Source organism: Sinohyriopsis cumingii, chromosome 15 (genome assembly GCF_028554795.1).
Source record: "Sinohyriopsis cumingii isolate HCF-2022 chromosome 15, ASM2855479v2, whole genome shotgun sequence".
Lineage (NCBI taxonomy): Eukaryota > Metazoa > Mollusca > Bivalvia > Unionida > Unionidae > Sinohyriopsis > Sinohyriopsis cumingii.
In genome coordinates, this window is record NC_142975.1 from 3,225,069 (window position 1) to 3,297,157 (window position 72,089).

The following is a 72,089-nucleotide window of genomic DNA, read 5'->3' on the forward strand; positions in this document are numbered from 1 at the left end:
GTTACGCCGTAGACATTTATAATAGTTCAATCAGAACAGTATTAGGATGGCCTGAATCAAATCCCCCTGATACACCGATACCACCTGAACCTAAAAGTCTGATTATATCACTAACAAGGAGTCATATCATATATCAGGATACCTTAGCGAAGATGATAAAAGACGTCTTATCCCGGTAATAACGCTTTTTGATCAAGAACCACAATATTATTTTTACTCCGGAACAGGCAAAACCAACTGGATGGTAAGATACGATAAAACATTTGATTATTCGCTGGAAGATTTCACTGATCTATTTAATTATTATCGTGAATTGCACAATCAACGATTAAAGAATTTACGTTCGCATTTTCAATCACATATCAGCGATATAACCGGTTAACGTGATAATATCATCGATGAGATCAAAGTATTAAATAAAGTCGCGAGTTACATGGACATTTTGAACAACAGAGCAGTTACTGCTAAAGTCAAAGCGATCGAGTACCAAAAAAGAACAGTAAGGGATGCTTTAGAAAGTGAAGAAAGACGAAAGGCTATTTTTAAAGAAAAAGATCGTCCACATGGATTAGGATTACAAGAAGCTGTGGAAAGAAGAAAAGAAGAAGAAGATAAACTGCGTGATCTCCGAGAAATATTAGATAGACTTAAAATCAAAGAGGATAAACTTGCAAATTTTAAATTACCAGGATATATTTCTGCGGTCATCTTGAAAAAATTTGTTACTGATGTCATCGATGAATACTTCGATGACATACTTGAACAGCACAAGCGAATACTGCCATCGCCAACTATCCTCAGACGTGACAATTCCACAACGAGCGATGGCAGACATATTTCTCCGGGAATCGTAAATATCACTGATGTCGTCGCGGTCAATCTTGTGTGTGACGCAATCGATGGCAGTTACAACATAGACACAACAGTATCAAATCAAGCCCAGCAAGGGTTTATATTATATTCATTTACTCATGAAGAACCACCTGGGTTTTTGATTGTACAAGAGCCAATTAATCCAGTATTTCTGCAGTGTTTGAGTCCAACGCTGACAAGGATGAATTTTAAAGTCACTGACCAACAGGGTAGACTTTTGGACCTGAGAAATAAAACTATTAGTATTAATTTGCTGGTGAAATCCTGAAAAATCTTCGATTTTCAATTAATAATATCATATCATAATAATGTCCCAAAAATCTTCGACTTACAAGAAATGCAAAGCGTTTCCGAGAAATTCGAAGAATTACCAGAAGTATGATGATGATGATGAAAATGTCTCTGACATTAGCACCTGCAGTGAAAATGTCTCTGACAGTGAAACACAAAGTGTTTCTGGAAACGCTAGAGTTTCCGACGACAATGATTTTATTGTTAGTGAGAGTGAAACACAAAGTGTTTCCACTGACAGTGACGACAGTGATTTTATTGTTAGTGACGACGATGATGACTCTGTCATTAATGACTCCGTCATCACTATCAATGACAGCACTGTCACAATAAATTATATTAAATGATAAAAAAAATATAGCATGTATCAGCACGTGAAATGTTCCATATACGACAAACAAGCACTTGAAGAATATATCAAAAAATTATTCAGCGGATCGTCGTCGATTTCATCAATGATGAAATTAGGTGAAGTTAAAATAGTTATTGATAAATACGGCAATGATAATTTTTACTGACAGAATCGCAGTTGAAACAACTACAAGAGAATCATATCATAGCGATCACATGTTTTCCAGACCAAATCATGAATTATGCTCACTCGTGTATTTCACGGGATCATCTTAATAAGATACTGCAGTAGAAATGTCAAAGACATTTCCAGAAATTCTTTAGGATTTTTAATATTATATATATTTTTTTTAACACTGACAATTTCGCTGATTTTGATAGGGTATTTGCTAGTAGCAACCAGATAAAATGACAATTTCACTGATTTTGATAGGGTATTTGCTAGTAAAAACCAGTGAAACTGTCCAAGTTGCTAATTTTGATAGGGTATTTGCTAGTAAAAACCAGTGAAATCGGACAATTGCATAATTTTATTATATATATTTTTTTAACACTGACAATTTCGCTAATTTTCATAGGGTATTTGCTAGTAGCAACCAGAGAAATTGCCCAAGTTGCTAATTTTCATAGGGTATTTGCTAGTAAAAACCAGAGAAATTGTCCACGTTGCTAATCCTGATAGGGTATTTGCTAGTAAAAACCAACGAAATCGGACAACCGCATAATTTGGACAGTAAAAAAAAGTAATATTTTTTTTTACTTTCGATTTCACTTCCTTGATTTTATCAAGGTATTTGACTTCGTCAATGACGAAATCAAGGTGAGGTATTTACTTCCTCGTCAGTGACAAAGTCAGCGATGACTTCGTGAGCGGACATACAATGTTTCAATTTTCGGACGCGATTATTTATTATCTTTTTTGTTTCATACTCGGCTGCCAGTGCCAGCCTGATCTTTTCGATTGCACTAGACAGTGGAACAAATTCATTTATTTGTGCTTCTTCTACGCTGGCCAGAGATTTATACAAATTATTTTGAATCATGTTTATGAATCGATATTGAGCAGGAAGAATATAACGCCCTGCACATTTAGATTCATATAACGATTCAAAATCAGACAGAATTGTTTCAGGATTTAGTGATAAGTTAAATCCTTGTTTTTCTAATTTTTTAACAGCATCAATCACATTATTGATATTTTCGTGATTCATATTTATATATATTTTATATATTTAAAATAAAAAAAAACATCACATCTCCTTCTAGCTTATCATATGATAGGCTACCAAACTCAGGAGCGGAAACACGACCCCCAATGAGCTCCTAAACTGTCAAATAACAGTCTAGAGGGTGTGTTTGTGAACGACGAGACATTCCCCATTTGTGAACCCCTTAGCTTACCATTTGATATGCTAGCATGGTTCATGTAAGGACAACACATAACATGTAGCATTTACATCTGTAAAGCTTCTAATACACAGTAGTATAACTTAATTCTAACTTATCTTAAGACGGCACAAACACATAGTATTTACAATATTTACAGTAGAAGCATATTTACAGCAAGTTGTATTTACAGTAGAAGCATATTTACAGCAGTTGTATTTACAGCAGAAGCATATTTACAGCAGTTGTATTTACAATATTTACAATAGGGACGGTACAAAAATATAGACAACACAGACAGATGCGGGGTTATACTCTACGTCCAACAAAGTTGCACCCCCACCCCCAAAATCAATCCCGTTGGGTGGTAAAAGACCACCCCTGAACGGGGCGATAACGGAGAAAGTTGTGCAACTTCGTTGGGTTTCGAAAACCCCATATATTATTCGGACGATATTGTATATAAACCGACTGATACCTGGGAGTTCAGAAATAGCTCAGCGTGATTTTAAAACATTTTTTCTTAAATATGATCGTGTGAACAGTACGGATGTACCATAAACCCGAACAAGTGTAATAAAGTAGTGATATTGTCTGTAAAAAAAAAAGATAAATACGCGTTTATTCCTGACAAAGTCAGGAACAAAATCATTCTTGACGCTGTCACCTTGATAAAATCAAGGGTGATAAAATGAAGGGAAGTTATTTACTTCCTTGTGCAGAAAACCGTCTGCTGTTACCTGTAAAGTGTTATAGCGCGCTGTCATCCTTGACGCTGTCAAGGTGACAAAGGGGAAATAATTGTATCATTGACTTCAAAAATCCTTCGGATTTTCACACAGTCACTGCAGAGTTATCTCCGTTTGGAAAACCCTCTGATTATAGTAAGTTACCTAACAATAATGAAAAACAATTTTCTGCTTATGATGTTTTTGACAACGCGGATTTATATATTTTTTCTGCGACTCTTCGTACTGAAGCCCTACAAATACCAAAATGCTTGCCAGCTGCATATGTCGATTGAAATATTATTTCTTCATTTGTATTTAAATTTATGGAAACAACCTTCTTGGCTCTTTTATTGTTACAGCCAGTATTACCAGCCCTACAATTTTCGCTCTGCGTCACAGCTCTCAGATTGGATAAATTATTATCAAGTTTCTGTCCATCAATGTGATCAATTACAAGACCGTCTTTGATCTCTCCAAAGAAACACTCAAACACGACCCTGTGATTATAATATTTTTTACCTCCAGCATTAAATCGAAGATAACCAGTATCATTAACAGCACCAACTGGGTTTTTCAATCTACAGTGTCTCACTATTCCCTCACGTGATGCGTCATAATTTTTAACGGTTGGATGTCGGACAAATTCTTGATTCATTTATAAATTCATGTATTTGTCTAATTTATAGTTTGTCTGAAAACTTAGTTATATAATCACTCTCGGATTTCAGCGCATCTCCATTATTTATTTTTTTATTGTAATATCGCTTGAGTTCACGGTATCGTTTCCCCCCGCATCCCGCACATAATTGTGTTTTACCCCTGACGCCAATGCCACATCGCAGGCATGGGATAGGTCCTGTGCTTCCTCGTTTGATGCTTTGTATATGTTCACCGCAGAATTCCTTCCTGCAAGGCTTATTACAGACTGTTACAGATCCAACTTTTAACCACTTGCAGTTATTCATTGTATATATAATATTTCTTATTTAAATATTTGTCTTAAATATAATATGAAGGGTTTATTTGGCGCTGGGAGATTCGATCTTGACAGGCTAAACAGAGACTCACGACGGCGGAATCTAACTGATCTATTTAATATTATCAGGGAGGGTAAAAAAGAATTCCTCGACGACGGCGCTTCTCATGTATGGTCGTCATTTAAAATTATCCGCGATATTGACGAAATCATCGATGACAGCATCGTTGTTGACGAAGTCATCGATGCTACAATGACTGATGCCCGAGCAAAAACAATTATTGATTATCTATTTGATATTCATCAAAGCGATGAACACAGTAAGAAATTTTTTTCAGAATAAAATTTATTGTGCAAACAGATTCCGATACGTGGATTATCCGTGACAAGCTCGACCCTGTTCTTGCTAACGGAAAGACCATTCTGTTAAGTAAAGATTCCAAACCAGGAATGCTGACCGCAATTGATAAACCATATTACGCTCGAGCGTATCCTGTAACCGCAGTCGTTTATGGAATCTATCTGGTAAAAAGCCCAAAAATTGATAAACTCACCCCGATGAAAATGACTTCGTCGTTGACGACTTCGTCGTTGGCGTTAAATTGAGTAGCCGAGCGAGTAATGGAACATTTTAAAAACGCAAAACGAGGAAACGGTTTAACCGATCTACGACGTGAAAAAATAACAGCATGGGCTGAGCAAGTCAAGGATACTGGAGAAACAATAAATGATGTTGCTGTGCTATCAAGTAAATTAAAATTTTCAATAACAGTAAAAACACTAACCGGGTAAATATTATATAGTTCGAAGCATTATAAAAAGTCAGGATCACCGATTGAAATTATTGATCATAACTCTCATGCCTGGACTGATGCAGTTACAATATTTCCACGAGATCGTGTTGTCAAACTTTATTCCGGAAATATATTTGATGCTATTTACACGCTGAGTAAAACCGACCCTGTGTCAGTGTGGTCATTTAGGAGTTCCGAAGATTTCGAGTATGATCAATTTGTAAAACCCAACGGGGAATTATACCGGACAGAATCGTTGCAACAACAAATGAAAAAACTCGCAGATAAATATGTGAAAAACGCAAGCGTTTCTGAAGACATTGATCAGTTATTGGTTAATTGTTTTACAGTTCCAAGTGTTGCCGCTCACGCCGCCAGAGAAAGAAATTCGTGGAGACCAACCCGAAGTCAGTTTCTTTCGGATATACAATTGAGTTGTGTCGAGTATGGGCATGGCGGGTTGTGGAATACCCGGCATGACTACCGAGATATGATTTCCGTGGATATGATTGCTTGCTATCCAGGAAGCTTTCTCGGGAACGGCGAGTGCAGCGAATACTTTAAGCGATTTGGACATCCCACGAACTCGATGACACGAGTTGCTATAAACGGCGTTTTACCCGATTTTGACCTGACAGGATTTGCTCGTGTGACTTCGTTTGAATTTGCTAAAGGGCTTCATCCGTGCTGTTATGTTTGGTTTGGCAGACACTTCTCAGAGAAACGCTGGGTACCAATAGTATTATTGCGATATATGCTTGACAGCCGAATACTGGTATCGTTGACTGTCAGTGAAGCAATCATATCATATCGACCGCAGACCTCAGTTTGGTTACCAACACCGGAGCGTGTCAGTGTAGATGAAGTTATTAGCGAGTATGCACGAGAGAGTCCAAATACCCCGATGGATGTCATTATTAAAGAAGCTCCTAAAGTTCTTAAGATCAAACTCAGCAATAGTGAAAAAGCAGCAAAAGATCTTGGACGAAGAATAATCGGTAAATTTACTCAAGGTGCAGCATTTGATCATAAAATGCATCACTCGCGACTGATTATCGATGATGCTGAATTGGATTTTATAATTGCTGACGCTGTTGCGCGAAATATATTTTGTAATCGGGAGGATGTGTTCTTGTCCGACGGAAGAAAGTTGGGCACAGTTGTAAGTTATATCGACGGAGAATCGCCTCAGTACACACATTTAAGATCTTCAATGCTGGGTTATGTTTCTATACATTTGCTATCAATGATAAATCGATTTCCTGACACCGCAGTTAGAGTTGCAACGGATTCATTTTATATCAATAAAAAATATTCAGAATTATTTGCTCGTTTTACAAGCACTGATGAATCATGGAGTTCGTGGAGAATAAAAGCGGAGATGTTACACGAATATTGTGAATCCGCTGGTGTTGCAATTAAGGATGATTATTGTAAATCAGAAATGTCAGAAATGTCGAACGCACCATCTGTATATGATCCAATCACTAGACACAAAACCGTTTATTTAAACGGGCCGGGCGGGTCTGGTAAAACAACTCGAGCGATTGAATTATTTGGAAAATCGGATATGATTGTGCTAACACCTACACACAGGCTTGCCAGAGAGATGAAACAGCGAGGAGTCAATGCTTGTACTTATCACAGCTTTTCAAATACAGCGGCGGTGTGTGGACGTCAGATCGAATGGGAACAAAATATATTCCCGAGAAAATAATTTGGGATGAGATATGTACGGTGCCGCTGGAAACGTTAAAAACATTTCTTGATTGGCTGCTAACGAAAAATACTGCAGTGATTATGTGCGGCGATCACGGTCAACCACCTCCGTTTGTCGGCGCATCTCCACATGATTGGTTAAAAGATTTTGTTGATTATTACGAAGAAGTGTCTGATGATCATAGAGCACTTGATGCAACGTTGAAAGAATTTAAAACATTAATCAGATTACAACCAAATAAAATTCAATGTGAAATTATGCGCGAGATGATTCCTGAAACTTCAATGAGCGACTTTTGGAGCTCGTGGAAACCAGATGATTTGATAGTAGCAAGTAGAAAGATAGTTAGAGACACACTTCAACAACAATTATTTCAATTACAACAAGAAAAGTTTCCAATGCTGCCAGTGCCGTTATGTTATAGACCAGCTGATACGCGGTTACAAAATATAGATGTTGATATTCCAGGGAAAACAGAGAAACAGAATTTGGTACTGAATGATATTGTGTTAGTTGATATTAATGCTGTCAAAGATGCACTAAAAATGAATAAATCCCCGTGGACGCTAGGATACGCAATGACATTTCATTCATCTCAAGGACTAACTATCAGTGATACAACTGTCTGGATCGTTGATGATCGAATCGAATGGTCAAACTTAGTCTACCTAGCGGTGTCCAGAGTCAGAAGAATATCTCAACTGCGAAGAATTGTATTGGATGAATCAAACGCTGATAAAATTAATAATGAAAACAACAGCATCACCGATGATGATGTAATAAGAAAAAAACTCTCTGGTTACAAACAGAGTGACAAAAAAAAATAATCGCGACTTTGATCTTGATGTTGAATTTATTATTGAGTTAAAACAACAGCAGAATAATCACTGCGCGAGTTGTAATTGTATAATGCTATGGCAGTATTCGAATAAAAATTCAAGACAATTTACCGTAGACAGAAAAGATAACAATCGCGGTCATACACGTGATAATATCATGTTGACCTGTCTTGAGTGTAATCGACGTCGGGGTGCTAGTTAAGTGATCGAAATCACTGAAGTGATTTTGGCGGTAATTGCCTATCCTCGGGAATTACCTGTAATTGCTCACGTGTGAATCCGCGTTGAGGAGCAGTTGAATCCAACCTGTAGATTGCTGGTCTACCAGTGGATCTTGTCATGGTGGTTATCTTGTGTGTGGTAACACTCCAGATAGGATCAGTCGCTCTTCGTTTACCACCTTCAAGTTCACCTGGTTCATATAAATATCTAACTGTAACATGACCCAGTATCGGCTGCGCTGAAGAATCACGTCGTACGGGTATATGTTTTTTTGTGATCGCGATGGCAGGTTTCATGTTGGTTGTTCGTGTGATCTCGCTATTTAGTGCAGCTATCACGCTTGGTAATCTTGCAACCCATTAGCGCGATCTCGTATCCTGAATAAATTCCTTCGCGTATTGATATTCAAATAACCGCTCAGCAAGTGTTCGATTGAATCGCTCAACAATTGCCTGATCACGGTGAATTTCAGTATGTCCTCGTCTGATGGTGAGGTTATGTTGCTTCATCAACGATGATACTGCACCCTGAAATTCTTTGCCAGGACCAACTTGTAATAGATTTGGCCATCGCAGACCACGTTGATAAATTCGTTTAAACGCAGAAGCAACCTCAGATGCTGTTTTAGTCGTTAACGGTTCAGCATCTTTGTATCTACTTGCAACATCAACTACATTTAACGCGTACTTGTATGTACGTCTTCGGATAGTATCATGTGGCAGAAATAATATATCAGCCTGATGAACCTCATTTGGCACACTAACATCAAAATATGCAAAGTGAATTTGTTTAGGGCGCGGTAGATAAATTTGCCATATTGCCTGTCGGGATAACCAATTTTTAGCAGTAACTTTTGTAACTTTTGCTGCTTCAGCGAGTTTACTAATTGCTGCGCTACCTCTCCAATATCCGCTTGGGGAATAATAAATCGACTCCATTATATACCAGCACCTAGCGCTAATTTACCTTTCATCGCAGATTTTATTAACCAGGATGCTAACTTTTCTTTGAAAGATTTATCAGGGATGGCATTTAACGCGTGAATTAATTTCACATCCGCGAGATGGCGCTGTTGCAAATCCTTGCTTCGGTAAGCTACATCATGAGCATGACACGCCTTATCAATAGCATTTATCGGATACTCACCTGGATTGGGCTGATCCTGAGCATCAAGTCTGATATCAAGTCGGATTCCAGGACCACAGTAATTATATCCTGGAAGATGTTTTTCTCCTGGGTATTTAGCCCACGGTGTTCCTGGTAACTTGGCTAACTTGGCTGCGATATCACCTCCCTTTCTTTTTAATAAATCTAAACTTTTTTATACCGCATCGTTCACACTTGCCTGTAAGCGCTTGTCGATTATTTTTTGTTGTAATTGTTGTCATATCCGCAGTTGGGGTATGTGCTCGGCATTCACACAATATAAATTCATATTTATTTTATGATATATCTAATGGAGATCACTGACTTTTCTGCGTCAAAGCGACGAGAGCCAATTAAACATAACTCAGTGCTACCAAATTCAATTCGAATGATTATTATAGGTCCATCTGGGTCGGGTAAGACACAGTTGTTATTTAATTTAATAATGAAGTGGATGAAGTGGGATAAATTATATTTGATAGCACCATCAGTGGACGATCAGCGATGTTATCAGGTATTAAATGATTTTAACGAAAGTGCAAAATCGATAAGTGAAGAAGATGTTATTGATTTTATAACTGATATTGATGAAGCACCGAGTATCGATGATATTGATGGGAGTATTAATAATTTAGTCGTGTACGATGATATCATGTTGGACAAACATTCAAACCCTACCAGGATATTTTCACGCGGCAGGCATAAAAACGTTGATGTGATTTATGTAACTCAACGGTATACACAAATACCAAAAGTGATCAGAGATAACTGAACGTTCTCGCGGTATTTAACGGCGTTGACGCACACACGCTACAAAATATTCATCGAACTTGGTGCAGCGGTGACATGGACATAAATAAATTCAGAAATTTCTTTAGTCGTGCTCAGGCAAAACCATACGGATTTGTAACGATAAATTTACATGATCCTCGGACACGGTATCGAGTTGGGTTAGATACAGTTTTTAGTTAGAAATCCTGAAGGATTAAAAATATTTACATTTTGAGCAGCAGAGAGACTAGGCCACCAAGTGTTTCGTCTAGTAGACCCCGGAGTCAAGAAGTATTTTTATAGTTAGTTATTTTTCGTGAAATAACTCTTCTAGTCAGCAGAGAAGGCTTATTTATCATAGTTTTCTGAATAGAGGGTTTATTTTCTGAAATAAGAGCCTCTATCAAGAGTGTCCTCGATAGAAGGTTCTGTTGGACGGAATAGTTGGTGGGCTCAGTCTCTCTGCTGCTATGCGTGCATGACGCACTAGATTGTGTCGCTTTCAAAACTGTTCCATTGTTTCTATTTATTAAAAACATTCCCGTTAAAACAGGTAGAAAGAATCAATGCTGGCTTTCGTGTGTCGCAGACTTTATAAAAAAGATGAAACAAATAGGCACACTTAAGGAATCCAAAGGAATCAAACTTGACTTCCTTTTGTCGGCCGACTTCAGAAGAACAAATCGGCACACTAAAAAGATACCAATGTCAGGTTTCCGGGGTTGGTTTGCATTGTAATGAGATAACCTATGTATCTGATAAACTGTTGGTAAGTTTAAACAATGAGTTTATTGATCACTGGCAGTTGTGTTTATCCCCTGGTTTCTATTTGTTTGCCATATGTAATCAAAATTGATGTTTGCATGGCAAATAGTATACACAATAATAACTTGCTTTAATAATACTTTTGTAACCAATGCTAGCAAAATAAGTTCATTTGCACTCACATTGAATGTATTTTAAAAATAATGTTCTTTTTATAATTCATTTGCGAGATAATGACTTATAGTTAACCAGGATACAATACAATCTGGGTCAGTTTGCAATAAGCAACTTATCATGCACAAATGGCAGGTGCCTTCAAGCAATCGGGTGATACTTTCGTCTCATTTGCGATTTTGTTATTTGACATAAGCGATATACACTATACAAAGGATGCATACGCAAGCCGGCATCCACTACATATACGGAGTTCGTGGATATATTTTTAAAAAAAAACAATTTTCGCATGATGGAAAAAGAAGGAATATGTGATAACAATGTAAGGTTAATTTCTTTGATTTTATTTTCAAACAAGTGTATGTTAATCAATTTATTTTGTACCGTGAGTGTGTGTGTGGGGGGGGGTGCACAAATTAAACACAACATTATTTCGTTTCTAATTTGTACGGAATAATGGAGCAAATATGATTGACGATATTCACCAGTAATGACAAGCTTTCAGTTTACGCGCGCGCACACTAAGACAATTTGAAAAATAAAAACAAATAATAAAATTAGCTGGCAAGAGCTTCATATTCAGCAACTAAATGCTGACAAAATGCTCAACATTAGTCTCTATCTCTCTCTCTCTCTCTCTCTCTCTCTCTCTCTCTCTCTCGTGTGTAATCTAGTATGTATTGTATGCAGCTAGGTTACAACGTGAAGCCTAAAGTTAAGTATATTTGTTATAATTATCTCATGTACACTACCCTTAACAGAATGTATACGTATTCTGTAGAATATTATCTGTTACGTATTTTTGTTTTATAAATGATTATTGATAATTTGACCGGAAGACTAAAATTGATAATGTCGTTGTGCAGATGCATATATATTTTAGCATAAAAAATGTATATCATATTTTAATTAGAACAAGCAAGATATGTCAGTTTGTATTTTCTCTCATAAATATGTACGTAACGAAGTATGATTATTTTCTTTGAAACATAATCAAAAAAATTTGCTTAAATTTAGTTTTATTTTTCCTAAAACCTATCTTACATAGCATCTACTTTTTGTTGAAGAAAAAGAACGTACAAACTATAGTTAAGTTTGGCCGAACTGCACTTCGAGTTGGGCCGAATTGTCTTTGGGCCAAATTCACTATAATCCGGCATAAATGGACAACTTTCCCATCCCTCCCCTATTCGATCCCACATATTAAATCCACTTTTTTCAGGTAAACATGGATTTTCGGAAAAAGAAAGAACGCTTTTTCCCATCATCACTCTTTTGGTTACCTCCGTATGCAACACAGTGCAAAATATTTGCTGTACACAAGCAGGAGTGTACACTATATCACATAGACATTTACGTGGGGAAATTAAGCACTTGAATGGCTAGGTTGAATAGAAGAGATAAATGTACGTCATATCCGGTTTTGGCACGCGGAAACTACCGATTGTGTACGGAGATTGCCGAATACATTTTTTTTTTTCATTTTATAAAGCGGAGTTTTAAGTCTAATTAAACATTTTTACGGTGTGCATACATAACCAATGTGTTTTGTTTATAACTATAATAATATCACACGTTTGTACAATATAAGTGGCCAGTGGATTTTAAAGAACTTGCGTTTTAATGAGCCAAGTGCAAGAATATATTCAACATCGCCAATTGGACCAAATTAGGTTTGCAAAACTTTACGACAGGTAATAATATCATAGGATAAGGAAGTTCCAAAGATTGCCGTTAGAGAGAATGTTAAGCACCCACGTGATAATTTCTTTTGATCAGATTAATTTGTGTTGACTGTTTATGTTGCATAGGTCTTAAGTTAATTGGTTTAGATGGTCCGTTCAAAATATCTATATCAGTAGTGCATAATGAAGATTTTGCAGCGAATTAGAAGATCTGTAAATATTATTTTCTTTTTGTTCTCTAATGTTCAGAACAGTTCTCAGAATAATTCGGACAATAGACATTTACGCAGCAGTTCCACAGAATCCATTAATAATCAGCAGGTTACAGTAGGAAATTCTAAATCTTTGTCACCCTTCAACCCGGGATAACGATTGCAGCATGAGATAGGGAGGAATACTAACACCGTATTTATATCCATCTATCAAAAAGTTACAAAAATTGATTTTATGACAGCCTTTTTAATTGGATAGAACTAGTGCATATTGCTCAACTATATTCGTATCGATGTTCATGGTGTTAAATACATTTAGCGGAACGTTGATGCAGTAATCTGGCATCAAACATAAACGTTTTTAATAGTCCTTTTAAGAATACTGCTATTATGAACAACACTTATTTAGACGGGATTACATATTCAGCATTTGCCATTATGACAAAGTGTCCTCTATAAAGTCAGTCTAGAAATGCCGATTGGAAATAAAACATGTATAGTTCTTCTTTATGCTTTTAATTGTATTTATCTTGTTATATTCAGACGATATATTTCAATATTATTCCCTGAACGAATCTTCATGCAAACAGGAAGTACAAACAAAACATCAAACAAATTGTCTTGTTGGTTAATACAAAATTATCTCAGTGATTTAGAATGAAAGAAACCAATGTATTTACCGAAGAATATTGTGTTTTAAACAGTTACATGTTTAAGTAAGATGGCTACATATTATGCGACTTCTTCTTGATATTCATATTATTACGAGTCTAGACTCTTACAAAAAGTAACCGAAAAGAGTGAAGACAACAAGCTTTGTAAAATTTAACAAATAATTTATTTCCCTAAACAGATGCCAGGATGGGGTTACGAGTTCATCTTTCCAGAAGGAATAGAAGTTTCTTACATGATAATTATCATGTAGTCCAGGTATGGCCTTGACTTTACTTAATATTTCTTACTCTGAGAAAGAATTTTTTTTTTTTAAAAAAAGTGGTTTACCAAAACTGTCACTTGCTCTGAATCAAGGTCAGAAACTAGATACAATGTGTCTATTATTAGGTGTTTATCAATGAAATAAAATAAAGTCAGGTCAAACAGAACTGAAATTAATTCTGAAAAAAATCGAGTCCAGTAAACAACATTAGATTATAATAACATCTAATGAAATAAAAAATTAAAACATCACACAAAAATTAAATAAAATCAAATATAAAAAACACTTCTCTTCGTAAAAGAACAAAAAGATTTATATAATAAAGATTTCTTTTTACCATAGGTCAATTATACATGAAGTTTAAAAAAAATAACGTAAGACAAAAGCTTATGAATGAGACAAAATATGCATGAAATAATATATTTTTTGACACGAGAAAGTGCATCTGCTATTAAATTGTCTTTTCCATTGCTGTGAATGATGTCAATATTGTATTCCTGTAACAGCATATTTGACCCTAATAATCTCTATAATAAATTAATCATATTGCCGAGGAAAGTAAGGAGTTTGTGATCACTAAACACAATAATCGGAGAAGGAGCTTAACTAAGGTAATCTTTCAAAATGTTGTAATTCCAATATCAAAGCCAAACATTCCTTCTCGACATAATCGAGAAGATTAATTTCGGTATCTTCATTAGACAGAAGTTTTTCTTTTAACCATTTCATTTTAAACAAAAAACAAAGTTTACTGAAATATTTCAGCCAAAATTCATATATCTTAAGGAGGAGCATCCAAATGTTCAGTTACGAGTCTAGGCTCTCACTCAAAGTAACATAAAGGAGAGAAGACAACAACCTTTGTTAAATTTAACAAATAATTTATTTCCTTTGAATATTAAGTGAAAAATAAAAAGACCTTACAGTTTTATGAATCAAATCCAAAATTAAATCCAAAGATTAAAAAAGAAGTCCTAGTAATAAAAAGTCCTGAATGAAATTGAGTTCGAATCCCGATGAAATCAAAAATGGAAAACAATGACGTCTGTTGTAACCTGCGAGGTGTTGTTATGTCAACATAATCACAGAAAATAGTATTCCAATTTTGAATTTAGTATAACTTCTAATAAATGTTTTTATCCAAGAATTTTGTAGGAGCACTTATGCATTTCGAGGGAATAGAATCGCTTGAAATTCAGTAAAATAAAATTTCAACTAAAACTTGTTACAACATATGTTTGGAGCCCGTCTGACAATCTATTATCATAACATGAGTTATAAGACTAACTAAAACGCACAACAGATGCCCGGATGGGGTCAAAAGGTCATCTTCCCAGAAGGAATAGAAGTTTTTTACGTGATAATTATCATGTAGCCCAGGTATGGCCTTGACTTAAATTCTTACTCTGTGAAAGAAAAATTTCAAAAAGTTGTTTATCAAAATTGTCATTGGTTCTGAATCAAGGTCAGAAACTTGATACAGTGTTCTTATTATTAGGTGTTTATCAATGTAACAAAATAAAGTCAGGTCAAACAGAACTGAACTTAATTCTGAAACAAAATCAAGTCCAGTAAACAATATTACATTACAATAACATGTACTGAAATAAAAAAAAGTTAAACATCAGAGAAACAATTAAATTAAATCAAATATACATACAAATATATTTAGAAGAACTATGTTATGTCTTGATGAAAATGAAAGTAGCTTACCCCAATATTCAAAGGGTCCTTCTTGTAGTCTTGGGTCAGAGAATATGCATAGCCTGTGCACGTGGTCCCAAAATCTATGGCTGCTACCAAAAGTTTGCCATGAACAGAATCCCTTCCGGTTTTTTCTGAGCCCACTTTACGTGACATTCTAAAATCTTTCCGTTAAAAATATTGTGCAGATTTTTAAGAAGCCTTTGATAATCATGCAGATAAATCTATTGAGGAATGTGTAATAAAAATCAGAAGTTATTATGAAATAGCACTACTAGTTTCTTTAAAAAATGTTAACACAGAGAAAAGTGAAGTGATCAATACCAACATTTCCACATGTTATTGTTCATTCATGGCATGAATCAAGTAATATACAGATGGTCTTAATTTAGTAACTTATAAGAGCGAAAACGAACAGGTTTTGTAAAAAGGAACAAATAATTTATTTCCATAGAATAAATAGTAAAAATTTAAAACGAACATGCAGTATTGTGAATTAAATTCAAATATTCCTGAAAGTTTTACCACAAGTCAAAATGTTTAAATTCAAATTATATTCCAGGTATTCCAAATAAGTTCCAATTTTGAATATGTTGATGTGCCTTTGGTCTCGAATGTTCTAATGTGCCAATGACCTGTAATGTGGTGATGTGTTAATAGTGTTTTGATGTATCACAAATATTATAATTTAAAATTACATAAACTGAATTAACTATAATTCCAAATTAATGTTTTAATCAAAGAATATTATTGGGCATTTTGTAATTCCAGTGAAGAATGATTTGAATAAATAAATCCACTCAAATTAAAAAATTGAACACAAAAATAAGACTGATTCGCTTCAGATGTTGAGGCAAGTATGAATAATATTTCAAGGTAACAACATTGTATAACAAGCTAAGATACTCTAATAGAGCAACGATGTATGTCAGTTTCCTTCCGAAAACATTCAGGGCCACTCATATGTCTCGAAAATAAAATACTTTCTTGCCTCCCAAGTTTATTTTATATAAAAAGGTTGTATAAGTGTTTGTCTCTTGTCTGTGTTATTTCTGTACACCCGCTCTTTGCTCAGTAATGTGACGTCAACTCCCCTAGTTACAGCATTGTTACCAATCTCCCTTATCTTGGGCCCCGAGTGGCTGAGTGGTCTAAAGCGCTCTCGTTACGGATCACTGCCATTTCACCTCTGTCTACGTGGGTTCGAATCTCGGATTCAGCCAATGTGGGTATGTGAGAAAGCTTGCCAGTTGCTTCTCGAGGGTCGGTGGTTCTTTCCGGGGATTTCCCGGGTTCTTCCTCCACCATTAATACTGGCCGCCATGTATAGCCTATCGTGTGCTGAAAAATGGCGTTAAACCCTACAACAACAACAACTCCCCTATCGTGGCGTCAGACGCTATACCAACTCCTTAGTCGTAAACAGACCCAATAGTCCCATGTACAATTCCCCTTGAGGCTATAGTGCCGAGACCTGTTTTGTGGTTAAAGTGCCCGGGGGGGGGGGGGGGGGGTAATGTATTTTTCCATTGAGGCTAAAGTGTCCCACTTCACGATTAATATATATATATATATATATATATATATATATATATATATATATATATATATATATATATATATATAACTTGGATTTAGGTAATGGTTATTGGTAATGCTGAAATCAGTAGAGACGAGTGGGGGATGGTTCACTGATTGTGTACTTTTTGGTAATAGTGGTTCCATTCTTGTTTGTTCTCATACTTTGGAGCAGTGTACATCAAGATGTCACTCACTTATCAAAAAATCCACCTAGTGACAAGTAGCAGTGGATTTTATATAAAACTTTGATAAACTGAGCATAAGCTATTTGTGGCACATTTGTGCTGAAACCAAATAAAGTGGATCCTCTGTTAGGTATATTTAATTTGCATTGTTCGTTTATTTCGCTATTAAATTCATTATATGCTACGGATAATTGTATTTTTGACTTAGCCTTGTCCAAAATCAATTATGTGTTGTTTCTGACTAGAGACACTGTTATGTTTAGTTTGGAAAATAAATGATGCATAGTTAATGATTTTCTAAAATTGTTGGTTACATATTAGGATCAATATCTTGATCTGATCGAAGGACATTATGTTTACTGTGTTCTTTATCATATTTTAGCAATAGACCTTGTCTAATTATAGCTTGAGGGGCCCCGAGTGGCCGAGTGGTCTAAAGCGCTCTCCGTTACGGATCACTGCCATCTCACCTCTTTCTGCGTGGGTTCGAGTCTAGCATTCGGCCAATGTGGGTATGTGAGAAAGCTTGCCAGTAGCTTCTCCTGGGTCGGTGGTTCTTTCCGGGATTTTTCCGGGTTCTTCCTCCACCATTAATACTGGCCGCTGAAAAATGCCGTTAAACCCCACAACAACAACAACAACTATTTATAGCTTAGATTGTTCTGGAAATGAAAACGTGACGTACATTCTGGCTCTCCTTTTGTTTCTTGGTTTTTTAATATATAATCTTGTCAACTTGAGAATTATTCATTCCTGCAATAACATCTGAAGCAGAAATCAGTTATATTGATGTGTTCAGCATTTCATTGGAGCTGGAATTATATCTTAAAACTATTATTCTCTGGAATAAGACAGTGCGCAATAATATTAATGGACAGAAACATTAATATGGAATTATAGTGAATGACTACTGGCACATTATCACACTTCTGGCCATTTGTACTCTATGTCATCCGAGACCACGGATACATCACCACCTTCAGCATTGAAGCTTATTTACAAAACGTCTTCGTGTTCGCTCTTTTTGTTACTTAGTCCAAGACCATATAGTCGTAATACCTAACAAAAGGCGTGGAAGACTGTTATACCCAAAATAACTTGTAAGCATGTCCTTTGGTAATAACAATAATAAGTCCAGGCTGAACAATCTATTAATAATTTTTGTTCATGAGGTATTGTTATCATGGTGTCTGTGTATCGATTTCTGTATCTATCTCTATGTCTGCCAGGCTGTATTCATATACAATCTGGTACAGCACGTACGTAACATACACTTAATCTTAGCACTCGATACCGTTCAACCTTCTCATCTCTTGATGTACAAAATTCCTTTACGGCGTGACTATATATTCTTTTTTTTTAAAGCCCCCCAGGCTTTGCAATTGACTATATCATAGCATCATACTTACTCGCGTATCCAAAGTTTTCAAAATGTCACACATACAATAATTGAACACAGATAGAAAAAATATCACGTATGCACCACCAATGCGTATAAAACTAACTCGAACGATAGTGCAAACTATTTCATTACACTAAATGAATCCACTGAATGAAAATCACGAGGACGTACACATATAACATCTCATACTCACCTTCACCGATATTGGTAATCTACACTTAGTTGGAATTTTCCATTAGTGACAATGTTAACTTCCAGCCGAGATGAAGGAACGACTTCTGTAACATCTCCAGCTTCTATTAAATCGTCTGATCGGTTACTAATTTCAGCATAATTAGACCATATTCTTTCCTTATAAGAAGTGCCTTCTCACATACTAGATGAAACATACCCTGCAACTATAATAGTTCTCATAGCTCCAATAAAGAAAAAATATATATGTACCATTTACGAAGACATATAATGCATATTTAAAATATTTGGCTACTTAAAGTAGTTTTCATTATCTTTAGATGTGTTTCAATGCAAAACAACATATCTTACTGGGATATATCCAGTTCGGCGGATTAATATTTACAGAACTACTTTCGGCGAAACTACTGCGGACAAGCAAACAAAATGCAAACAAAAGAATAAATCCACATACATATTTCAAACAGACTCATTATTTTTATGAGGTATTTACCGATCTGAATTCAGCTATAGTTTGTTATCGAGCGTGTTACAGGTATGCGTGTAATATGACTCTCATTCAGGGGACTGTATTGAAAACTAACACGATCAAAATGGCAGTCCCCATTACATTGCTTCGACATGTTTGCAACATGCGATGTACCCAAGACTGTAAGTGTATGCAAAATTTAATGCGTCTTGCATTTTGTTATTTACAAATTGTGTTGAGCCACACGTTTTTTTTTTTTTTGTTTTTCTTTTGTTTGTTTTTTTGTTGGTTTTTTTTTTTGGTTAACATAAGCAATGAGAATTCCATCACAGCTAGAACTGATATTAAGTGTAGTTTATGTTAAGATGGATAGCTCAGAGTGTTTGGGGAGCATTTCTAGAAGTTAGACACTCCAGCATTGGGATCAAATAGGAATGGCTGATTGCAGATGAAGGTAATATTTCCATAAGAATCTTATCCTTGTATCATCATCAGCTTCGATTTGTTTATCATAGCGCGGTACCCACATTGAAACCAGGCAATGAAACGATTCTACTCGATGAGTATCAATCATTGTAAATAAAAAAGTCCTTATCATTCACAAATGTATGCATGTCTGTTTTTGGATAGCTTACAATTTTAAAATTCATTCACAGTGGTTGCAAAGAAATAATCTAAGCATATGTCTCATCTGGCAAGCAGTCTCGCTAAAAGTCTTAAAACTTCTTACGTTAAATAAACTCTTAAATATATTAAGAATAATGCATTAAGTGACAGTACGCATTCTAAACAAAACTTGATCAATTCATTACTGGCAAAAGTGATATACAGAGCTGTCTCTCACAACACTTATTCCAGGCATGTGGGCATCTCCCTACATTTTCCACACACCATTCTGACAAGACTGTGTAAGGGATTAGGTGATAACCACCACACTTCCTTGAACCTACTTCCAATCGATTAAAGACAAGGCTGGGGTGGAACTGCAACATCTGTATGAACAGTTCCCTCAGCCGGTCTGGCTCCACACTTATGATCTCCTTTAATTTGTTAAAAAGATTAAGTTTACTCAATCCCTGTATATATGTGGTACAAACATCTTGAAAACTAAAATCATGATACCATGGACATTTCACCATTTACAACAATCATGTGTTTACATGAATTTTCAGTCTTTGCAAATCCACCTTGGAAATGGAAGTCAATGCAAATGTTGTATTGTAAGGGTAATTACCAAAGATTTAAATGGCACAAAGTGCAAGTTACACATTCATAGGCAGCTGTTACACATATTCTGTATACATAAAGAGGTTTTCTGTAATGTAGCCCACATACCTGTCAAGTTATTCAAACCTTTTGTGATACATATTTTGTACATTAAAAAATTAAGTTTTGGCAATAACATGCTCAAGGAATACATAAAAAAATTATTGAAAGAATTAAAGAAGTTTCAAAATTGCTATTGAATCAAGAATCTTTTTTATAACAGAAATCATTTGCAATAATCACTAGTTCAGAGGTGGAAAAAATGAATGCCAAGCAGAGTAGGCAATTAACCAAAATGTTGGATCAGATATGATAAAAAAATCTGCTTCTTGCAAGCCTTCATGTCAGTATAAATTTAATGACAATATTCCATTCAGCGCTTTGTTCTTGCATATCAAGCGCGCGCGATCAGGTACATATCGAGCGGTACCGTGGGAAAATGATTTGGCATTCCTTAAAGGTATGACATTAAGTCAAACTTTTGATAGGATTACACAGTCGAACGCCTGAGCTAAACATAGATACCAAATTATTATGTTACACGAACTGTGGCTTCAAATAACAGCGTTTATTCTTACATAGGTCGCGCGAGAAAGGAGAGAAGTGTCCTCCCTTGTAGTTATTATATAGTACATGTATGACAGGTCAATTTTAAGCAACGATTAAACCCACGTATCAGTCAGGACTAATGCATCGATTTTTCAGTCCTTTTATCGCACTGTCGTTTCTTGCTAAACGTATCTAAGTCTTTTACCACTTAATGCAAACACTCTTATCCAAGGGAATTAAAACTCTTATCCAAGGGACTTAACACTCTTATTTCAAGGAAATTAACACTCTTATCCAAGGGAATTAACACTTTTATCCAAGAAAATTAACCTTCTTATTCAAGGGAATTAACATTCTTATCCAAGGAAATTAACACTCTTATCCAAGGAAATTAGCACTCTTATCCAAGGGAACTAACACTCTTATCCAAGGGACTTAACATTCTTATTCAAGGGAATTAACACTCTTATCCAAGGAAATTAACACTCTTATCCAAGGGAATAACACTCTTATCCAAGGGAATTAACACTCTTATCCAAGGAAATTAACACTCTTATCCATGGGAATTACCACTCTTATCCAAGGAAATTAACACTCTTATCCAAGGGAATTAACACTCTTACCCAAGGGACTTAACATTCTTATTCAAGGGAATTAACACTCTTATCCAAGGAAATTAACACTCTTATCCAAGGAAATTAACACTCTTATCCAAGGGAATTAACCTTTCTTAGGGCATTAGTTTCATGCTGATGAACGTCAGGTGAAGATCATAGGGGAATATGTACATTGCAGAAAAATGGTGGACACTTCTAGCGGTTACATCGTCACATCAGTGTTCTCCATCTGACAACATGACTCGGCATTTCGAGTGATAAATGATACCCCAGACACAGAAACCTTACTTAAAATAAATAAATAAATAAAATATATACTCATTGGAGGTCAATGGACACTGGTCTATTGACAAAAAAATTGTCACTACCTTTGACCAACATTATGCGCACCCTGCACATTATCTGACAAACACTAGAAGTAAAATTCATTTGTTTCGATTGAAGCAACGTTCATTCATTCATATATATATATATATATATATATATATATATATATATATATATATATATATATATATATATATACATATATATATATATAAGCAATACAAGAACATTTAGTTAAGCAAAATGTTGATTGGGAAAGTTAATACAAGTTTTCATTCATCATATTTTTGTTTCCATTGTTCATCTTTACCGTTAAACTAATATAGCATGTAGCGTGTGTGCGTGTGTGCGTGTGTGTGTGTGTGTGCGTGTGTGCGCGTGTGTGCGTGTGTATGTATGGTTTCATTTGGATCTAAAGCGTAAGTGTAAGATATTATGATATAATATTTTAAATGCATGTATTTAAATTATAATTAGAATGAAGTCAGGGAGTGAGTGGGCATGTTGATTTACATGTTGATGTATGCTCTCAGAAAGTAAATATACTTTCAGTGATTGCAGGACTCCCAATTCAGTGTTTGAATACGTTTGGTAAAATAGTAGTTTTTCTACTACTTTAAAAAAAATAGTTGACTTTTTTTTGATAAAGTAAAGAACAATGATCCAACATGTTTCGGTTAATAGGCGGAACGGAATTTTGGGTAGTCGGTTTAATTTCCATATTTGTTCATCTATTCAAATTTATGTTGCTTTTTTCACCAGCTTGAAAGACACACTTAATAATTACGTTGATTTAAATCAGGATTAGAATTTTTCAGATACAAAATATGTAAACTATATTATATTTTTTATTATAAAAAGATCATTAAAATATAATGGCTTGAGTAAGGAAACTCTCATGAAACAAGGGAAACTCTCGTGAAAATACTTTCCTATCAGTTTTGATTGAAAGATCTGGCCTTTAAAGTTTTTGCTAACTGTAAATTTCTTTCTAAGAAAAGTAAATATCAATGGTTTACACAGAATTTACTGATAAATGGCATTAAACAGGAATTAAATATATATGATGGACAATGCATAAATGCTGCTATTGTATTATGTTTACTGTATGCCAGTAGTTCTGACTGACACAATTTAATACCATCCTCCGATGCTGGCAGCTATTAATCGTGAGTGACAGTTCTTGTATGGTGTGGGGAGTACAATGGAATCATGCTGAGCCGACCTTGATGGGGTCATTCTCCAGCTAATTTTTTAAAAGCAAACATTTGGGGAAATCTCAACCAGTGAAAAGTTTGAGAAATCGAAGAACAGAAACGTCTGAACTGTGCACTTGTGGATCTCGTGTCCAGTAACACTGACGACACAGAGATATTCTTCAATGTAAATCGTCTGAAATACCGACGACAGAGAGACATTCTTCAATGTAAATCGTCTTAAATACCGACGACAGAGAGACATTCTTCAGTGTAAATCGTCTTAAATACCGACGATAGACATAAAGCTGCCTCAGCTTCAGACTTTGAAAATATGTGAAGCAAGTATACGTGTAGAATATTTCAGTGGAGGGAACAAAGGCATATAACGAATAAACTTGTGGTACATAAATGCAGGTGCATCACATAAAGAATACTTTTCATTGACTTGACTGAAATTTAGAAGTATTAAATCTTCTAATAATGTTGTTGAGACTTTTCATCCGAGTCACAAGGAAGGAATTGTGTATTTGTTTACATTTGAAATTCCTGTGACTTTTCGAGGAAAAATAATCTAAAGTTAAAGAAAACTGACCATTTAAGATATACGGACAGACCAATGAAGCAAATACAAACTATCTATTTAGGCCTAGCCCCCCCCCCCCCCTTTACAAACGTCTCATGTGGATTGTTACAAAAATTATAAACGTTCTATCACAGGTTGGATAGTATGGATAGTAAAGCGTTACGAACGAATTTAAGTAATGTTTTCTGAATTCCGATCTTGAATTTGCTGATGTGCCAGTAGTCTTGATGAGTCCTCAATAATTCAAAAGCAGTGTTTTGTCCAAAAGTCATTGAACACTCTGCATTTCTAGTGAATAATTTAGACACATAATTCCTCTCAAACAATAACTGAACGTACTAAAAACTCTGATAACAGATTCCTTACGAGTGATATTAAGTTAGAAATTAAATATCTTGTTCATTAGAACTTAATGTAAAACCATAAGATACAGGAGGAGTACCAGCATGCGGATCGTAAGTTCGCTACCAGAACTTTCTAAAATTAAAAGACCATGTCAACATGTTTAAAAATATTATCTTAATGTACAGCTCACAATCTTGGAAAAAGATTATTTATCTTGACATTTGTTTACAAATGACCATTAGCTTAAGTTACAAGCTATCAGGGATAAAATGTATGTACACAATATACGTCTACATAAAACTTTATATATTCATCTCAGTATGTTACTCCTTAGCCTTTAAACAAGGTTTGAAGAATATGTACAATATTATTCTTTGAATGAGACCCGGTTTCGTTTTCAAATGAGAGCAATCTTATTACTTATTTTTCCAAAACGTTCCAAATATTGTATTCGAATAGGATAAAGGTCACAATACTGATTTAATTTATTGAACAAATATGCAGATTTACAGCTGATTAGCTCAAGTTTCTGATCGATTAAACTCTGGAAAAAGTAATCTAGGAAAGCAGTTATTTAATGACGGCGACCGCTCCGGTGGCCTAGTGGTTAGAGCGTCCGCCTCGGATGCGGGAGGTCGTGGGTTCGATTCCCGGCCGAGTCATACCAAAGACTTAAAAAAAATGGTACTAAAAGCTGCCTCGCTTGGCGTTCAGCATTAAGAGGTTAGTGTTAGGACTGGTCGGCCTGGTGTCAGGATAATGTGACTGGGTGGGACATCATGCTACATGTCTGCGGCATGATGCCCCAGTGCTAGACATCACTATAAATTGCCACATTGCAGACATCGTAGCGATATGACTGAAACATTGTTAAAGCTACGTTAAAAATCAAAATCACATCACATCATATCACATCACATTTAATCACGTCACAGTTTTTCCACGTAATTGTTTCAAAGTTACATATCTCACATATACTTATAATTGCTTTGTAATATAGTTATTCAATACATGTCATAAGTTAGTTTTATGGCCTGATTCAACACAGTTTACAAAACATATTGGAATAAAGTCAGCTAAATCAAAGGGCTATATTTAAAACGAACCAATCACTTGATATACAAATCAGACAAGCTGATGTTGACGGCTTTTTCCTACCATTTTCTCCTTTCTGTTAAGACTATCACACCGCCTGAAAACTGATTCAGTTGTTAAAATTTTATAATACATTCAAGCAAAGATTTAGGGTTGAGGTTAGTTATTTATTTTCCAGAACGTTAGCAAAATTAAGCCGTAATTCAGGTTCTGGAGACGAGTAAAGGGTTCGCTGTCATATCAGGCCCACTTGAGTCAAGTTTAGTTCCTCCATAAAATGATCGTAATTGGTTTATAACAGAGGCAAATTTAATCCCCACGACACCCCACATAAGTTTCAAGTATAGTATTTGTACGATAAGAGTTATGACGTCTCAAATTCTCAAATTTTTCTGAGTATTTCTGATGAATTAACAATCGCGAAATTGTATTATAGGGGCATGCATATCCATATTAAAAAATAAATATGTTTGTCTCATATAGTCATTAAATAAAGTTGCGGAAAGTGTTGAGAAACGTGACCTTTCCAGACATATGTGCATATAGATGGTCACTTCCCAATACACGTCATTGTTCTGTGTGCCTTTCAAGATTGCCAGTCATAATAAGAACACATCTTCCGCTTGTTGCCGATCAGATCTATATGAAGCGCATATTTATGGCGACATTTCGTATTATTCTTAAATAAGGGTAGGTGGATAATCTTTATACATAAAATCTTTATACATAAAATGGAGGTTTTAAGTTTTAGTTCATCGTGAAAAGACGAAGACATACACAAACATATAAAATACAGCTGCAATAATTAGGAATATTATGTCTCGTTTTAATAATTGTGAAGGGATTTTGGTGACTTTGAAAAGGCCCTTGGTGTGATTTAAACAAAGCGTATTCTTACTTCTCGTCCATAGACTAAATCTTTCTTCAAGCATCTTAGCCTCTTCATAGAGATTTGTCTATTCCTAGAAATAGGCCACAAGGCTGTGACATGTACTTGGAAGTCTTCATTAAATAGCATGCTGGGAGTGATAGTTGATAGACCCAGATTTATCCACATCTTGTCAAGTTAGTTTTAGAACAGATGACACAACGGGACAATGAACCTCTCTAAACCGACCTGGAAGTTCGATCAATCAAGACGCGTGAAACATTATTCAGTCAGAGCTTGTTTTCTATCTTCAAATCAGAGTACAGAGACGCATTACGTAATTTTTAATGTATGTAACACTAAGGTGGAGTTCATATTAAATATGTATGGCTGATATAAAGAAGGCAATGAATTGGCTACATGGACAGCTTCTTTAGATATTGCGAGTATAGTTAATATAAATAAGCCACTCTACTCTGACTAAAACATTCTCATCCTCGGATGGAATTTTGCAGTTCTAAACTAATGCATATATCTACATCAATCCATACTAAGGATGAAAAACATGTCAAGACGGAAAGGGTTGCTTGGTACATTCTTTTGAGTAAGGCTCATACGAAATTTCATATCACATCATGGGGTCTTCTACTTTAGTTTCCTTTGCTTGTCTTGCCTTTTGAATTTATCTGCTGGTATGAGTTCTTCTGTTTCAGTTGAACGTTCCTCCTCCTTATTCTATTTGCTCTTGGGTCACTCTGAAGACCAGTGCCTTTAAGTCCTCTGAAGACCAATGCCTTTAAGACCTTGGGCTAGTTAGTCCTAGCATGCATCCCGAGAACTATCTATGTAGTATTCCACAAATGGCCAGTGGAAACGTCCAAAGTATAGCCACATCTGACTTGCTCGTCAACATCTGTAAGTTTATGTTTTCATGCAAACGTCAAGATCAATGTGGTTATGATTGCTTCTTCTCCAACATCTCTAGTAGCCTCTCATGGCATCTTAGGCACTTTTGAACGTGCTTGTTGTCTGTTACTGGGTGTTAGATGACAGGATAGTAATCATTGGTATTTATCGTGATAGGTTCCTCACTTGTAACTAAGATGAATCCTGCCCAGCAAGGCACTTCTTGCATGATATGATGCCCATAATAGGATTGCCCTGTTTGCTGTACTGAGTGCCTATGCAACCATATCAGTTATTACAAGTCCAAGTAGCTCCAGAACTTTACTTTGACATTATATCGTTCTATACAGTAACTTTCAAAATGTTTCAAATTACACCCTATACATGCACAGTGAAATTTAAACACTTCAAGTCTTCAGTTCCATCAGATAAAGCAGCGGGTTTCATTACACCTTGATTGGAATCGTTATTATGGACATCTACACAAGATAGAGGAGCATCATTTAGGCTATCCATCTGTGGCAAGCATCATTCAATCAGGTCAACATCAGATACGGTTCCCTTTACTGATACATTTTATTAACTAAATGTAATAAACGAACAAAGAAAATTCAGCAGGTTTAGACTAAATGTGCAGGGCAAGACTCTTTCGTCTTGTATTTTTACAAAAATATATCATGCGGATATAATGGAGTTAGCTTATTCACTCTTATTAAAAATTAATATTGAATTAAAAAATAATTGCGTATAAGGTTCTACGTCTCTGTGCACCATGCTTTGTCGTTTCGTACGTATCCATTTGCTTGTATCATATCTCGTCCACAACGATACGAAACATTTCTCAAACACTTTACTCTAGCAACGTGCTGTTTTAAACAATTCCTTTGCTTCTTCTTACTGTTGTCAGCTTCTAATATACTCTGTTTTCGGCATAACATGACATCGGTTATATTTTAAAAAGTGGCTGTTGATATTCCATTTAACTTGCATGAGTATATTAAGGACTACCATTCACCGCCCGTTCAGCTAATTTCCTATCAAGCTAGTATGTCAAAATTTCAACAGAAGTTATTGCATGATTACAATCGTACAGAACCCAACAGTACAAAAGTTAGTATGTATGAAGAAAAAGATTTTGAAGATGGTCATTCACTGCAGAATATAAATTTCGTTGCATACATTTGGGTTTAAAACTCACAAAAATTAGCAGAGTTGTCGTCTTTGAGCAACAACTATGGCCCAGATTTAACACAGAAGTTTACGACAAGCAACATAAAACAATTTCGAAAAACTTCGTCATAACATTGTTCAACAATGTATTCAGCAGCGTGATGGAAAATGTTAGGAATAAACTAAACCAGAAATACTTACAGATTCAAATATATTTTTTAATGTACAGTATTGGACAGGATTCCAATTACTGACGATCACATTCTGTTTTCATTTTAACCAAACTAATTATGATTTAAAACTACATGGATAGAGTTAACCAAATGATTGATATACGAATTTACTTCACCTAGTTGAAAACAAATGAAACAAGATGATATAAACAGACTCAGGCGATTAATGACACAAACTTTATTCTTTCCCCATTCTTGTTGAGGACGAGTACAATGAGATGAAAAACAACGTGAAGCTGCGTGCTATTAATTACTGTCGCAGTGATAACGCACGCATTTTGTTTACTGTAAATGGGTAGATAGTGTCTAGAATTTCAACAGAGGAGCTGATTAGCGTTCTCATTATATATTGGGGGGAGGGGGGTAAAGGCAGAACTTTATTGATGAAAGACGAAAAAGATGTAAAGAATATTTACAACAGAATAAAACATATCTCGTAGAAATGCACATTATAGATGTAAATATACTTCTTGCCAAGAAATGCATGTACTCAGATTATCATACCAAGAAGTTCTTTCAAATATATCTTTCACTTCTAAATCAGAAGTAATTTTACAGACTGTTTTGAATGCTTTTCGGAAAGTTAGGCATAATATATATTTTGCGAGCATCGAACCGTTTCTTTTCTGTTCATTTGAAAGTGAATGCCTTTATGATCTTAAATGATTTTAAACCACAACATTACAAAAAAACATTCTGTATCAATATATACACTCATTTTTCATAGTGCCATACAGTCTTTATTATCATTCTGGAAGATTCCAGAGTATGATTTGTCAACGTTATATTAGATGTTATGTCGATAATTATTTATTCACTACTGTGGTGATAACACAAAGCGTTTTCTGTATATATGTATCATTCTTTGAGAGCATAATTGGTTCGAAGTAGTCATATTGTACCAGGACAAATGTTTCCAGTTCTCATCTTGGCTACCACCTTTTACCAATTAGGAAGCTTTTACAAATGCTATTGTAATCTGAAATCCAGCTGAGGTGCATAACGTACAAAAGCTATAAATCGTCATCACCATTATATGGCGTAATATCTATCCCTGATAGTAGCTTTTTCATTTTATCAATTGTCTTAAACAAAACAGGCAAACAAATGCCATGAAACATGTTATTGTCATTCAAGTTGAAAATTTTATAGATTCGGTAAGATAAAGTAAAATATTTCACAGACATTCAGTCAATTATTTACGACTTCAATTCTAGCACATAATGTTGACCTCATTTCAAACACCCTAAAAACATGTACGGTACCAATATTTGTTGACCTGAGTGTTTGTCTTGCCATCTGTAAATCTGAATAACATTAATGTAGCACAGTGTTTTATGTGACACAATTATTTGTGTGGAATGAGGTATTGTATTCAAACAGTCACCGTTGCGTGCTTATGAAAAGTTATGTATTCGAGTCTGTAGCCATTTTGTTAATTATTGTTCTTACACGCATGCATTCTGTATAATTTAGACACAACACACAAGCAAGAACAATACACACATGTTCATATTAAACATAGTAATCAAAATAGAGGTATGACACATTCACATTTTACTATACAGAGTTTTAAAGTTTTATTTTACTTTCTGTGTAGCAACTACATCGGAGAGAGCAGAGGTAAATGCTAACCTTGTTAGTCTACAATTTCGGTCGCAAATCCTCGTAATGTCAATCTTTCCTTGAAGTCGTTTCCTGTGTTCGATCTATTTTCATTGACCTCTACAGTCCTTCCCACTAACACATACATTGTTTTATATAGTCGTTTTTATGAGCTGCTCAATTAATCAATATTGTTAAAAAAATGTCATTAAATCTGTATTGTGTCAACTACCTCTATTGCACGTAAATATGAGAACTACTATCCTCGTAGAGAATGCTTAATACGACAAAATGTTATATGCACTCCTGTCACCAGAAATGTTGAAATAATATGAATCTAAATCTTCACATAAGGGTGATATTAGTCCGAAACACATTTACCAACGCAAGCAATTAGCAAGAGTTATCAATTCTACTTTGAAGATAAATTAATAAAGGTTGAAATCACAGATAAGTACATCATCTAGTGCCTAGCTGTAGCTGATAAACCTGCAGTTAGTATGTCAATTACGGTAATTATTCCTGAATAAAATCACTCTCTAATCCATACTCGCTCCTAAGGAAGTCAAACCTGGATCTTTTAAACACCTCTTTGGTATCATCATCACCCACAATTGCTTCTAATTCTGTTCCTCTGCATGTCATGTTCAGGTTCAACCTCCATTTCTTGTTTTCGTTGACTTTATGTAGTTCAACTTCCAAAATGCCAAGAAAATATACCCCTTCTTCATTGCAATATACAGGGTCTTTCTTTCCACTTTTGTACACTTTCCAAAATACTCTATTATCTTTTGGGTTTACGATATTATAAACACGGCTTGAAGAGCTCCCTCCAACCAGGACCGATTCCCCAATTTCAAGATATTTGACGAAAACATTGTCTACGTACTCTTTTCCTCCAATTCTCTTTATCCTATTCTTATCGTGTCTATTCTTGTCAAAGACTTTTCTGGTGTGGACGCCATATGTCCATGGAGAAATCCGTTCAGCAATGATATTCGGGCTGTGTCCAAACATCACAGCTCCCTTTAAAACTGACACTCCGGCTTCAGGGGGCACAAAGACAGACTTTGTCGTGAAAGTTTTGGTGATTTTGTCCTGTACCACCCGTGATTCTGCAAATCCACCTACCAGCATAATAGACGAAATGTTGCCAAGTTCTTCTTTTTGCAGAAGACTGTGTATGTGGTCTGTAATCTTGCGAACTGCAGCATCAAAATATTTTTCCATTTTAGTTGAATTTATTACAAGGTAAAAGTTGTCTTCCACCTGAAGATCATCGCCGTGCTTTTCTTTAAATTTTTCAGCTAGGTTAAGATTTTTATTCTGAGTAAAATATTTTGGAAGATGCAACCTATGGGCGACAGAATCTCCAGGATAAAACCTTCTCTTCTCATCCTCAAATTGCTTTTCAAACTCTATCCATCCAAGTTGGTCTTTATTTAGGCATTCCGAAAAATTATCCCTTCCAACGGTATCCTCGATGCTTGTCCTAAATGCCTCGTTCACCGTTATTCCACCCCACGGCCCACCAGATGCTGCATATATTTCCTTAAGCGTACCATCCGTATTAACTTGATGAACAGTCACATCAACAGTTCCACCTGTAAAAGAGAAGAACCTCCAGAATAATGTAACATAAGAAACTGCGATGAAAATTAAACAGTAACTTAAGAATAGGATATATTCTGTTGATGCAATATATCGAAGGTAAAAACTATTATTGCTGTAGTGACTCCAAGAATTAAGATATTTAGTTTTAAAAAAGTTATTAGAGTTATTAGCAGTTGTTGAACGTATCTTTTCTATCAAATGCAGTACAACATTTACAGTGCACTTGGTATTTTGCAGTGCATATATATATATATATATATATATATATATATATATATATATATATATATAATTTCACCCCGGCATAGTTATATACTATAATAGGTAGATACATGCATGTCCATATACATACTTTCATAGTCATAGCGACACCATAACGAAAAACAATTACTACCTCCCTACCGACAAACTCATTACTGTACCTCCCAAATCGAGAACCATGTATTTCTCCCCTGGATTAAAATGCCGGAGAATGGCTCCACCATCTTTGGCTTCTTTTATTATTGCTTGCTCTTTGCAATATATTGAAGCTGCTTCGGGTTCCAAGGCAAGAACAAGCTGGTCTCCTTCTATGCCAGCCTGAAGCCAATTTAAAAGTTATTGTTTGAATTCGTTCTTAGTAGTGCAGTTGGTGCAGAACACCTAACGCATGACGCGGGCAAGACTTCTGAACTTAGTAAGCAGCAAATATACGTCATGTCGATAATTTTGTGATGATAACATAAACAATATTTCGAAATCATCCTTTCATATTAGACAATCATTCTGCTATCCGATGCAAGCGCTTTGAAGATTAAACTGGTCAGAACCTGATGTTTTGGACCGAGTATTGCAACGATTGAAATGGCAGATATCAGAAGACACATTCGTTGTATTAAAAGTAAGGTAATTAAAACCAAGTGTTTTTGACGATTATATTGGTCGGAGGAAAAAGTAGATACAGTAACATGTTTTTAATTTGATTAACGTCAATGCACAGAAGTATCCCGTAAATATAGCTGAAAATGCTATTTCGATGGGATCGGGGAATCTGTTTAAATTGTCTCACCGATATACCTTAATTCGGAAGGTTCAAACATTACTTGCTTTAACACTGAAATTACAGATCTCATGCAACCTCGCAAACATGTTAAGAAAGAAATATATAAAAGCATACTATTACCAGATGCTTTCCTAAAAAAAAAAAAAACATAAGGAGCAATATATCCAAGAAACTATTTTTGGTATTGAAATCATATGTATAAAGCCACAGTTGCTTTAATTACTCTACCATCCATACAAAAAACAGAGAAGACTAAATATCAACATCAATAACACAAACAATCTGGAAACGATGTACTTGTCATAACGCATACTAAGTAAAAGGAACTCCTTTTATTTTGATGTTAAAAATTAATGTTGTTGACCAAAAATCTCAGGAAGTATTATATTAGTATGGAGGTTGGACACTTTTGAAATCTTGCACTGCAGGATACTCATTCTGATAGGGATGAAATGACATTGTAACGGAAGTTTAGGCTGTTTACGAAGGAGGATTATTGAAGTCATATGCTTTTTTCAAATTTTTATTTTTTTAAGGTTAGAGGAGAGGAAGGGGAGTACCTGTTCAAATCCCCCAGGTATTAAATTATAGCCATATTATTTAAATAACAAAGGCTTGTTTCGGCAGAACGAACCTTTTCGGCGGCCTCTCTCATAAACATCTTTGCAGAGTCGGACCAAATTGCAGGCACTGTTAACACCCACCTGATTTCCGACCTCTTCACTTCTTGTCCACACTCAGCTGTTATCTGAGAGAAAGAAACAAAGCCAGCAAAAGAACTTTAACTAAGGCTTATATTCACTCACTGGTCATTGCACTCTTTATTTATTTGTCTTTATCTATCAGTTAGTGTAAAGAAACTGCAGATTTTTTGCTGTACAGTTATAGAGGTTGTTACAAACTACGTTTGAAATACTTGGGACTTGTATTGTCTTGAACAGGGACTTACACATATATGTATAAATCCCTCTATTTAATGACGTGTCAGAAACTAATCAAGCAATACTAATAATGATAACAACTGGTTCTATTGGTTAAATAGTGTACCCATAATTGTAATGACCACAAGTGCTACTAGCACTTAGAATGTAATAAAATGTACAAATTCTGCTGTATTTATTCCACGTCATGCTACTAAAATACACGCTATTATGATCAATGCATGGACAAAAATCTCAAATATGTCTATCGTCCACATATTTCATGTTCAAAGGGCTTTGTTTAAAGGAGAATTAGTCTTTAACAGCTCCCGTCATCGATATGCGCATGCATAATCAATGATTTCCTATCTACCTCTTCAAGCACACTCATACTCTAAGAGATATGCATATATTAATATTCGTGTAAGGTTTATACAAATTTCACAAAACAGCTTCTTCAGGCATAAATATTGTATAAGGCCTCTCTTACCTTTGGTAAACATGAATTCTCATACCTATACAAACTTTCATTATGTCTCATAAATATAGCCATAAATTGTACTCCTGTTTATTCAAGTTTAGACGATCCTTTAAACGACATAACGATGCAGATCTTTTTCTCGTACCTACCGTTGTATAGAGATGATCCGTAACAGCTTTAATAGCCTCAGAAAAAACGTCAAATGCTTTCATCAACCTCTGATTGGATGCCTCTAACTGAGTTTCTCTTGTTAGGTTCTGTGATAAATATAGCAATAAATAGAACTTCTTGCAATATGGTCTATGGGGTGTCAAATGCAGCCAGCGCATAAATCATGCAACGTGCTGCTTGGCTGGGGTGTCATGTTGTGTGCTCCAGTTACGTTCTTTAATTTTCTGCCTTAATTAATTAAGAACAACGTTTTAAATTTTATTTGTTGCACTGGTGCAAGACCGCTGTGTCAGGGTGTCATTGAAAACGATTGTCTTGGACTATGATACAAGTCATCTGAAGGTGTGATGTACAGTGTTCATTCCTACTTTTTATTGTCGAGGATAATCGTATATGATTTTTCAGTCCGTCCGTCTTTTGTTTTAGTTCTACCTCCTGCATTGCTTGGTGGAAATGCACCAAACACTGTTAATACACCCATATTAGATGTCGCTAGAATTTCGTTACCTATGACATTTGTTTTTGTCTGCTTATTCTCCTAACTGTATCAAAGTCAAGCACAAATTTTTTATCGTCAGTGAGTAAATGTAATGGTCACGATTTCCTATTCGTATAACATTATCAATGGCAACTACAAATATTGGGCTAATAACAGTATTTATGTTTCAAGACTTAGTAACTTCAAGATAGCATTGTTTACCACTTAACACTATTATACTACCTTGACACGATGCAGTATCATCTTGAAGTGTCTGAAGAAGTGCCATTGTCTGTGATTTTGCTTGGCAGCAAGGTCTTTGTATTTATTTTCTGCTTCAAAGCCAAACGAATGGAATTTCTGGTTATTATCGAAGAGGATAGACGTAGGTGCCTGTGCGCTGATTTCTACGCTTCCTTTCCATGATTGTTTTGTCTAAATTATAATGAGAAAAGTAGAAAAAAGTAGATGCAACGACAAGAAATCCGCAGAAGAAACCCAATAATTCCACCCACCCTATTTGGTTTCTCACGTTAATTCTTTTCTTTCCTTGCAGTGTTTCGCCAACACAATGAGTGTATGAGGGCTTCAGATAATGACATTACTACAAATATATTGAGAAAAAAAAATTTCTGCAATTTTCTTTGCATCTCATAAACGAGAACGTGCATATAAATAAATTTTTTGAATTTAGTTGATTAGGATATTATGTAAAATTATCATCACATATATTTATATGGTACTAATTGGATCCCTAACATTTTAGCAAAACAAGTTTACAGTATCGGGTTTTATTTATCCATATGCAGGAAAATAATAAAATGCCAAAGGACTGCGTTACTGTGGCAACATGTTCCATATAGTCAGAATGCTATAAGTGGATACCTTTCTAAAGAGTTTTTCTTAAACACCCCTCAGACAAGTAAGAGTTTAACGTTGATTTTTCTGAGTTTATCGTGGTATAAACTGTCAGTTGCCGACTCACACAGCTAATAACGCCAGAAGGGCGTTATGTAAGCTGTGTGAGTCGGCAACTGACAGTTTGTATCACGATAAACTCAGAAAAAAACGTTAAACTCTTATAATTGAAATTTTATTTATTTGTTGTTATTTTGTTTGCATCATTAAAAAACAGGGATCTTAATTGAGCGTAGTAATACATGTTTGTGGTTTTTCTGTTACGTAGCTATTTATAGCACTTGGAATGTCCAGCTTGATCGCAATATGGTCATCACAATATCAGTCCTTCAGCCAATGGAAACCAAACTTTTTCAATTATTTTGTTTGTTTGGTAGAATGTTGTTTTTCTTTAATGCTTACTTCGTGTCTGCCTTAACTGGCAGTGTTTATCTTATGCTGTACACGTGACTCTATTTATAGAAGTGGGTATTCTTAGAAAAGTAGTTCTCCTTACAGTTCATACAGAAATGAACGCCATTCATTTTCATCACGTGGCAACATTCTGACCAATGGAAATGTTGCTTTCGTTTACCAACTACTGGCATTGCAATTATTGTATTTTAACTCCTTTATCCCGTAGCATTTCATTTGGATAAACCTTGAAGCATCTTATTAAATTATGTCAACCTCTTGAAGAGGAACTTAAGCATCGTACTCATCGTTATATTTTTCTGAGAGTTCATTAAGACGTTTATTATATATGTTTTATAAAATAACTGTAAGCATAATTTTGATAAACGTCTGCATTTCCACAATACATATACCCTTTACACCCCACCTACCCACACATACAAACACAATATCCCGCTGCAAAAAGACGAAATAATACCACGGTAGGTTACATAATAATCTTGGTGTTTTTTGACACCCTTTCAAATCATGATAATATTATATCCACTAGCTGAGTGGTTGGGATTCAAAACTTCTACATTCATTGTAAAAGTGTAAACTCGGACATTCTATCAGAAATCTTGCTTGGAAAGAATTCAACTTTTAATTTACTAAGATTTTTACGTTGGTACATTGAAATTCCAACGGACGTATTAAATCTGTAGCAGGTTTTCAAAGAGATATGTAAATAAGGGGATGAAAGACTCATGCTACTAATTTTGTTCACAAAGAGACCTATGCGGCACCATTATGTGACAAATTTAATAACCTTAAATTTCTGAATGCTCATAATAAAAACTATATTTATGAACATAGACACATGACAGTTTATGTGTAGATAAAATATATGAGCCGCGGCGTTTTCCGGATCTATATGTGTTAGAAATATGTGCATTCAATTCCGCACCAAATAATCATGTGCTGATTTCGGTAATGAGTTTCCCAAACTCAAGCTTGTAACAAAGGACCGAAGTTCCATCACTAAAGCATCGTCTATGTTTCTTTTAAGTTACAACTAGAACAGACTCGCGAAAGTTATTTTTTTATACTAAAATATTCCTTTCATTATCAACCAATCGTGACCAGTCAAACCCATTTATAAACTAGTCTATAACCACCGAATTGGTGCCCATTCTTCCATATCATTAGATCCGTGAGACATGAAATCACCTTGATACAAATTATCTAGTATCAACATGTCCTTAATAATAATAATAATAATAATAATAATAATAATAACACAACAACAGCAATAATAATAATAATAATAATAATAATAATAATATCTGTACTTGAATCGAATTAGGAACATGACAAGCAAAAGTCTAGTACATAGTCTCCTAAAATGAGATACTAGCAAGCAAATGAAATTGATTTAAAGATGTTTGTAAATGCCTGGAAGAACTACATTTTGACACTAAAATTTTCAAGTTTATGTAGAAATGAAACGATCAAAAGGAAAATGTTTGATAGGTTTAATACCATTATATTTAAGACGTCACTGAGGTACTTGTTCACCTAACTAGAATGGTTATGAATTGTTCAAATAATTGATATCGAGTTTATAAAATAGAAACTTATGAAAATGAAAGTAGCTGACCCTAATATTCATAGGATCATCCTCGTAATGTTGAGTTAGAGAATATGCATAGCCTGTGCAAGTCGTCCCGAAGTCAATGGCTGCCACCAGAAGTTTGCCATGCCTGGTACGCTTGTAGGGTTTTTCAATCTTTGCTCTGTGTGCCATTTGAGTCCTTTCCTCTGAAGGTTCTCCCTTGGAATTTTCAGAGACCGTTGCCAATTACGCATTACATTTTCTGCAGCAAAGAGATCATAAATGTCAATGCGTGTCCACTTTTAAGAATCTGAGCTATAAAATTAGCCTATGCAATAATAATATAGATAGTTAATGTAGACCAGCATTGGGATCTCTGATGTTGTAACATTTTGCAGGTAATCAGTGGGCATTATTTTTATTTCTTACTACAAGACACCGTGCAGATGACGTTTCTTTTTCGGCTAATTCTGTGTCGTTTTCTTTCCGGAAGAAGGTCTTAAACTTCATAATAGCAAAGAACGAAACCTAACAAGTTTTGCAAAATTCAACTTATAATTTATTTCTTTAGATTACAAAGTGAAAATTTAAAAAGAACTGACAGTATTGTGCATTAAATCCTGAATAGTCTCAATAGTCCACAACTTTTATTAGAAGTCCTCGTGCATGTATTTCTGATTAAATTCCAGTGGTGTTCGAAATAATATCCATCGCTGAAAATGTGAATGTAGTTTGAATGTACTAATTTACCTTTGATCTGAATTGTGATGACGTGCTAACACTCTTCCAAATAATTACAGTAATATAATCAAAGATGTCCTATTCTGAATTCACTATAATTCCAAGTTAATAACTGTCCAAGAATATTGTTGAGCACTTTGGAATTCCAGTGTTTAATAATTTGCATAAATAAATAAATCAAAATCAAACACAGCAATACAAATGATTCTACTTCAGATGTTATCGCTAAACGATATACTTTTTCAAGATAACAGCATCCTATAAACTACCTAGACACGAAATTAGAGTCAGGATGTAAGTTCAAAGTTCATTTGTAGAATGTTCTAGACATGGTATGTTACTACATAATATAATAAAGAATGTGGTAATCATCAAATAAAAGAGTTTTTCATTAGCAAATTCTAATATCCAACACCCAGACCCAAATAAACATGATTACCGTATTTGATGATGATCCTAATATGTAACGCACACTCCAAGAGAAATAGTATCTATGTATTAATTTTTTACAAAATGAAACAAAAGTGTGTCTAATTACTTACAACCTAAACTTGATTTTGGACACGTCAAGTCGACAATAAAATTATACATAATATTTATTCAAGGAGAAACAGCTAAAAAATGTTATACAAAGTAAAAGATAATGATGTATATGCTGAAGCTTTCTTTAAACTATTACGTGATTTTAAAAATACTGGAGTGTCTCCAAGTGATATTTCGAGGTTTTATTATAGACGATGATATCATCTATGTAAGCGTCATAATTATGTAGACCAGATGTAATTATGTACATTAAACGTTGAAAAGAGAGAGGCAATCTATTCATCCCAAGTGATATCGCTTTATATTGACAAAATCCATTTGAAGTTACGAATGCCGAAATTTATTTTGCCCTCTCCGCATAGGAATTTATTTTGAAGCATTTCAAAATATCAGACTTGGTGACATATTTTGCAATTCCAATTTTGTCGATGGAAGTATCGATTAATGGCATTGGAAACAAATTGTTTTGGTCACTTTACAGTAGTTTGCGCATATGCGGAGAGAATATCCGGTTACAGCTCAAAAATACAAGGTGAGCTCCAATCACTTTTACTTGTTTTTATGAAACGCTCCAGTTTAAGAGGGTTCATACTGTATGGATGCTGTTTCAGAGGTGTGAAATTTACATTTTCAACAACGTCATATATTTGATTTGTTTGTGTTGGAACATTTGGGAACAGGTGCTCATATTTAAGCAATTGCTGTTTTAGTGCACTCTTTGTTTTTGGAAACGTGAAAGATTCTGGCCCAGATTATTCACTATTTCTGAATTCCGGAGATTGCTTACACCAACGATATTACAGTTCGATTTCATTCCCTCACTTAAATCCTCACTTTGTGTGGCAGGTACAACTAAACTGATTGCTGCCTAACCTGTATATCTGTATCAAAATATTCCATTATCATATTTATATTGCAATTGTCGTCTCCCAGGAGTATTAATGATTGATATTTTTTTTCTCAACTGGATAAGGACCTTATTATTTAGCATGAAGAAGATTTGAGGTATAGTCAAGATATAAAATCTATATGATCTAGCTGGAAACTCCTTTTTCTTGTATTTTTGCCCTTTTGTTATTCATTTTGGACCAGGTATCTAAACTAAATAGTTCATCAGATGCAATAATAGGATGCAGATGAGCCTTAGGTAATTTCTGCTTGGGTGTTCCTACCATCTGACGAGTGTGACGAGATCTACAGTGTTTCACAAACATCACTTTTACTTTTCAGCCAATATAAATGATTCAAGATCTTGCAATAAGTCTTATGTACCATTAAATTACCAACCAATGGAGTTTCATGGGCTAGACTTGAATTAAATGTATATGCGGCTTAAGAAAAGCACTTTGAAGCTAACTGACCATTTGTCATCAGCGAGTACATCAGGCGGTTTCAATTTCTCATAAGGAACCCCAAATGGCAAAATAACTGACAGATACATATTTGGCCCCAGTCTCGCTAAAATGGCAAAATAAACCGCTATCAATAACGGGTTTAGACACCGTAAGACAGGCATTTCCTTTTATCGGGCTTCCTCAGACTCCAAGAATCATACGCAACTCCAATCTCTTGAAGTGTAGATCAATACGTTTATGTTCATGTTGTTGTTGCTCTTGTGGGCTTAAAATGGCTTAGCATATAATAAGATATACATGACGTCCAGCGAATCTGGTAGAAGAAGAACCCGAGAAAACCTCGGCAAGAACAAACGACCCACGGGAAGCTACTGGCACGATTGTTCACATATCCACGTTAGCTGACATTAGAATCGAACCAAGACTAACTGAGGTGAGATGACAGTGACTTTTAAAAACTAATACCTTTGACCTCTCAGCCATATCGTGCCCCATTACCTCTTTACAATTTTCAGCAAAACTCAATAATACAAGACAGAGTAGGCTTTCTTTAGAAAAATAGGCACACTCGTTTGTGATTTTAATAAAAAATTCTCCCAGGAAAGGATTGTAACGTATTAAACTTCTGGCACACAGGTTGTGTATATGTGTCAGTTAGAGTCAATACGATCAAATCGTAGCAAGGAGCGCATGGACTACAAACCATAGTTATGCAATGTGTTAATAGACCTTCGTTGAGATGTCTTTGACCTAAACGAGAGAATAACTGAACGCGACTATGGAATGGAGTTGCAAACATTGAGATAGTTTCACAAACCTGTCTTAGGAAAAGGACGAACATATATTTGGAATAGGTCGTTCATAAGCGTTATAATACGAAAATAGCTCTTTTCAAAATGTGTTTTACAAACTGTTCATATAACGGAAGCCTATGAAGATGCATCGTAACTTTACGAAAGGTATATATGTGTAATAGGATCGAGTGCGATACATAAGCCGCCAATGCAAAGTTTATATTTTAAAGCAAACAGCTTTTGGATATGAACGTATGAATTGTGATCCTAGAAAATTGGTCTGAAAAATTAAAACTTACAGAGACAATATTTTCGTACTGGTCTAGGTTTATGTGAGAAATATGTCAGTGAAAATGTTATAGTCATCATGAGAGTTTCTGATGTCATACATTTTGTGTACGAAGACAATCTCGTTTTATTCTTTTCGATCTTTTTAAAATAATCGTTTGTGTGATTGTACATATATTCAGCATTTAATTTTGAAATGGAACCGCTGCTGGTAGAAATGTTCGTAAGTACAAGCTCAGGTAAGAAGACAAACCAATACTAAATACGATTCATTACGCTTGTGTGGCAATTCGATATTCAGTAACCTACCATCTGTTCTCCCGGTAGGAGAAAGCTACTGCATCTAAGATTAACAATATAATTACTACATGTTTAAATTGCGGCTTCTCCAATTAAATTACGCAGATTAATATTACTCATATTATAAACGAATCTAATCTTACATGTAAGATTAATATTTGCATTGATTAGTCTAACCTATACTATAAACACAAAATAATCTAAGATGATACAAGTAAGTGAAGTAATTATACATTTATGGCCATTCGGATATGTTTTAATCCAGTCTTCTCTAATATTCTCTGTCGTCTTTGAAACACTGTTTTATGTGAGGCTATTTTAAATTGTGTATTACAAGCTTTATATGCGTTTCCCGTAAATTTGCCAGTAATATGACAATCATCTCGAGCCTTATCATCTGCCTTTAATTCCTTATCACAAATATCGAGAAAAAGCAGCATTTTGAAGTAGCTATATCCTCATGTGCAGTTGTCCGGAAATTACAAAATAAACCAATGCTTTTTTTTTATTTCTAATTTTAAAGAAACATGAAACTTTTCAACACCATTTTCTATACGATATATTACAATATTATTTTCAATAACAATATCTATACGGTGTTTTACTTTATTAATTTAAATACCATTATATCTGCAGTATATTATTCTATTAATTGCACTACTATTATCTCTGCAGTATATTACTATAGTAATTGCAATGCCATTATCTCCACGGTATATTACTCTATTAATTACAATACCAATATCTCTGCAGTACATTACTATATTAATTGCAATGCCATTATCACCACAGTATATTACTATATTAATTGCAATGCCCATATCTCCATGGTATATTACTATATTAATTGCAATACCATAAACTCTACGGTATATTACTTTATTAACTTCAATACCATAATATATACAGCATATTACTATATTAATTGTAATGCCATTATTACCACGGCATATTACTCTATTACTTGCAATACCATTATCTCTGCAGTATATTACTATATTAACTGCAATACCATTATATCTACAGTATATTACTATATTAATTGCAATGTCCATATCTCTACGGTATATTACTCTATTAATTGCAATACCATTAACTCTACCGTATATTACTGTATTAATTGCAAGCCATTATCTCTACGGTATATCACTCTATTAATTACAATACTTTTACGTTTAAAACGCTAATTGTAAATACGAATCTGGAGATACTTTTAATCGATGCGTGATAACGTTTCTCATTTTCATTTTGAGGCAACACATACATATTATGTTTGTTGTTTGCTTTTGTTTTGTTTCAAATTTTGAGTAGATTTAATCCAATTGCACAACCGAACATATTAACAGGTCCTGTATTATTAACTGGCTAAAATTTTGTAACATCATTCAATGAACCCAGGAAGTTAATATCATGAAAAGTTTAGTTTTCAAATTTTTTGGGTTATATGTTGAAGTAAGTGTTACATGTTTTTAAAAGGGTTTCCTATTAATGCTTCTAATACCGTGCACCTGTTACCGTTATTCTTAATGTTGATACATCGTTTATTAATACTAATGATTTGGTAGCGAACATGTCTATTTCCACTAACTGAGTCATATTATAATAAACTTATCTCATTACATGTAATTGTTTAATAGCCCCAATTACGTCCCAATATAGCAGACTTTGAAGTTATTTTTATGAGAAATATTGGTATGGTGTTTTTCAAAAGAATAGAGGAGAGAAAATTCGCTAAAACATTTATATGACAGTATCTGTGGAATATACGATTTTACCGAAAATTATTGTGTATATTAAGAAACAATACTTACTAAATAAAACAGACAAAACTTATGCTTGGTAAGTTATCAACTATATACCTTCAAAAACGTAGCTTACATAATTAGTTTACAATCTATTTAACTTAGATAAAAGACACACCCTGCTATCAATAATCGACTTACTTGGTATTAAAGAACCTGCCCTGCTTAATAATCAGACAAGAAGCAATACACAAGTTTTCAGACATTATGCATTTCGTATTCTTTATCTAATTTACAAAAATATAAGAACAATACTTCCAGAGTTCGATGGCTTAAATAATTCAAAATATCGTAACCTAAATAATAACAACAATAACACTAGCACTGTGAAATGAGAACTAACATTTAGTGCAAATGATGCAGTAGCAACACAATAATAGAAAATACGGTCATCACTTTAGTAATATTTCACTGGCAGCCAATTGTAAACAACTGATAAATAATTTTCAAACCTAGACGATATTTATTTGTATAAAAGTGGTAATATAATGAATAAACGCTTGCATAGACAGGGATGCGGTTAGACGTATTGGTTGCTCTGATATTGGAGGTGGGAAATATAGTTAAGCTACGTAATGGTCAAAATTGTAATATTTATGATGACGGAAAACAGCATATTATCTTTAAAAAATATGTATTATGCATTTCTAATACGAAACCAGATAATTCAATTCAGGAGTTTGGTTAATACAGCAAAAACGTTGAAAGTTTTCGCTGATTTGGCAAAAAAGATTAGAGATCTGAATAAACAGCCGAGAAAGATTGCCGTACTAAATAAGACATCGATACAACTTTGTGATACGAACGGATGATACAATGCCAGGAACTCTGAATGTGGGTGACACCGATCTAAGATATACATTACATTTACTTAATAAATCCATCGTGGCTTATATAAATATTAGAGCAACAACAATATAGTCTTATGCATTTGAAACAATTTTATATAAAATATAATTTTCAAATTAAAAACTCACTATGATACATATATGCGTAAAGTATAAAGTGTCACATTTTATAAATATATCTCTTAATAACAAAATCGGTTTTGTTCATAGACGAACAGAGCTTCTTTCACTTTTTAGTAAAAATCATTCTTAATTTTTGTTTGCACCGCCGAATGATGATCAACCGTGTTATGTAGTTCTCATGGATTTAAAGAAATCGTTGAGTAGAAAAGCGTCGTCCACCATTGATTTCTTTTCCACAAATTACAAAACTTCAGCCATTGTTGAATTTCATTCAATTACAAACATATGTGTCTCGAGGATGTGACGCTAGAACACCAAATCAACCTCGCGAAAATATCTTCACGATGTTCACACAAAAAAGCCCACGTGATTTATTTAACTCAATGACACGCTAACATTCCTAAGGTGAACCGTGACAACGCTAACATGTTGATCATATTTCGTAGTATTGACGACGCGCACGGCCTTGCAACGTGTTGTTAATACAACCGAAAGCGTTTCATCGATGATCTGAATTTAATGTAGCTATTTCTACACAGTTTATCGAGGTCAAATTACGCATATTTGAGATCGCATTAGCGTCACTGAGAGTTCATTAAGGTTGGCTAATATCCGATTACAGCCGTTTGGCGGTCTTGATGCAACAATCTCATTGGTGTTTTTATCAGACGGTGGCTCCATCTGGAACAATATTGACCTTTCATCAGGCACGTACGGCGTAGAATCGAGGAATGAAAAAAAGTCGACAAAGAATCACATTGTTGACCTCTAATAACTCTAAAAAATAAATACGTGACTATGAGCCTGCTCTCAGTTCTATTGTTTAAATCCATTCATCACTGTTAGCGGTTGGTATTAAACGGTCGTCAATATGATCAGTTTTAGGCTGGCCTGACGATATTACATATGTAAAACGATTTTTACGCATGCGATATCATATCGTGCCTGATATTGTCAGAATAATCTCTCTGAATCAAGTAGGTTTGTCACGACTGATATATTTGTTTAGGACGATATATTGGTTTGGATTTCACCAGCACGTGAAACCGGTATTGTTAACCTGGATTTAACAACAGGACCTGGTACTCACAGGGTTAGATATAAGGTGAGACCAAAATCATTTATTGTATTTTGACGCACTAGACTTGCACCACCACATGAAGTTGATAATTAGTTAACACGGGGTGGATAAAGTCATCTACCATTATTTTATTCGACTTTATCTGTACAAACTCAGTGGGACTGCCCCATATGTAGCCATGTTGTTATTAAAGCGTTGCTTAAGTCGGAGCGTTCACCATTGTCTCAAACACAAATCGATCTTACATACATACGATTAATATTATATAAAATATATATCAGTAGTTACGGACGTCAACTTAGCTACACTCGATGCTGATGTGGGTCTGAGCAGTTTTGCGATCAAATCGGATTTGTCTGAGGTTACCATTAGTGTTGTTGATAAGTGATGTCGAAGGAATCAATACCCTGTTACGTTGATGACTTATAGAAAAGACTAATGTCAAAACAAACTATAACAACTTCATTGCAGAAATTACATGAATATTAACATAAAAGACGTGTTAAACTTAGCAATAGGCCTACTTATTTTAGATTATCTGGACGCTGGTTATGATAGACATAAACATGCTATGTTAACGGTAGTATCATACCTTTTTATCATAGCAGTACGTAAGATTGGTAGAGCCGATTTAAAATGTTGATAAATCATAAGTGGCATTTTCGGTTTCGATTTTATCTTTGCAGTAACATCTATCAAGGAACAGGACGTTTTGAAATGTACACACAAACCGTATCAACATCATTCGTTGCCAGAGACGAAATGCAGTTCGTTAGACTCAATATTTATCAGGACGGGTAGTTAACGGTCTTAAATATCTTTGTTGATGCATAGATTTATTATCATTATATAAGTAATAGATGAGGATGCTGAATGTATCTACCAAAAGCTTGATGGTCTAAATAAGAATAATAACGTCGATTGTAATTTAGTTTCACTTTGATATGAATATATCTGCTTCAAAATGGTGGTACAATACACTCGTATACACTCAAATATAATCTTGTTGAATAACAAATAGAAATCAACCTTTGGAACCTTCGTTATGTTTCATTATAAACTCGAGGTCAACTCAGAGTGGTACAATTAGCACTTTATAGGCCCCAATTATTGACTGCATCACCAGGCGATAACACATTCAGTGATTGTTTCTGAATCCATCCGAATGATATTTATCAATGAATATCTTACGCCAACTTTGACTTAGTTGAGACCAAAACTGTCTCGACTATTACTCATCAAGGATGGGTAACAGTACTTGAGTGAGGGAAAGAAAGATTTTTTCAGACATCATTCAGTAGTGCAATCGGTATTTTTTTTAAACAAAAAAGTTATAGGCCCACATAAAAACAATTGTTGGAAATTTAAATATTCCAGAGAAAGATATTTTCTATGATTGTACAGCAGGAATGCCGGCAAACAACGGTAACTGTTACCTCGATTGTGTTTTTAATAGATGCACTATTATTAACCTTCAATATTACCAACGCGATAAATGAATCACCAACAATATACTGAACACCAACAATATACTAAAATCACCAAGAAAATCGAGCTGCTCGTGAAATACAAATGTGTTGTGTTGGTCATAGATGCTATTTGTGGCCTTGTCGCGACAACAACTATTGGTCTTTTAGGGGCTGGAATTAGGCCAGTGATAGCCATTATAGGTACATACATTTAAATTAATGTTGAGGCTATATGGCTATCAGCCCGTGTCTCTGGTGGTGCAAACAAAATAATTTTAATACAATATCATTCAAGAATACGTATTTATTTAGAACTAATCGCATACTCACAACGTATTCTAAACACTGAGGGTAACATAATTAGCATCGTCGAGCTCGGGATAGTGTTGGATGAAACGAAAAATCACCGACAATTCTGCGCACAAATAAGGAACTACGGGATAACAGATTTACAAATAGTACACGTCGTACATATATAGATACCCAAAACAGTTTGTCACATTACAATCTTAGAAACTTTTACTGCAGTAGTGTGCTAACGCCATTTTTAGGTTACGGATCTAGGTCAACAATCTCACCCCCACCCCCGATTCATTTATTTAATGGTCACTTTCATTTTCACGTATTATAATCAGCAAATTGTACATAACATGCGGTTTTTTATGAAAATGAGCAAACGCAGTGGGACATACAAAATGTCACCTGGATCAGTAATCGGGGTCTATTAGGGTGTAGGTTTTCATATATTTACTTTTCAACAGTCCACCAATAAATGCCTTACACGCTGGATTAAATTCTACTTTGATTATCGTCGTGTCTGATCAGTTAATTTGAAATACAGCATAAAGTACAATGTAATAGATATATCTATTTATGACAGAAACTACGCTATTAACAACAGTAAAAAAAAAAAAATATTTAGCTTTCAGTATACCAAGCATAGTTCTATTGAAATATGATCTGTGGTCTAGGACTGAAACCAGTCATGTAAAACAAGCTGTGGCAATATTTAAATGAGGCTTTTTGAGAGCCCGATTTATTACATGTAAATGATCAAAGAAGTTCATACGGGACGCCGACAAATGTATATATTTTAGGGTTAGGAGGTATTTTGCGCAAAATGTTGAGTTTTGAGTGTACGCTACGAATTATCATTATGTTATGCTGCTTCGTGAGTTCGTCCATTTGCAAGTGAAAATGTATTTTAGAATATGGGTCGCTACAATATGAATTAACAGAGAGAGCATTTCCGCTTCAATATGAATTAACAGAGAGAGAGAGAGGGGTTTGGGGGTTGGGGATGGGGATTGGGGATGGAGGATGGGGATGGGGGATTGGGTGGGGTGCGAAGTTTCAATAACGCAACGCAATTGTTCACATCTTACATCCATTATTAGTGACCTTACATTCAACTGTATTTTCGTTAGCAATTGTGAACACATGTTAATAGATATTAAACTGTAATTCAAAAAGTGCACTTTCATTTATGAATAGCGTTCCATCCGCATTTTTAAAATAAAAGAATTTAAGCAATTGAACGTTGGGGTCAATAACGTGAGTAGTTATCTTCTTGTTAAAATGTACGTGTTTTTCCTTTTCATTAACCGGACTTAGAGTGCACGGTCTTAAAACCTGATCAAGCTGGCCTTAGATTAGTTCTTTGATAGGATTACTAAAAACGTTTACCAAATAAATTCGCATCTTAAAATTGCTAGACGTAATGTTTTCTTTTAGTTAACATACACTGTTGCATGCTACCTGAACCTGTTGACATGTTTTTGTCCATATCGCAACACACGTTCTTGCATACTACTTGACACTGTTGATATGCTTTTGTCAAATTGCAACGCATGCTCTTGCATATTACTTGACAATGTTGACATGTTTTTGTTTTTTTTCTCTAATCGAAACACACGCTCTCTCATACTATTTGACACTGTTGACAGGGTTATTTTGTCCGGTTGTACCACACGTTCTTACATAATAGTTGGTATTGTAGACATGTTTTTATCCAATCGTAACACACACTCTCGCATATTACCAAGCCATTTATGCATACAATGTATCGTGAATGTAGGGTCACTCATTGTAACTTGATTAAAAGATCTTTTTAAAATGGACTCATTCACAGAAAGGAACCTATTCGAGATATAAAAGATAATACAAATGTAGTAGAGGCGAATTTGGCCATGACCAAAACTTACTTTGTTAAACTTCAGCTTTTCGTTCCGATTTCTGCATATTTGTCTTGAAGTTAATATTTAAAATGTTTTTGATATTTGAAAGCGCCGCAATCTGGAGGTGCGCATTTGAGTGAAATATCACAAACATTACTCCAATATTACTCGAATTCTGTAGCAGTTACTCATTTATATCGTGATTTACTCTAAAAGATCATCTAATGCTTGAAATAATACAACGGCACTTTTAGAACATTTTTAGCCATAGCATCAGCGGTTAACGCAAGGTAGGCGCCTTTTCCTGGGCACAACGAGGCATTGGACTCGGGCTCAATGGGATGGGCATAAAACCCACAACCCTCGGTTTATAGATCAGCCGATCTATTAAGCAAAGCTGCGTTTGGTCGCAATAATGAAATTACCTAAAGAACATTTGATAATAAATATGTGAACCTCAGAAACATGTTGGTACATGTAAGTAGCGAAAATGCTTACTTCATACAAACTAGAACACGTTTTAGTTAGTGGTCTAATGGTTGTAATCAGTGTCGTAGGTCTTAGCATGAGTCATATAAGCCATACATAAGATAACGGTAGCTATAGCAACGCAACAAAGAAATAGTAATCCTGTATAAAATATGTTAAACGTTATTATATTGCATTTTACTGAACGTTAAAATCGTTAGTAGTTTTATAAATAGTGTACAGTTAAGTAAAGAACGATGGATTGATGTTATATCAATGCCGTATAATTTTAACCCAAGGCCTGTAATACTAACCTCTACATTTACTACACAAGCTGACCACTACCTTTATAGTTTAAATAGAACTAACCCCTTAATACAGTTTTCCAGTTTAAACACTCTAAAATTATAACTTACCTCCTTTGTTGGAAACAGTCCCAGATTAAAGACACCACTCTGCTCACACTCGTTCAATTTACCAAGAAAAGAGATTATCTGCTTTAGATATTGGCAAAGACCAGGGCATACATTTCATTTCACTTAGAGATCGATAGAGTAATCTTTACCGACAACCTGATTTCAAATATTTACACACTAACACTGAACATACATAAGCGATGTTAGAATAACAAGGTAAGGTATATGCCAAAAACTTTGTATAGATATCATATTGCCTTATCGAAAATATAAACACTATAATGGCCTGGATTTTAAAGTCTGTTTCCCGGTTATGCTCATAGTGTAACCTTTAAATCATGGATTTTAAAGTCTGTTTCAGGGTTGGCACCTTTAATTCATGCTGAAGATATTAAACATCTTGGAATATATAACAATTAGATGATTAAAAAGACAATATAAAATATTATAGCGAAATAAACATTAAACGACTTTTGAAACTGATATAGAAATATAGAGAAAAACTGAATACATGAAATCGAACAAGATTAAACAAGACAAAAAACTGCCAATATGTAAAGACTAAAAATTAAACATAAATATATTTGTAAATCATGAAATGTTAAAAAAATATTAAAACAGAAAATATGGATTGTAAATGTTCAAAGTAATGAATCGGTACGTTTCAGCTTACAATAAAATAAATTGCCAGCAAAGATGATAATGTGCGATCAGGGGCGGATTAAGGCTCACTGGTGCCCTAAGCACTGACAGATCTTGGTGCCCCCCTCCTTTCCACGTACAACTGGGAAGATAACCCTTGGGTGCACCATGATCAAGAAACAGAACATTATGATCAATTTGCACTAGTTTTATAAAAATTTTTTTTACAAATCTTCATTCGTTTTTTCTTTTCACCCTTTTCTCAACTTTGTGGTGCCCCTTTGGCCTTGGTGCCCTAAGCACGTGTTTAGTCTGCTTCATGGTTAATACGCCCCTGTGTGCGATCATTGCTGAGTACTTAATCATTCTTATTTATATTAGTAACAAAATGTTAGTTATATTTCCGTATCCACTTTTAAAAGCGTTCCTAAAACACGAAGCGAAGATTCGTTATTGTGTAGAAGCGCTTTTAGGAAGCTAGGGAAAAAAAGAATACTATCCTTATATAAATTTCCGGTAAAGAAATAACTGTTTCTGTATTTATTTATTCGTTGAAATAAATTTGTTTATACAATTGTCAAATTGCCTTCGCTCTTACGTGAATGCTGGTTTTAAAAAGGGTGAAACAGAAATGCATCAGTTTTGTAGTAATAGTCTGTTACCTATTTCCAACTGTACAGCTGAATGTATATGTATGCATACAGGCAAGCATAGATCTACCAGTTTTCAAGACAATGTTTATCCTATAGTTCAGGGTAACTCAGTTGGTAGCGCGTTGAAGTCGTTATTTACGGGTTCGAACCCCACTTAAAACAGCTCCGGTCGACCGCCTGTATGTGTCGATAGGAATGTGACACTTAGTTCCAATATCATATGCAGTATATGTGGTACTAATAATAATCCATCCAATTAACTTTTTAATTGACGAGGTATGAATAAGGTCCAACATATTTCAATCCAATCGTATTGGGAAAAATCGTGATACCTGACTGGTTTATTTGAAAAGGCAGCGGTGTAAAAGAGGTATTATTCGGATAGATAGAACACACTCAAGATTCACAGGACCACATAGACAAATTCAAAACACAGCTACTTTACCGGGAGAAAATTAGGAAGACAGAGAAAAATTCGTAGTACTTGAATTAAATTATTTATTTTAGTCTAGCCGCTAAGTTAGTGGATTTTCGAATATAAATATTGTTCATATTTAACTGGAGTGAATAATGCAAAATATGTTGTCGCTGCGCCCGACATATTTCCATAATATTATGATCAAGTAATGTGAAAATCCTTTAGTGGCTAAAATGGCCAATAATTTGCCCGAGTAACCAGCTAAAAACCCACCACACGCTGTTTGCCTGTTTCTCATCGGGTTTTGGCATATGCTTATTTGCTTATATATTTCATAATAAATGTATTAAAATCTTTACCTTTGTTTAGAACCCTGCTTAACACCGTTTATAACACTGGATACGTCAAGGATCATCAATACACCTAGCTCCCTCTCGCCTTCTCCTATTTGTCTAAACATTATATTTTCCAGGGAGAGTATATCTTGACCAAACGCCTTGACGTATGTTTTCGCTAAAACAGACCGTATTTACATAGTAAGACACTGACCAGAATGTAATTTATCATACCCACAGTCTTGAAATCAATAAGGTAACCTTCACCAAGAACTTCGTAATCGTTATGTACACAGCTTACTTAGTGTTAAACAAAGCAATGTTGGGTATTTACAAGGAAATGATATAAATAAATACCTAAACATTGTGCTCTACAAGGCTAAATATAAGAAGTAACGACCGCTCCGGTGGCCTAGTGGTTAGAGCGACCGCCTCGGATGCCGAAAGTTGCGGGTTTGATCCCTGGTCTAGTCATGCCAATTACATACAAAAATGATACTAACAGCCGATTCGCTATGCGCTTAGCATTAAGAGGTTAGTGCTAGGACTGATCGGCCTTGTGTCAGGATAATGTGACTGGGTGGGACATCATACTACATGTCTACGGCATGAAGCCCCAGTGCTAGACATCACTATAAACTGCCTCAGTGCAAACATCGCAGTGAACTAATTGCAAAATTGTTAAATCTACGTTAAAATTCCAAATCACACACATACACACGCATAACAAGTACCAGTTAGGCACATCTGGATAGATGCTTGGCGAGCTTAAAAAGCGGTTAATTGCTTTCAAAAAAGATCATGAATTCTTACAACTTTCATTACAAAGTTGAGGTTTCTCAGCATTACCAAGATAATAATCATGGATAACGAAGAAGTTCAAAATTACCGATAACACGTTACAGTTGGCATGATGCGTTGAACCGATATTTTTGTTAGATTTATAAGACGGCGATTAATACACTTGAAATAAACCGTTTAACCTAAGTTATTTAGTGGCTCATTATTTTATTTAAGAGGCGTAAGGGGTGCTCATGGAAGGGTAGTACCTCTGCTGGGGGTAGCAGTCCTATCTTTTCCTCCTAAGAACATATTGCTAATTTCTGATTCCCTTAGACCTCCTGCAAAGTGGATATGACGCCTTTAACCATAATCCGCATCCAAACGAGCGCCTATTTCTCCTCCATTTCGTATACATTGCTTATGCCCTTATAATACATTTGCACTTCCTGGAAGGGCTGGGGTAGGCATTGTGATCTATAATGTATCCGACTATAAATGATATATAAATATATTTTTAAATAAAACGTTATATGGGTTTTCATGCCTGGATTGGACTCTTCAGATAATTTATCCTCGTTGCTCCAACTGAACGTTTTATCACTGTTTCGGGACGGCCATATCCCAAGCTGCTTGTTCAATGGAATGTAGCAACATACGGGCTGCATTACTTTGTATGAATACTGATTTGGAAGCAGACCAAAATCAGATGTTTGATTCACTGTACATAATGGCGTGCTCGTGTACGACGTCATGCAGAGGCAAGACCTTACTCGACACAATGTTTGTTTTAAATTAGTCTTGTGTAACCTTGTATGCCAGTGAGTAGATGGGGGAGCCAAGAGCATTATAAACATTCTTTTCTCACCCTCTGACGAGTTCCTTTTACTTATCTGGTATCACGGTACCAATTGTTTTTCCATAGACCTTAATGCTAATGTTTGGGGAAATAAATATATTTTCTATCCTACTTTAGCGTGAATGTCTCACACCTTTCTAGAGAGCAGTGTTATATTATCAATTTGACAAGGCCAAAACCAGGTAACCCATTGCATTTAAGAGAGATAACTCTGCTGGAACTAGACAGGGGTAAGAGTTATCTAGTCACAACAGACACAGTTTCAGACATGTTTACCACATTTTAAAAAAATCCTAAAAAATACAAAATATCATCTAGATAGGAATTAACATAACCTCACATGTTGCCAGGAGGCGCAACTATTTTAAAAAAACTTAACAGAAAGCACAACTCTTACATAATGCACCAAATCACAGCTAGTTTTGTTGTTTATTTCGAAAAAAAAAATGTTCCCTACACCGTAAGACCCGCCGACCTGGACTTGCGCAAGTGGTACCGTTATGCCATCTCCATTTTGTCCGAGATCTAAGTGTAGGCGAATTTTAAGGTCAGAGTTAGCATTTTTTGTTGGAATATTTGTTTATTTGAATGTTAGGGCATGAATAAAATACCGGCGACGATGATTACGTTGGAGCGGATGTACCTTGTTCACAGTTTGTGATTGGGTACGCGTTATTGATAATAAACGTAATAGTTTGAATTACCTATTATATATAAGTTATCATATTTCATGTCTTGTTTGTTTAGTTCAAGAGCATTAATTCATACCAAAGAGATAGTGTGAAATATTACAATTCAGTAAATATGTCTGCATGCATATTTTCAACACAAATTGCAGTACCTACCCGAGATAACATTGTTAGTTTGGGACGGACACCAAGATGAGGGTCTTGTCTCATTAGATTTGGGGCTAGTACAAGTAATCAATAGTCCGAGTATGAAGGTGAAAAATAAATCCATCCATGTTTTCAGACAAGAAAGAATGATTTGTCACAGGCCATAATAGTCGTAAATCGTACTCTGATATATGAAAATTTGAGAATGGGGATAACTGAGAAAGCGTGTATAAAACTTGAAAGGGCAGTCCGTGAGCATATCGTGACCATCAACACATATTTCGAAAGGATATATACAATAATTGAAATGATAAGGCTTTACAGAACAATGGATGGGTACACCAGCCACAGATGTGGTGAGTTCAAAGAAGTTGTTTTGTGCAAACTAAAATAATGGTGTATTGAAGCCATTGAGGATGACATCATATGTAGGGCACTGGAGTTATTCCTACGGATCGTGTGTCTCGGGGAAAAAGCACAAATAGCATGGTTAAGATTTACCTTGATTCGTGTCCCCGGGAACTGGCATCAAAGGGAGACCAGTTTAATTTTCAATAAAACCCACGTTGACCACCAGGAATCTAAATAGAAGAGACACATAGACTTGCGATAAAAGACTGAGGAGCATATCTGAAATTGAAGTGAAAGATAGAATATCATTATGTAGAGAAATCAGTTGTACGAGATATGACAGTTCCAAGTTATCCAGTAGATCCCGGCAAAACACTTTGAATAGCAGAAACAACGGATCGCTTAACATGTAATAAGCAACACATTTAAGGTCATCCAAAAGATATAAATGGAAGAATGTCATATCCAAATCTGGGTGAATAGGATTCATTGGCAAATCTATACTTTGTGCAAATACTTATAACATTTGAATCAATATGCTTTGGTGTCTTTACTATTTGAATTCTCAGTTTTTGTTTATCCAATTTCTTGATTTTAATTGTTTCGCTATTCGTAATCTATGAAACTTTCTCTTCATTTCCAAATGAGTAATCTAGTTCACGTATTAATTCCGTCTGTTTTATCTGGCTAAAGCTGGATTTAGTTCAATGTATATCGTATCATGTTCTAAAAATGGCCGTAAACCCAATAACCAAACAAATCTTTTCGAGGGACTCTTCACAGTTTGCAACTCTTTAAATATTTATTCATGTAAATGTGTTTTTTGAATATTGCTATTGGCTTGATAAAATGTTAAATTTATTTCCGGGTTCAATGATTGTATTGCATTGATATGTTGCAATGGGCTCCATCTTGGGCAACCATCGAACTGGTGTAAGTGTTTCATTATCGGTAAAGCGAGTACGAATTTTTCGAAAAATGGGTATAAATTGGACGTCAGTTGCCTGACTTTTAAGGATAATAATAATCTTCTTCATCGCTATTTCAGTATTTATTGGAGGTATTTTTCATCCTACACTATGTGATGATAATTTTATAAGCTTTTATTAGAGTGGAAATAATTATGTGAACTTGTGTCTTTTATGTTTGTTTTATCTCTGGTTTGTGTTCGAACATGATTCAGTTCGAGTGAAAAACGCTCAGGCATGTTATAAACTACTTTTGGAGTCTTCGTTATATGTATATATATATACACACATATATATATATATATATATATATATATATATATATATATATATATATATATATATATATATATATATATATATATATATATATGTGTGTGTGTGTGTGTGTGTGTGTGTGTGTGTGTGTGTGTGTACGAAAACATCATGTTTCCTTGTTTTTTCAAACATTGTCCAAGTGATGAAAATTAAGATTAGTGTTCTCGGCCTCCAACAAAAATTAGCATAAAGGTGCAAGGCTATAATAAAGCACTTATATTTTCCATTCTGAACCTATATCAGTTCGAATCATATTTCAATATCAGTTCTTCTGTTTTTGACTGAACGCCAACTATAATTTTTTTAACGATAAACGGAACTTGTAAATACTTTTATAAATTTCAGAGATGAAGAAAAAGACCGTCCTTATATACAGTTAAGATGAATATATTATCACATGCAATTAGCATTTTACTTTGACGATAGGATATCACCTTCTTTTTAAACGTCAAAGCCGGCTTGGAATAAAGCTTATGCTTCAATCATGGTAGTGTTCGTCTCTTCTCTATATATATATAATATATATATATATATATATATATATATATATATATATATATATGTTTACAAATTTCATACTTTTATTTATCAGCGTATCAATTATAGACTTGAATCCTTACATAGTGGATTAAATGTTTCTGGGGATAATCGTCACATCTGGTTGGTTAAAATGAAAAACAGCAGAAAATTTACTGTATCTGGGATTTTAAAAAAAATAGAAACGCCGATATAAAACAATGTTCATAAAATAATAAACATTCAATATACAGTTCATTCGTAATTTGTTTAATATTTTCGTGGAACTGTGAAAGAGCCCGATTTATGACCCGTCATTGGTAAATAAACTGACAACTGAGATGTACAATGTGCATTTAATTTAATGTTTAATGAAGGTTTGCTTTTAACAATTTCGTATGGAATATATTTTAAATTTTGCTTCAACAAATGAAAACTTTGTTTATATCGCCATATTTGTCAGCTCTCTTCGTTAGTGAAATAGTAATTGTCCGTTTTGTGACGTTGTTTTTCCCATTCCAGTTATGTTACAGTCGGTTTATAAAGTCTCCACCGTTTGATAGTTGTTACTTGCAAAGTTTGAATTTGTTTCATTCCATAAGAAAATCTGTACTTTATAGAAATGTGTAGTTTTGGTGAAGTTTTTGTGTTATGCGTGCAATGACATTTCATTTTTATATATTGATGATCCGTGGATAAGTGGATTTAACAAAAGAAATAAGCATCTGTTTGATACACTGCAGTGAATCATCAATGCGATGCTATAATTCCAGCCATATAAATGACTTCACCGTCTCGGAAAAAGACACTTGTGTTTTCATGTGACAGCGACTGTGACTGAAATGCACTTAAATATTTCTATATTTTCTTACCTGTTTCCACACTGTTATCAGATTTATATTCATTTAATCAACCTTTTTCGCCAATTCGAGTCTTAAAAATGTCGTCTCATCAATTTAAACTCAGCGAAACGTTTTTGATATTTCACTGCGTGCGAGTAAAAGATGACTCACTAGTAAGCCAATGATGCTTGTTTTCTACTCAATAATACTTGATAGCCGTGAATATGGAGAAGAAAAAAAATCCAACTCCATTTATATAATTCGGAAGTGGGCCAAGTATTTGTGCGACTGCACACAAAAGTAGTGAATATGGTCACTTTGGAGACAATGGGAATTAGCATTAAAAACCACCCTGGGTCACTTTGGCGACAATGGGAAATTTAACATTACGAAAACCCCTGGGTCACTTTAGCGACAATGGGAAATTAACATGGGAATATATTTTGGGTCTGTTGAGCGACAAAGGAAATTGAACATGGGAATAAATCGTGGGTCTGTTGAGCGACAAGGGAAATTGAACATGGGAATAAATCGTGGGTCTGTTGAGCGACAAGGGGAAATTGAACATGGGAATAAATCGTGGGCCTGTTTAGCGACAAGGGGAAATTGAACATGGGGAATAGATCGTGGGACTGTCTAGGGACAATGGGAAATTTAACATTACGGAAACCCCTGGGGAGATATAGCCTCAAGGGAATTTAACATGGAAAAAGTCTTGGGCAACTCTAGCCTCAAGGGGAATTTAACATATGGAAATTGAACATGGTGGGTCTGTATAGCGTCAAGGGGAATTGAACATGGTGGGACTGTCTAGGGACAATGATGGTAGAGGGTCAAACACAACAGAGACAGAGACATGCATACATTAGTACAAGCGTGAGATTTATAAACAAAGCATTACCAAGACCTGAAATCTTGGTGGGGGTGTTTAAAAATTTGCATAATTGTAATGATGCTATAAATAGCTATAATCAAGGAAATGCTCAACGACAAAACGCTAAAATGACGAAATTGTCCCAGAATTTAAAGGAAAATAAACATATCCCCGAAAATTAAGTTACAATAGTTTAGACTAAAATGGATAAAATTAGTAACTACTTACAATATCAACTTGTGTGACGATCGTGGATAAACACCCATGTATCTATTTATAATCAGCTGAAATTCCTATGAAATCTCACTTTCTATTTATAGCTACAACTTGTGGGTTATTCCTTTGGAAAACCCCACTATCTTTTAATAGCCTCAGCTTGAGTGACGTTCCTGTTTATGAACTCTAGTACATATGTATAGCTACAACCTGTGGAAAACCCCAAGTCCATATTTATAGTCTCAAAATTTCCAGCGTCAGTGACGTCACTGTACTGCAAACTAGGGGCTAAATGGCAACAGTGTTGCAAGTGGCTGAGCTGAATATGCGCTACTGTAGGTAGGTAGGTAGAATGTATTTGATAGGAATAAAGGGAGCTTTATAGGGACAAACAGAGATCAATACACACACACACACACGCGCGCATACACACACACACACACACACACACACAACAGAAGGAAGAAGAAGAAAACCATTATACACTATCCACACGGAGTGAAGAAATAACCCTTTATATATACTATCAACAGAGAGTGAAAAAAATAACCCATTATATTCCATCAATACAGAGTGAAGAAGAAAAAGTTTTTTGAAAGCACCTAAGCCCTCACCTGCAATGACCAACTATGCCAAACACCTACACCCCACCCCACCCCCACCCCCAACACTACAAAACCCATTTAACCCGTTATTTTATGGCATCAGTGTGTGATTTAGGAAACATCAAGACACAAAATGATGGATGAATAGACTGACTATTGTTTACCGACTTGCATGCCTAAAGAGCGTGCGTGAAGGAAAACATCCTTCCATTTCAATTCTAACTAAAACATGATCCAGAGGGATAGAGAGAGGTGAAAGAGCACAATTTCATAAAGTGTGAGTAAAAACAAAACACGCCATCCTTATTATACAATGTCAAGACCAAAAGATACTTACGTTTTCTTTCTGGTCTATTCTCTTTTAGAAGGTAGTATGAAATTTCACATCAGGGCCAACGCATCTGCTCACATTGTCAATCTTTCCAATTTCATGTCTTCACTTGCACAAGTTCTTCCTCATCTTCAATGTCTCCTTCTTCTGAATCCCTCTTCTCTTTTTCGTCTTGTTTCTGTTTCTTCTCTTTTCTCTTAGGGCACTCTGAATCCTAGTGTCCTTTCTCCTGACAACGATATTAGGTATCTTGACTTTTGTCTCTCTTTCTTAGACGAAGCAGGTATTCTGGAGACAAATACCCATTTACCTTTGCAGATATAGCAAACTTCATCAGCGCTTACACACTTTCGTATGACTCTCATAAAATCAACGACCAAAAGAGTAAGTTTGTTTGCCACTTTCGCCTGTGAATTATGCTTTCGTATGACTTTTAGCATATATTTGACCAGCAGGTCGATCTGTGCTGACTCTTCCATCTTCTTGATCGTTTGAGAGTGGAATGAATACTCTGACGCTAAGACACTCTCCTTATATACAGGGACCTGCTGCGTATGAAACCTAGTCAAATGTCATTTTGCAATTAGATGAAACGACTTCATTCAGAAAGTAAAAGGCAATGACGTGCCGTGTCGCCTCACACAAGACCTGAAGTGTTAGCTCAAATCCGTGTCAGCGATTTCGAAGACGACATAACTGAGCTTTAATCAATGCTCTCCAATTATGCCACAAAACCACGAGTCCTGATTCATGCCAAAAGAAATTTCGTTCGGTCCATAAAAAATAGTATCACATCTGAGAAACGCAAAAACGAACTTCCAGAAAACTGAGAACGACGGCTTACACCTACAACGTGAAATGTATGAGTTCAAGTAATGCGTAAAACTTAGCCAAATTAAATTTTTATAGTCAAGACGAAACGATCTCTTTTCGAAGAAGAAAGCAGACACCAAGCGACAATAGCGATCCGTGTCACACAACACTTTTCAAAATGTGTATTATTAGAGGTTTGTTCTAGCGATCTGCACGGTTAAATTAAATGTTGATGTATTTTGCAATAAGACGGACACAATTTCCATGGGATCGCCCATGGTACCATTGTTCGTGCATTAGTTTAATTTTTTTAAATATTTTTTCATATAAATCGCCTATAGGATAGACCCAGTAAAGCATGGCCATTCTCGTCACTGTGTAAATAGCTACTCAAGTCAATTCGAAGTGAACGCGGTAAGAAAATAAGTATAGCCTATGAAATGGATTACAACGGGTGATGCATTGTTTTGTTCTAGGACTGTGTAGCAAAATAATCCCTACGCTCTTGCGTTGTTACCATTACAGTGCAGACAGACTGGAATGTGAACTTACAAGCCCTCTTTGTGTATTGTACCATTTCTTCTTACCACATCAAAATACTGAGCGTCACAGTATTGGTTCGTGTTTTCAAGCTGAACATTTTTTTATATCTTACTTAAACATTTTAACATAAAAACACAGTCACATCGGTAGAGTCAGAACAGACGTGTTACAGTATTGAGGGGCATGTTATCTTTTTTTTTTCTTCAAACTAATAAAGTTGGGGTTTGTATGAAGTAAAGAACCGAAAGTACAGTGAACCTCAAGGATGATGACCCAATCTATTTGTTTATTGATGCGTGTATTTACTTAAGAAGAAATATGACCTCTAAAACACAAAGAGATACGGCAAGCATGACAACGATGTTTTCCTTCACGCCCGTGTAATTTAGAGTTTCAATCCTCTTTCAAGACAAACTTGGTTTCCTTTTGTAGGGCTTGAAATAAAAAAAAACTGAAAAATCTTAAGCACTTTGCTATAGATAATTTCATCAACAGACTAAACAACATAAATACCGTTGCAACACTAGAAAGCCTTAAATCTTCTATCAAAAAGAAATGCATCAAAAAATTAAAGATTAACGATAACTAACCAATGAAACCGAATTTAACAAAGGCAATGACATGTGAAGAAATGGCTCTCACTTTGGAAAGGTAGGCGAATGTAATCTGTCATGCACCATAGTAGTGAATGGGGATACCCTACGGACAATGGGAATTAGCATTACAGAACCCCTTGGGACACTCTACGGACAATGGAAATTTAACATGGCGAAAAATCGTGGGACACTCTACGGACAAGGGGAATTAACATGGGAATAAATCGTGGGACACTACGGACAAGGGGAATTAACATGGGAATAAATCATGGGACACTCTACGGACAAGGGGAATTAACATGGGAATAAATCGTGGGACAATCTACGGACAAGGGGAATTTAACATGGGAATAAATCGTGGGTCACTTTACGTACAAGGGAAATTTAACATGGGGAATAGATCGTGGGACTGTCTAGGGACAATGGGAAATTTAACATTACGGAAACCCCTGGGGGATATAGCCTCAAGGGAATTTAACATATGGAAATTGAACATGGTGGATCTGTATAGCGTCAAGGGGAATTGAACATGGTGGGACTATCTAGGGACAATGATGGTAGAGGGTCAAACACAACATAGACAGAAACATACATACACTAGTACAAGCGTGGGATTTATATATAAAGCATTACCAAGACCTGAAATCTTGCTGGGGTGTTCAAAAATTTGCATAATTGTAATGATGCTATAAATAGCTATAATCAAGGAAATGCTCAACGACAAAATGGATGTGACTAAAAGTAACGTTAAAATGACGAAATTGTCCCAGAATTTAAAGGAAAATAAACATATCCCCGAAAATTAAGTTACAATGGTTTAGACTAAAATGGATAAAATTAGTAACTACTTACAATATCAACTTCTGTGATGATCGTGGATAAATACCTATGTATCTATAATCAGCTGAAATTCCTATGAAATCCCACTATCTATTTATAGCTCCAACTTGTGGGTTTTTCCTTTGGAAAATCCCACTATCTTTTTATAGCCTCAGCTTGAGTGACGTTCCTGTTTATGAATTCTAGTATATATGTATAGCTACAAAATGTGGAAATCCCCAAGTCGATATTTATAGTCTCAAAATTTCCAGCGTCAGTGACGTCACTGTACTGAACACTAGGGGCTAAATGGCAACAGTGTTGCAAGTGGCTGACCTGAATACGCGCTACTGTAGGTAGGTAGGTAGAGTGTATCTGATAGAGTTAAAGTGAGTTTTATAGGGACAAACAGAGACCAATACACACACACACACAACATACGCGCAGACACACTCACACACACACACACACGCGCGCGCGTGCACACACACACACACACAACATACGCGCAGACACACTCACACACACACACACACACACACGCACACACACACACACACACACACACACACACACACACAGAGGGAAGAGGAAAAAACAAACCCCAAATATACTATCCTCGCTCGGGAGGAAAAAAAAAAAACAACCAAATATACGATCTACACAACGTACGCGAACACACACACACACTATAAAATGGATAAAATTAGTAACTACTTACAATATCAACTTCTGTGACGATCGTGGATAAATACCTATGTATCTATAATCAGCTGAAATTCCTATGAAATCCCACTATCTATTTATAGCTCCAACTTGTGGGTTTTTCCTTTGGAAAATCCCACTATCTTTTTATAGCCTCAGCTTGAGTGACGTTCCTGTTTATGAATTCTAGTATATATGTATAGCTACAAAATGTGGAAATCCCCAAGTCGATATTTATAGTCTCAAAATTTCCAGCGTCGGTGACGTCACTGTACTGAACACTAGGGGCTAAATGGCAACAGTGTTGCAAGTGGCTGACCTGAATACGCGCTACTGTAGGTAGGTAGGTAGAGTGTATCTGATAGAGTTAAAGTGAGTTTTTAGGGACAAACAGAGACCAATACACACACACACACAACATACGCGCAGACACACTCACACACACACACACACGCGCGCGCGCGCACACACACACACACAACATACGCGCAGACACACTCACACACACACACACACACACACACACACACACACACACAGAGGGAAGAGGAAAAAACAAACCCCAAATATACTATCCTCGCTCGGGAGGAAAAAAAACAAAACAACCAAATATACGATCTACACAACGTACGCGAACACACACACACACACTATAAAATGGATAAAATTAGTAACTACTTACAATATCAACTTCTGTGACGATCGTGGATAAATACCTATGTATCTATAATCAGCTGAAATTCCTATGAAATCCCACTATCTATTTATAGCTCCAACTTGTGGGTTTTTCCTTTGGAAAATCCCACTATCTTTTTATAGCCTCAGCTTGAGTGACGTTCCTGTTTATGAATTCTAGTATATATGTATAGCTACAAAATGTGGAAATCCCCAAGTCGATATTTATAGTCTCAAAATTTCCAGCGTCAGTGACGTCACTGTACTGAACACTAGGGGCTAAATGGCAACAGTGTTGCAAGTGGCTGACCTGAATACGCGCTACTGTAGGTAGGTAGGTAGAGTGTATCTGATAGGGATAAAGTGAGTTTTATAGGGACAAACACAGACCAATACACACACACACACACACACACACACACACACAACATACGCGCAGACACACTCACACACACACGCGCACATACACACACACACACACACACAACATACGCGCAGACACACTCACACACACACACACACAGAGAGGGAAGAGGAAAAAACAAACCCCAAATATACTATCCACACTCGGGAGGAAGAAATAAAACAACCAAATATACGATCTACACAACGTACGCTAACACACACACACACACACACACACACACACACACACACACACGCGCGCGCGCGCACACACCACAGAGGCAAGAAGAAGAAAACCATTATACACTATCCACACGGAGTGAAGAAATAACCCTTTATATATACTATCAACAGAGAGTGAAGAAAATAACCCATTATATTCCATCAACACAGAGTGAAGAAGAAAAAGTTTTTTGAAAGCACCTAAGCCCTCACCTGCAATGACCAACTCTGCCAAACACCTACACCCCACCCCACCCCCACTCCCAACGCTACAAAACCCATTTAACCCGTTATTTTATGGCATCAGTGTGTGCTTTAGGAAACATCAAGACACAAAAATGATGGAGGAATAGACTGACTATTGTTTACCGACTTGCATGCCTAAAGAGCGTGCGTGAAGGAAAACATCCTTCCATTTCAATTCTAACTAAAACATGATCCAGAGGGATAGAGAGAGGTGAAAGAGCACAATTTCATAAAGTGTGAGTAAAAACAAAACACGCCATCCTTATTATACAATGTCAAGACCAAGAGACACTTACGTTTTCTTTCTAGTCTATTCTCTTTTAGAAGGTAGTATGAAATTTCACATCAGGGCCAACGCATCGGCTCACATTGTCAATTTTTCCATTTCCATGTCTTTACTGGTACAAGTTCTTCATCATCTTCAATTTCTTCTTCTTCTTCTGAATCCCTCTTCTCTGTTTCGTCTTGTATTTTGTTTATTCTCTTTTCTCGTAGGGCACTCTGAATTCCAGTGTCCTTTCTCCTGACAACGATATTAGGTATCTTGACTTTTGTCTCTCTTTTTTAGACGAAGCAGGTATTTTGGAGACAAATACCCATTTACCTTTGCAGATATAGCAAACTTCATTAGCACTTACACACTTTCGTATGACTCTCATCAAATCAACGACCAAAAGAGTAAGTTTTGTTGCCACTTTCGCATGTGAATTATGCTTTCGTATGACTTTTAGCAAATATTTGACCAGCAGGTCGATCTATGCTGACTCTTCCATCTTTGATCGTTTGAGAGCGGAATGAATACTCTGACGCTAAGACACTCTTCTTATATACAGAGACCTGCTGCGTATGAAACCTAGTCAAATGTAATTTTGCAATAAGATGAAACGATTTCATTGAGGAAGTAAAAGGCAATGATGTACCGTATCGCCTCACACAAAACCTCAAGTGTTAGTTCAAATCCGTGTCAGCGATTTCGAAGACGACATAACTGGGCTTTAATCAATGCTCTCCATTACTGCCACAAAACCACGAGTCCTGATTCATGCCAAAAGAAATTTCGTTCGGTCCATACAAAATAGTATCACATCTGATAAACGCAAAAACGAACTTCCAGAAAACTGAGAACGACGGCTTACACCTACAACGTAAATGTATGAGTTCAAGTAGTGCGTAAAACTTAGTCAAATTAAATTTTTATAGTCAAGACGAAACGATCTCTTTTCGAAGAAGAAAGTAGACACCAAACGACAATGGCGATCCGTGTCACACAACACTTTTCAAAATGTGTATTATCAGAGGTTTGTTTAGCGATCTGCACGGTTAAATTAAATGTTGATGTATTTTGCAATAAGACGGACACAATTTCCATGGGATCGCCCATGGTACGATTGTCCGTGCATTAGTTTAATTTTTAAAAATATTTTTTTATATAAATCGCCTATAGGATAGACCCAGTAAAGCATGGCCATTCTCGTCACTGTGTGAATAGCTACTCAAGTCAATTCGAAGCGAACGCGGTAAGAAAATAAGTATAGCCAATGAAATGGCTTACAACGGGTGATGCATTGTTTTGTTCTAGGACTGTGTGGCATAATAATCCCTATGTTCTTGCGTTGTTACCATTACAGTGCAGACAGACTGAAATGTGAACTTACAAGCCCTCTTTGTGTGTGTGTGTGTTGTACCATTTCTTCTTACCACATCAAAAGACTGAGCGTCACAGTATTGGTTCGCGTTTTCAAGCTGACCATTTTTTAAAATCTCACTTAAACATTTTAACATAAACACTCACACTCACATCGGTAGAGTCAGAACAGACGTGTTACAGTACTGAGGGGCATGTTATCTTTTTTTTCAAACTAATAAATTTGGGGTTTGTATGAAGTAAAGAACCGAAAGTACAGTGAAACTCAAGGATGATGACCCAGCCTGTCTGTCTATTGATGCGTGTATTTACTTAAGAAGAAATATGACCTCTAAAACACAAAGAGATACGGCAAGCATCATTAGAATGAACATAACGATGTTTTCCTTCACGTCCGTGTAATTTAGAGTTTCAATCCTCTTTGAAAACAAACTTGGTCTCCTTTTGTAGGGCTTGAAATAATAAAAAACCTGAAAAAATCTTAAGCACTTTGCTATAGATAATTTCATCAACAGACTAAACAACATAAATGCCGTTACAACACTAGAAAGCCTTAAATCTTCTATCAAAAAGAAATGCATGAAAAAAATTAAAGATTAACGATAACTAACCAATGAAACCGAATTTAACAAAGGCAATGACATGTGAAGAAATGCCTCTCACTTTGGAAAGGTAGGCGAATGTACTCTGTCATGCACCATCAACTTGAAAAAAATTATAAACAGAGAGAAACCTGAATTCAAAATTCAGTTGTTTTTTTTTTTTTTCAAAATTATTTCGTTTCTTTTTTCTTTTTGTTTTGGAACAAATCTAAGTACTAATATAGAGTGGAAAAGGGAAAATGCACATACAAGCTTTGATATTTCTGAAAAAATGAGGGGATATTCCTAATGTTCATAACCACCTATATATGCTTGGACTTGTCTGTGACTTATCCACAAAACAAGATGTACATATTTCTGGTCAAGCTGCAAGTGTGTGCGTGTTTTTGAAAATGGTAAAAAACTTGGATATACAATTTTCTCGTGACACTTATAAAGTGAAGAGTCTGTGCAAGTGTCAAAAGCCAAAGTCATATAAGTTTTGTATTTTGTACGGCTTGTAAAGATTTCCACTTTAGGAAATGTGAAGTATCACAAGTTATTATCACAAACAGAAGTGGAACATAGGGGCTTGCAAGAAAGAAAATAACCCAGACAGTTGGTGTCATCAAGAGTGCTAGAGACGGTACCCGAACTTGCTTGCTTGCTTACTTGAATTAAAGTGATTTTCGCTCTAATGGAGCATGTATCACTGGTTCAATAACGCACCGCGTGATTTTTAATTACTCCTGGGGAAGGAAAGAGAGCCTCATCCCCCAGGCTTTTATGTACTCACAGACTATTTTTAAATTTAGCCACTCAGGTGTAGGACTAACTAGTCCTTAACAACCTGACTGAAAGGCTTTACACATGAGTGGGAATTGTCTCACCACACACTCATATTTCTGTCCGAGCGTGGTAAAGGAGGAAAAAGGTGCTCAAAAAGACAGCCATGGGTGTTAAGTACTCAACAAAACTCTAGCCCGTGCTTATTTCAAATCAAGTCGTGTCACCAAAAAAGACGACGTGTACGACATCAAAGGCATTGTCAAACGCAGAAACCGTAAAGTGGGCAAACGACGTGTCAAAGAAGTCAAAGTACGTTGGAAAGGATATCCACCCAGTTTTCATTCTTGCATCGACGCTTCGCACTATAAAAAGAAGTGACCATCATGCCCTTTCACACAGATTCTGCTACTGCGATCACTCCTTCACCGAATTCTTCTCTGCAAGATTTACAAACACAACCCTTGTGGGTGTGGTATGGAAAACGTGTGCCTAAAACGCAAATCGTCTTTTTCTGCCAAACCTTCGTGGTGTATTGTGTCATCGGTGCAGCCATTGCCAATTTGAGTTTGCAACAAGGAGACAAACACTTGTGGACCATTGTATTGAGCAGTTACATCGGTTACCTGCTTCCTAATCCCTCCCTGAAATTCTCCTCGAACGGGAACCACGGGAACCTTGTGTCCAGTGTCAGTGCCAGTCACCACTCCAACAACAACCCCATTTTGGGCGGAGACACTCCTCTAACTTTCAGTATCGCCTCGGAGAGCCACAAAACTCTGGAATTATGAGCAATAAGAACCAATTTTACTTAACCTTACCCAGTGACAGTTCCATGGAGGTGTTTCCCAAGAACACGTTATGCTGTTACACGGTCAAATTACCTCAGACCATCCAGTTAGATCACGAAGCCCATTGGGAAGTGGCTTTAGTGGAAATCATTCACCCAACACAAATCAAAAACATCACCGAAAAGCAAGACACTTTCGAGGTGGAAATCCTGAATGCCCAATTGGAGGAAGAAATCAACAAAATAGGGTTTTTAGGGGACACAAGACCAGCCAGCAATCCAGATTTCATTATCTACACCTTGAAAATTCCTTCAGGTTATTATTTTAGTGGTGAACATTTGGTGGACACTATTGCGGACAGGTTCAACTTAGCCTTTGGCAAAGCACTGAACAGAGCCAAAAAAAGTGTGAAGATTGAGTACAATAAAGTGGCTCATCGTCTCGTGATCAAATTTCAAGATACGGACACATTGTCCCTCAGGTTCAATGGTAGTTTGTTTGAAATTTTGGGTGGACATGCAGAAATGGTCGCAAACAATATGAGCCCCAAGATCAAAAGTAATATGGATTTTTACAGAGCTTTTGGAAACCCGGTAGAACTGAACCAAGGGCTTAATTTGATCTTTGTGTATTCCGATGTGGTGGAGTACAACGTGGTGGGACACACCTCTGTTCCGTTACTGCGTGTCATTCCTTTCAAAGTGGATAGTACCACAAACAATGACAAGGAAGGTGCAAACACCTATCACGTACACCGTGAATTTGTACATCCTCACTATTTACCCGTCAGTAAGTCGTATTTAGACACTGTCAACATTGCTATAAAAGGAGATCTGGGACAAAATATTCCCTTCTCCAAAGGGAAAGTTACAGTGAAACTCCATTTTCGAAAACGGTTCTCTAACGAATTGTAAGTCAAGACAGCGAAGAGGGACATTTTCACCCTATAAAATCCGGCCAGATGCGTGTGGAATTTCAGTTTGCAGAAAATCTACGCGCAGATAATACGGTGAACGTCCTCCTGTATGCTGAATTGGACAATACGATATAAACCAACAGTTTGAGAGAAGTCATTCTACACTATTAGAAGTCATGGAAGACTTTTATCAATGTTTGTATAGTAGGGATTCTTTGGACATGGAATGTGAAGATCCTGAGGAAGGAGAACCCCAAGACAAAGACGAAGAAGTCATCATGATGAAGTCTAGATGGCCAGAACAAGAATCACATATAGTTTCCTGTTATGCTATAGTCTTGACAGAAAATAAATTAAGGAATTGATCAAGAAAGATTGCTATGAATGTCATAACGATCATCCCAGTCAAATTCAACACGATAAATGCCTAATGCTGAGTCAAGAAGAAAAATTGGACGAATATCTGGACGAAGCTTGGAGTCTCATCTCGGACGAAGTCGTGTTGCATCAGTGGTATAAAGACTTGCGTGAACATTCTTGTCCACCATTAAACACTCAAGAGATCGATCGTATCGAAGCTCTCCTGAATCAGAGTGAGGAAACGAAACGAAGAAACTGTTATTTGTCAGACATTTTCAAGCAAAAAGTCAGGATCGAATTGATGACCTGTTATTACCTGTGAAGAAGAAGAAAAAAGCGCACAAAACATGGATACCTGGGAACTTTATTACCTTTTGAACCACAGTTCGTATACGTCTTCTTGGAATCCCGTCGTCTGTGCTAAAGATGAACTCCCTCATCGCAAACCTCAAGACCATCTAGCTTACGTGATCAACACGGACGACAGTCATCTCCCAGGAACCCACTGGGTAGCCGTTTACTTTCCTCAAGAAGGATGTGTGGAATATTTCGATTCGTACGGATTGCCCCCTTTGGAAGACGATATCATCGACTTTATGAGAAGAAATGCTCAAACCACCCGATTCAATAACGTGAAATTACAAGGCACAGATTCCTTGGTGTGTGGACAATATTGTGTGTATTTTCTGCATCATCGCAGCCTGGGCTATTCCTTAGAACATTTAGTGACTCATTTTGATCCTCGTTCTTCTTCTAGAAATGATGTGAAAGTAGATCAATGGTTTTGTGACCATTATGCTTATCTTTTGTCTCAAGCTAGGAAACCTAGTGTCAATCACAATTTCATTCACAACGTTGTCAGCCCTGTTTAAAGTAGAGTGTGAATTGAAAAAAATGTTTGGTATTTGAAAAAAATGTTTGATGTTATAGTGTTAGATTATTGTTAAAAAAATGTTAGAGTTGTTTGTTAGTATGAATAAAAAAATGTTGTGTTTTGAAGAAAAAAATGCCTTTGTGGTTTGTTTGGCTATAGGAATCTTGATTCATGCTCTTTGACTTCTTTCTATCCCTCCCATAACACTGTTTGAACGTTCCGGCTCGAAAACCGTGTAGCAATATTTTCCTTCACGTCCGCGCTTTGACAATAAAAACGGGGAAGTCTCCAGTCTGCCCATCCATTGTTAACTTATCTTCCTACGTAGATGTGCTCAAGATTAGCCAAGTTGAACGAAGCCTATGTGAATTTGCATAGGGTCATGACAAGTCTGATACCGAGACCTGAAGAGATAGACAATATCATAATGTTGAAAGTCACTGAAGACCTGAAAGAAGAGCTCTTCAAGGAGGAATTCAAGAAGGAGAAAGAAGAATGGATGGAGAAGTACAGACTTCATAAACGGCAGAGAGAGAGAGCAGCAACAGCAGCAGCATGAACCTGACAAAGGCTTTGTCGATTGTCGTATCGACACCAAAGAGTTCTTCTTCTCTTTTCCGAAGAAGCAGATCTTATCCTGTGAGAAAGCCTGTCGTCAGAGGAGGCCGCCATCTTATAACCTAAGCGATCGCCATAGCTTCAAGTTCCCAAAAACATTTCAGGGCTACCCCATACTCTCGAAAAGAAATAACATTGCATTGCCTATGATATGTTAGTCAGTTAGAAGAAAAAATACAGAAGTGAGTCTATCAGCACATGATTTCTTTATCTTGGTTAGAAAGTGTGACTCTAAGTTGTTCGTTTCCGTCGCTTATCAAAATTTTAAAAATAGTAATGTTCTGTAAAAAAGTGAGTGAGTGTTTCTTTTAGGTCTGTGCGTTTTTGTTTTGTTTTTTTTTTTGTTGGTGATAATATGGATAATGTAAGTTCGGGTACAACGAAATTAAAAGAATTAGGCCCAGAACTCGGTGTGGAGGGAAGAAACATACGCAACAGCAGCGGGAGCAAGAAATGCAGACCTAGCCAGTTAGCAATGAGGCATTCTGCGTTTGACAATGCCTTTGATGTCGTACACGTCGTCTTTTTTGGTGACACGACTTGATTTGAAATAAGTACGGGCTAGCGTTTTGTTGAGTACTTAACACCCATGGCTGTCTTTTTGAGCACCTTTTTCCTCCTTTACCACGCTCGGACAGAAATATGAGTGTGTGGTGAGACAATTCCCACTCATGTGTAAAGCCTTTCAGTCAGGTTGTTAAGGACTAGTTAGTCCTACACCTGAGTGGCTAAATTTAAAAATAGTCTGTGAGTACATAAAAGCCT

At 35.7% G+C, this 72,089-nt stretch overlaps 1 protein-coding gene and 1 pseudogene across 3 annotated transcripts in view; both read right to left on the bottom strand.

The window, feature by feature from the left end:
• Positions 1–19,079, bottom strand: part of LOC149781134 (heat shock 70 kDa protein 12A-like) — a 61,446-nt pseudogene extending 42,367 nt beyond the window's left edge. Inside the window, exons 1-2 of the transcript XR_016414488.1 lie at positions 18,939–19,079; positions 15,587–15,741 (exon numbers count right to left, since the gene is read on the bottom strand). The product of XR_016414488.1 is annotated as a heat shock 70 kDa protein 12A-like (transcript). The remainder of the gene's footprint in view (positions 1–15,586; positions 15,742–18,938) is intronic.
• Positions 19,080–28,533: 9,454 nt separating this feature from the next.
• On the bottom strand, positions 28,534–52,441 carry LOC149781135 (heat shock 70 kDa protein 12A-like). Of its 2 annotated transcripts, XM_089935246.1 has the most exons (7): positions 50,186–52,437; positions 37,826–38,042; positions 35,119–35,310; positions 34,376–34,483; positions 33,460–33,573; positions 32,206–32,362; positions 28,534–31,773 (listed from the first exon to the last, which is right to left on the bottom strand). In XM_089935246.1, the coding sequence occupies exons 2-7, from the start codon at positions 37,970–37,972 to the stop codon at positions 30,686–30,688; spliced, it is 1,806 nt and encodes a 601-aa protein (XP_089791372.1). In that variant the 5' UTR covers positions 37,973–38,042; positions 50,186–52,437; the 3' UTR covers positions 28,534–30,685. The 2 variants fall into 2 exon arrangements, with proteins under 2 accessions (XP_089791372.1, XP_089791373.1); XM_089935247.1 differs by lacking the exon at positions 37,826–38,042 and having other exon boundaries at positions 50,186–52,441.
• Positions 52,442–72,089: the final 19,648 nt, after the last annotated feature.

Excerpts from the sequence above, each read along its gene's own strand:
- LOC149781135 (XM_089935246.1), bottom strand. The coding sequence starts at position 37,972 with ATGGCACACAGAGCAAAGATTGAAAAACCCTACAAGCGTACCAGGCAT. Across the intron at positions 33,574-34,375 it reads CGGATCATCTCTATACAACG|ATAACAGCTGAGTGTGGACA; the intron begins GTAGGTACGAGA and ends TCTTTCTCTCAG. Across the intron at positions 32,363-33,459 it reads TGAGAGAGGCCGCCGAAAAG|GCTGGCATAGAAGGAGACCA; the intron begins GTTCGTTCTGCC and ends AATTGGCTTCAG.